The sequence below is a fragment of the Bombyx mandarina genome, chromosome 17 (assembly GCF_030267445.1).
Source record: "Bombyx mandarina strain Sakado chromosome 17, ASM3026744v2".
Taxonomy (NCBI): Eukaryota; Metazoa; Arthropoda; class Insecta; order Lepidoptera; family Bombycidae; genus Bombyx; species Bombyx mandarina.
The window spans coordinates 15081695-15153783 of record NC_143223.1 but is presented as its reverse complement, the minus strand read 5'-3'; the positions used below and the strand labels follow the sequence as shown (position 1 = coordinate 15153783).

The following is a 72089-nucleotide window of genomic DNA, read 5'->3' as shown; positions in this document are numbered from 1 at the left end:
GCCGCGTTCCTAACTCTTAAGAGATTCCTAAGTTCGGAGGATAGTCTGATGCGGTGGAAGCTGTCCTCCACATCGACTTCTTTTGAAGATCTAATGATCGCGGAAGAGATGTGATCGGTAATGATGTTTATGGATTCGACGGTGTCCTCGGGGGATAGATTCGAATCCGGGCCGTAAGGGAGGATTGGCGGAGCGGCTTCGGCTAGGCACGTGCCCAGCTTATTCCAATCCACCATGGTCCTCGTAACAGTGACTGGGTTGTGAGGGCGACCGAGCTGCATAAGGACAGGTCGGTGGTCTGAGTCGAGCTCTGACAGTGCTTCGATGGAACGCAAGCGCAGAGTTACGTTCCTAAGCAATGCCAGGTCTATAGTGCTCGGACGGAGCGCGATGTTATACGGATAACATGTTGGAGTTGGGGGACCGACTACTTCAAAAGTGAGGTCGTCTATAAACGCGTCGAGACGCCTACCGTTAACGTTCGTACGATGGCAGTTCCACCTAGTGTGGTGGCAATTTAAATCGCCTGCCAGGATGACGGAGTCTCCCATGCCGAACAGTGACTCGATGTCACTGCTCAGGAGGGGCTTGTCCGGGGGGAGATAAACGGATGCGATGACGATCGGCTGGTGTCCCGTCAGCGAGATACGGCACACTGACGCCTCGATATGTAAGAGCGAGGGAGTATCGAGAGGGACAACGTGCAGGGCCCGCCTATAGTAAATGGCAGTCCCGCCTTTGGAGGCGGTGAGTCTGTCATTCCTAACCAAGACGTAATTCGCGACTTTCGGGTCACGACGCGAGGGCTTCAGACAGGTCTCCTGCACTAACAAAATATCTACAAGATTGTCGCGGAGGAATTCGAAAATTTGATCGCGTTGCCGCGCGAGTCCGTTAGCATTGTAGAATGCTAACGTAAGGGAATACGGTTTTTCTCTACCTTTTTGCGCCATTGATTACCGGTAAAGAATTTTTATAACGTGCGAGACACGGACTCGTAGACGTCCATGTGATCGAAAGCGGCCGCGAGCCACTGTTCGGGGGTTACCGACCTACGGATAGCATCTGCGAACGATCGCAGACGGTCAAAGTTTACCGCGGTGACGAAGTCGCGCACGAGCGCGAAGTCGTTGACGACTGAGGGTTGCGGGAGGCGGTACGCGGGCGCGGGGCGAGGTGCGAGCAGGGGCTGAGGCGCGTGACGTGTCGCAGGCGGGAGCTGGGGTACGTTTTGTGTTCCCTCCTTCGTATACGGCAGCGGTTTTTTCCACGCCGAGACGGTGGGAACCGCAGCCGGTACGAAGGCTGGTTTCGGCATTGAAGGCGCCGAAGTCTTTGGGTCGACGGTTCGGGGGGCTGGGTGGTTCGGGCGTTTACGCGGAGCCCTAGGACATCCGCGGTAGTTTGCCGGGTGCCCTTGCTTAAGGCATAGGACACAGCTTGGGGGTTCCGTCGCGGTTTCCCTAACACGCGAACATTCTGTGGTTGCGTGATCGCCGAGGCATTTCACGCAGCGGGGGCGCGCGTGGCAATTACGCGCTGAGTGGCCATAGAGCTGGCACCTGTGGCACTGCCCGGGAGTACCACGTTTATGGGGGGCTTCGATGGTGACCCCGGAGAGGCCGCATATCGTTTTGAGACATGAGATTCTTTTCTTTGCCTCCGGGGTTGATTCTAGCGCGACGAGAATCATATTGTACGGCTGTCTGCCGCGTCCGCTGTGCATCCGGTGCACACTAATTATTGGGAGGGACTGACCGATCAGATCCTCCTTTACGTAGTCTATGTCGAGTTCCTTGGGGACTCCACGTATCACTACGCGGAGTTCGCGGTCCTCCTGAAGAGCATAGGTGTGATAACCTATGTTCTCCTTTCGGAGGTAAGCAGAGAGGGCCCTATGGTCGCCCGGCGTTGCGACCTTAATCTGAATCCCATGCGCGACGTTACGCGCATGGGTATAATTAATTTTGTTGGCCTGAAGGGCCTGGGATACGCGATTCCATGCTGACTTCTCCTGGAGTATCAGCGGGGGCGGGACAACTGTTTTAGGCGCGGGCGCGGTTTTTGGGCGCGGCGGTGGGATTACGCGACGGGCGGAGTCCGACTCCGGCGTTACGACTACCTGCGGTCGGGAGGCGGTCGCGGACTTGGTTTGCTTCGTCATGGAGCTCCGGGACTCCACGACGCGAGTACGCTTTTTACCGCGCGTTACAGTTTGGAACCCATCCGAGGTTCCGGGTTGAGGGCTAGTCGCGGACTCGAAGTCCATCTCCGATTCGGTATCGGAGCCTGAACTAGACGCCATTGAGGTCGCGACGGACGAAACTGACGTGATTGACGCGGGCGCGGGGGTAGCGGGGGCGGGGGCGTTAGACGCTACGGCGGCGGCGTGCGTACGTGCGCTTGAACACGGACCGGCGGCGGGGCACGCGAGGCATGCCTGCGAGGCATGTTTGGCGACGGCGGCGAGAGATGCGGAGGGAGAATATTTACCAAATGAGGCCCTATAGGCTTCGAATTCGGGCGCGATTGACGGGTATTTTTCCCGAATGAAGTCGATGAAAAGTTTTTCCTCCATCTTTACGTGATTTTCGCCCGGGGGGGGCGGCCCCGGGACTTAAACACGCGCTCGCCTTGCGGCGAGGCCCCTGCGTCGGTAACACTAAATTGGCCGAAGCGATTCTAGGAATTTTAGAAATTTTAGTGAATAGAATAAATAGAATAGAATTAGAGTGAATAGAACCACTGCACAGTTCCCGGGCGGCAATGCCTTGCAATTAGGCGCAGGTACAAATTCCGAGAAACACTTGGGCCACAGATGTGCCACGAACAATGATCTATTATCACCGGTAGTCACTTCCGACAAAACAATGAGCACGTCCACGCGCGTCGGTTGCTCAAATCGGAATGGGCCAAGCCGACCGCCACGAACGTTGCAAGTGTACCGGTGACCGGAGCCGTCAAAGGGTGCCGGTGTGCTCTGTGATTCAAGCCGCCTGCCGTTGATCGTTGCAAATATGCCGGTGACCCGAGCCATCAAAGGGTGCCGACGCCCTCTGTGATCCAAGCCGCCTGCCGTCGACCGTTGCAAGTGTGCCGGCGGCGCTCGCTGACAAAGGGTGCGGATGCGCTTTGTAATCTAAGCCGCGCGCCGACATATCTACATATATACAAAATCACATATACATACATACATATATACTTACATACATATATACACACATACATACATATAATAGTTTATACAGTATTAAAAGGAATATATTAATAAATTTCCTTAACAAATAACTTCATCTTAATAAGTTCATGACGATTCCGCTAACTTTTCCAACAGCATTCGCCGAACCCTTAACTTGAACGTGCAGCGGTTAGTAAAAGTCCTGATCTCAAGAGGAAGCGCATTCCATAGCAGAACAGATTGCACGACGAAAGAGTTACGAACATAACTAGAACTATGTGTGGGACAACGAATTAATAGGCTATTGAGAGAACGTAGGGCCCGCTCATGGCTGGAGTGAAGATATTGAAAATAGGAAGTTAGATAGGAATTACACTTCATTGTAGCTGAAAAAGGTACAACATTCGTTATGTTAGCGTTTACAGTGCTTTTAAACTTTTATATAAAAAGAGAACACGCTAACAATCGGTCAAACGCCATTTTCAATTTATACTTATCACGAAAATTCGTAAAATCGGTATCGTTGTAATGCCGTCGCAGATGGTATCGCCTTCCAAGTAATTTGTAATACGATTCTATGGTGCATTCTGACCCTGAAACTGCGATACCTTAAGACAAATATTTTTTGAAGTGAAACTTCTTTAGAATCGTTGTGATGTGATTTCAAACTCGATGAAACGAAAAAATGAAACGTGAAGTTAAAATATCAATTCACAGAGGGCGCTACCTCATACTATAAAAGATGATTTACAATTATTTCTATTTAGTTTGTTATCAACAGATGTGGCTGCACGTAAATTCAACAATTCCTGAATCGCGATGACGAGATGTTACATAGCTGATAGACGTTCTCATATTTCTCATGCTAAGTCATTCTCACCTGGCGTAGAGATACCGTGATCTTGCAGGCGGTTCCCCCAGGGCGAAGCTGCTCCATCGCACTGCGCAATGGTTGGTGGTTGACCCTTGCGATTATTCTTATTTTTTATATGTTTCACTTCTACCGTGTGTGACTTGCACACACACACATTTTTTTTGTATGTCAACTAGCGACATCTTGTAGCGGATGCCCCTAAACTTATATGTTGTTAAAGTTATGGCATTTCATTATTGTATAACTCTACACAGAAAATTAAAAAAATCATACAAGTCTTTATTTGTTATAGAAAAATTGACTAAATTTTATCAATTTGTGGTTTCTGAAAATTTACAAAATCAGTCATTAAAAATAAAATATAGGATAGTTAATATGTTACTGCCATCTACAGGAGCAATGAGAAACTAATCGAAGCGAAGCCATCTAGTGGCCGACGCCCGTAAACATTTTTGTTGAATACTTGAGTCGCTTATATTGTGTATTATCTGTGCATTCTGATTGGTAATACTCTGCAGGATAGCTATATTACGACTGTTGAGGCACATCACGTAGTGGTAGGAGGCATCATCGCTTTTATGCCTATGGTCTCTCCTCTGTTATCGATCACTCTTGGAAGCCAAGGCGGCAGTTAATGTTGCCGTCTATGGAACTAAAATAAAAATTCAGTCGAGTGCTCTCTAAGTTGAGGCTATGACAACCTCAATGCGCATCAAATGCAACTTGACCTCCATCGAAACAGCACTTTACGTTAAGCCCACAAACGAATTTCAGTCTTGTTTGTTTAGGACGCGGTACATTTTTCTATATCCACATAATTTCAAGATAGGGGCCGCTTGTTTTAGTGTTCAATATTGTATTCTGTTTGTAGGACGCGAATTATAGATCGTACGATCTGTTGTAAGAACGGTTTTGTCTTGTGTACGTAGTATTTTACATGTCCTATGAGAAAACTAGGGTATATCTTTTTACATATTATTATATCTATATTTATCTCTAATCAATTGTTTTTTATTCATTGCACGGACGAGCTCACTGCCCGTCTAGTGTTAAGTTGTTAGCGAAGTTACATCTACAACGTAAATACCGCCATCTTCCTTGAGATATGAGTTCTAAGGTCTCAGTTTTTACAGTACAACCGCTGGGCTACCTTTCAAACCGAAATGCATTACTGCTTCACGGCAGAAATAGGTAAGGTGGTGGTGAAATAGGTAACTTACACGTGCTGACTCACAAGACATCCTATCAACAGTAATTTACGCAAATTATATTTTTGCGAGTTTAATTTTTACTATTCTATTTGCATTGTTGATACACTTTTGAAGTAACTTTTTATTTGAATTCGATTCTGTTTTGATGCAGTTGCAATATCAATGTAGCTTGGAACGAGGTCGTAGCGTAAGGGTTCGTTCACACAGACCGGCTCGGAGAGAATCGGCCCGCTTTTTTCTTTTCACAGAGACCGGATCGTATACGTCTGGAACTGGCCGGAGCGGAATCGCCAACTATTTCACCTAGACTGCCTGGAAGAGATCTGAACGCAATCGGAGCTTATCGGTTACGCGAATGAGAAAGAGCGCACAATCGGAGTCGGTCGGCTACGCAAGCGAGAAAGAGCGCGCAATCGGAGCCGATCGGCTATACAAGCGAGCAACAGCGCGCAATCGTAGCCGATCGGCTACACCAGCGAGAAAGACCGTGCAATCGTAGCCGGTCGGCTACGCAAGCGAGAAACAGCGCGCGGACGTAGCCGATCGGCTACACAAGCGAGAAAGAGCGCGCAATCTGAGCCGGTCGGCTCCTCTTATTATTTCATACGCAGCGCGTTCAAGCATTCTTAATGACAAAAAAAAGTGCACATGCAAAAATAAACTTTACCATAATTACGCAAAACTCTGTTTCCAACGTGATGAAAATCTGCTCTCCTCTCCGAGTCGATCTGTGTGAACTAAACTTAAATTGTATTTTGGCTAATTTAAAACACACCTAGTGTATGTACACGTAGCGCGTGTGAAATATACTTTAAAAACACATTTGAATATTCAACGTCAGTAAAATTGTATAAACATTACGAAAGACTGCGATGGATTAGCATAAATGAATTTTGAGATTTTGATTTTGTTTATTCTCAAACATTATTTTACTCCGATAAGAAACTTCAATTGGTAATTCAATTAAAAAGGTATGTTTTAATAATTACACTTTTAATTCGTACTTGACTTTTATTCCTCCGAACTTTCTGTCTCACGAGCTGATCCGTACAATATTGTTGGCAACATTTGAAACATCGCTCGGCTAATCCCAAAAGATCTCAATTTTTTCCAAACACTCAGTCGCATGAGAATCGCTGAGGATATGCTGTAATGGGTCAATTCCGACCTAACATTCATGAAACCCATTGTTACTAGTGACGAAACGTGGCTTTACGAGTCTGACATACAAACTATGGAGTTTTTTTTATTTTTATTGCTTAGATAAATAGACGAGCTCACAGCCCACCTGGTGTTAAGTGGTTACTGGAGCCCATAGACATCTACAACGTAAATGCGCCATCCACCTCGAGATATAAGTTCTAAGGTCTCAGTATAGTTACAACGGCTACCCCACCCTTCGAACCGAAACGCATTACTGCTTCACGGCGGAAATAGGCGGGGCACCTACGAAACAGAAACAAGAAAAACACGTCAAAGTCGATCGAAAGTCATTTTGTTAAAGGATTTTCTGACCTGATAACTAAGACCTTTCATGTCTTATTTTAATTTATTTTTATGAAAAATGAAAATATGGAGTGAAATGAAGATGATTACGTTGAGACATTAATCTACTGGGATGAAATTGAATGAAATGAGATTATATGGGATGAAATATAATCTCAGTAAAATGGTAGTCATTTACTGAGATTTTTTCAGTGGACTTTTTGGAGGATCCCGAGAAGTTACGTCCAGTGGCTTTGTTTCATTTTCCCACATTTGTGCATTTTCACAGATACTAAACAGTTATAAACCACCGTTATTACACATTTAAGCGTGAAGAAACACTAAATAAACAAATCACACAACTTCACTTCTCGCGTTCCCGCCAAAAAGTCCGATCAAAAGTCAAAGTCATGTTGACTGTTTTCTTTGACTATCGCGGTGTTGTGTACTTGGGATTCTTGCCGGAAGGTCAAGCGGTAAATGGATAATAATATTATTTGAGCATTAAGCAGCGCTTAAGAGAGCAAAAACGACGAAAAGGGCCAGATTAGTGGAAAGACAACTCTTGGATTTTGCACCAGGATAATGCGCATTTGCACAAGGCCATCATTGTGAACGAATTTTTGATCGACATCACAAAAAATATGATCGAGTAACCGCCTTATTCACCAGATATGGCTCCAGCCAACATCTTTCTTTGTCAGGCACCCGTTTTCATTCGTTAGAAGACATAATGGAGAATTCGCAACGAAAGCTGAACTGAATTCCGGAAAAGGCGATTAAAAATGTTTTGATGATTGGAGTATTCGTTGGCGTAAGCGTGTCATCTCTAAAGGAGCACCCTTTGAAGATGATATAATAAATTTGGATTAATAACTGACGTTTGACTGACGTTTTGTGTATTATTGATAATTTCCCGATACTTTCTTGAGAAAGTAGTATGCTAAATTATATTATATACACATGTATATATATACACACAAAACACATTATATATTATAGCACATAGGAGAAAATTTGAATTATCAACGAATAATAATAAACGGCGCTCGAATATTTTTTTAGGTATTCATATTATCAGGTGGGCTGTAAGCTCGTCCACCCATCTAAGCAATAAAAAAAAAGCCATACAACCCGCTAAAGTCATAGTAGAGAGTGATTACGTTTCACACGTACGAGTATAATCTAATAAATAAAAGAAAATAAGCGAATAATTTAACTCACGCAGCTAACTCGTTCTAAATGTAAACAAAAAATCATAAATCAATGACCAGCCGAGTGCCCATATCCGGGCTCGGCGAATTGCAGATCAAACCGTTCAATCGTGCGGTTGGAGCCCGAAATCATTCGGCTATTGGACCGAAGGAAGCAATAATGGCTAATTTACGTTTCGATCTCACACGAAACCGGATTATCGATTGATTGAAATCTCGAAACCGGTTATGAAACGGGGGGGGGGGGTCAAAATTGCTCTTTTGTTTTTCGCCGATTCGAAGATTCGGTAATCGACTCAAAATATAAATATAATATAATATTTTACTAACAATCACGCCACGTTAACTGGTCCCGTGATAAGTTCGTAAAGAACTTGTATTACAGGTACCAGATATCGGAAATAAATGTAAGATTTTTATTATAAACATATATAAACATATTTAAACATATATTATAAACATATTTAATATACATCCATTTATATTTATCATACAAATATCTTCCCTTGGCGGGATTCGAACCCGCGACCCCCTAGTGTAGTGACCATGTCACTTACCACTACACCAGACGGACGTCTGATCTTTTGTTTAGATGATCTTTTGTTTGGTGTACTGTTTTATCCATAAAAGTATATTGTAATTTCGTTTACCCGATAATACTGTGGTCAGCCTCCCCAACTTCTGGACTAAGATTCGGTTCCCGCTTCCGCATGAGGACGGGTTTATTTCGCTCTGCATTTCAATATCTGATATATTTGTATGCAAATATATTAGTTTATACATTTATATCAAGCTTTGTTTCGACCTCAGCACAGAAAAACCTAGTTTGGCGCCTAATATGCATGATTTGTTCCGATTATTTCTTTTCTCTTTTTTTCTCCTTTAACCTGTACTACTACTAGAGAAAGACTACTCGATACTCGTAGCCGTGCACAACATGACGTGACGTCACAAACCATTGTCGTTCATCATTTTTGTGTTGTTTAATAACATGCAACGGTGTTCGAATCCCGCAGGCAGATACCAATTTTTCTAATGAAATACGTACTTAACAAATGTTCACGATTGAATTCCACGGTGAAAGAATAGCATCGTGTAATAAAAATCAAATCTGCAAAATTATAATTTGCGTAATTACTGGTGGTGCGTAATAACCTCTTGTGAGTCCGCACGGGTAGACACCACCACCCTGCCTATTTCTACCGCGAAGCAGCAATGCGTTTCGGTTTGAAGGGTGGGGTAGCCGTAGTAACTATACTGAGACCTTAGAACTTATATTTCAATGTGGGTGGCGCATTTACGTCGTAGATGTCTATGGGCTCCAGTAACCACTTAACACCAGGTGGCCTGTGAGCTCGTCCACACATCTAAGCAATAAAAAAAAATCGTTGTGCTTATGATGTTTCGGAAAACGTTTTGAAAAAAAAAATGTCTTGCGTTTAGCCATAGTATAACAGTCAGAGAAATACGACAAACAGTCCAAAGCACATGCATATGTCGCTACATTCCTGGGAAGTGCTTTGAAATGGATAAGCAGACAAAGCTCATGACCACCTGGTTTTGAGTGACGTAACTATAGCTATCCACTTTGAGATGATCTCGCAGTCGCAGTTTTTTTTTCCTACCTATGCTGATGATAGCCTTGAGAGGCTATTTCAGCGTAACCTTAACAAGTAGGTGAGCTCACAAGGCTCAAACTGGAGTGATGCTAACACTGACCCTAGCAAGAGCAGTGCTTCGGAAAATCTGCCACCGGGTCGGAAACGCGTCCCACTGAGAAGATCCGGCGAGAAACTCAGTCGGCTGTATCTATGGGTTAATTCGCTCGTTGAGCCTTTCGTCGCAAGCGGCGGGTTTGACGAGGACGGTGACCGGGGGCAGTGATGGTGAGTGCTTCCCGACCCTTTCAAATCGGAAGCTGCTTGACAGTTACGCCTACCTGTGAAGGTTGATTGTTAACTCCTAACATACAGCATTCGAGCCATACACTGACGTCAAACACCAAATTACTCTGTTTTATTTTTATTTTTTATCTATGTAAAAAAGCTCTTACTTACTCTATGATACAAAATGTCGTCCGGCATACACGCCATTAATTATACCTTAATGTAAAAACAATTAAGCTTGGAACGAAGTCATCTTTAATCTCCATCTGCGAGCATCGATTGCGGTACCATATTCTCCACTGATAGTACAGCATATCACTAAACCAACGCTTAACGAATTTGATATTCTCTGTTTCTACCGCGTAGATATAATGTTATGTTGTATTATTGCAATATTATTATTTTTTTATTGCTTGGATAGGTGGACGACCTTACGGCCCACCTAATCTTAAGTGGTTACAGGAGCCCAAAGACATCTACAATGTAAATGTGGCCACCCACATTGAGACACGAGTTGTAATTAAAATCGGACAACGGGACTTATGCTGTGATATCTATGTGCCCAGATTACTCGTCTCTATACTAATACGTGAAGCAAAAATTTTGTATCCCTTTTTACGAAAATTATGCGGACGGAGGAATATGAAATTTCCCACACTTATAGAAAATATAGCGAAGAAGTGCAGAATGCTAATATTTTTATAAAATAATGCATAAATATACATTAAATCAATTAAAAAAAACATTACACACACTACCATGTATTTGACACACACAAACATAGTCTTAGTTTATTGTCAAACTTTTGTTATTGCTTAAAGTCTGTAGTCAAATTGAGAATAAGTTAATATTGTTTATCTTTCTTGGCGAAATCTGTCACTGTAGAAATATAATAGTCTTTGACAATAGAACCATACTAATGTTCAAACTTATGATTTCAATTAATTATAGTCGAATTTCGATTACTGCGGGATCACTAGTTTATAGCAGATATCTGATCTTCTTCTATTCGCTCCATTAGAAAAGGTTCTAAAACTCTTTGCATCGGTATGACGTGACCATCCCAACAATTCCAAAGAAGCACCACGTTTCCAAACTGGAAATTTTCAATTTTAAATTCCGCGCGAGATCCGAAGTCGGTCGGTTAATTAAAAACGTCTAAACTCAAGAGTTCGAAAGCCGGTCACGTAAACCCGAAACTTCTGAAGCTTCAACTTTTTAAACTGTCACAATGGAATTAAGTTTTGGAATTATTGAAACTAAGTTTTTTTTTTAGGTTTCGTTTTGTGATTTTCCTTACGATGTGCGAAATCAAATCGGACGTGCTCGATGATTTTTTTTTCGCACCGGACCCATAGACACCAACCACGTTAATGCCGCTGCCCATCTTAAGACATAAATTCTAAATCTCAATTCTTACAGTACAACGCCTGCCTCACTCATCAAACCGAAACGTATTACTGCTTCACGACAAAAATAGGTGCCTACGCATGAGGACTCTTACATGCTCCATCACCGTTTAATAACCATCAACCACATTCCAATAAAAACTAACTGAAACGATTTAAATAGCAAAATGCTATTCAAACAGCGACTTGTCTTTTGATATTTATGTAGAACTTAAATCTGTTCAAAAATACTGTTACGCCGGTAAGAGCAACGCCATCTTTCGTCGAATGGCGGATGCGAATATCAAAGGAACTAGTAAAATCGAGAACGCTCGAGAAGTATAACGCCATCTATTGTCAGATAGCGGAAACACATGTCGAAGCTACTCGACCTGCCAAGAATGTTCTCGATAATTGTGGAGATGTCGTTTACAAAAGCGTTGCAGAGATGACACGAAGGCAGTTAGTAAGCGGTTCTACTCGAAGCGAAAGAGCTAACGGATTACCGGAAGCGAAGAATTTTACCCTAGCGCGTAACAATACGAAACTTAAAAATGTGGATTGGAACCCGTCGGCAACATAAATCCCATATTGAGATATTAAATTAGCGTACGATAGTCATCCCCCCACCTCAATTGGTAGTATGACCTAAGAACTGCAAACGGTCAGTGACCCTTAAACTGTGAGTAACGGTCACGTGTTACTATTGTTGATCGAAAGTGGGTATTAATCGATTCAACACGGGGACTCCCCGGAGGAATTGTTTGAAAGAACCCTTTCGTCGTACATGTGAATAGTCGGCAATGTATATCGAAAAATACGGGTGACTGTGAAATTTTTATTGCCTCGTTCTGCTCGTCTACCCGTGTATGCTGATAAAAACACTCAATGTACCTAGCAAAAAATCGAGTGTACACCCTTAATAAAAGTTCGCAGCGCGAAAGCCACCACTAAATAACGCAAACACTAAACAAACACACAAATTGACAAGCGAGATTCGTTCGCTTCCGACAAAACTATGTGTTTAAGGTTTCGTTTTGAAGTGCGCTTTGAAACGACAGTCTCGATTAATTTGACTCCAAATATCGATACGTCAACTGTTCTGTTACTAGTAAAAGGATCGTTTTGCAATAGGACGTAGAAATTATTTAAGATATAAGCTAAACAGTACTAAAGAACTTGGAAACAGTCGAAACATATCGGTATATTTCTATTAACGGTAATAGCCATGATATCATTGGCCACGGTGTGCATCTTTATGTTATTCTTATTTGACAATCAACCCAATTAAAGAATTAGGTATACGATTTTCTAAGTTGGCAATTATAATGACAGTTCAAATTTTTGAAAAAATATGTTTTGATGTTTAAGAATGAAAGGAATGGCATTCGGTTTCAAATAAGTTATTATTATGTCAATGGATAAAATGATCTGCTATTTTATTTACATTAGAAAATAGGATGAGCGAATGAGGACTCGTAGTTTTTGCAGTTGCATGTTTAATAACAGCTAGTTAATTATCATCCAGTTAACTACAGTGCATAATATGTAGTTTTTGATCACTTCAAGTGATATAAGTGAAGCGCTTCGAGAAATTGTTTCGAAGTCATCAAATTTTACCATCACACTAGCGCCCATCCGAATAAAGCTTATTCTAACCACCGCTGAATTAATCTACAAACAGCACACATTGAGCTATTTTATATTCGTGATTAATTACCTGAGTCTCAGCGATCGAAACGTTATCTTAAAACAAACATGTCGGACTCGCTTCGCGGATGACAGGTCACCGCGAATGTCATAAGCGGGTGACATCTGTCGGCCGAGTAAACAAACAGCCGCCCTCTATTCCGTATACAAATGGAAATGTATGTCATCAACCTAGTTTTTTTTTAAGGTTACATACACATTAAAACTGTACTGTTTTTCATTTTCTTTCCTTAAATGAGTGAACATTGTTACGTTGTGTTACTGGAGCCAATAGACCTCACAATAAGGGAATCAGAATCCACATTAAGACTTAAATCTCAATGATATAGTATAATAGCTGGTAGGGTGGGACACCCTTTGAAACCGGAACATTATTGTTTCGCGGCAGCAATAGGCTTGGTGGTGGACCTATCCATCTACTAGGGTAACCAGTATTGTGCAAATTACAATTCTTGTGTGTTTGATTGTCTCAGACGATATTATTATTCCTTCATTCAAGTACTTGCATTTTTCTACGTAATTCAAAAGGTCGGAAATAATTCATAATGACAATAGAAACATGAGATTACCATACCATGTACATAGTTTTATTTACAATAATATGTAATATAACAGGTTTTCCGTATTCGAATAAAATCTCTGCGATGGTATGGTCTAGTGGTCGCCAACCTTGTCTCCCAAAATATAAATATTTTTTCTATTCTATCAGTCCACAGACGTCCACTTCTAGACGTAGGCCTCCCTCAAGCCTCGCCACAAAGATCGGTCCTACGCTGCCTACGTCCAGCGGACCTCCGCGAACCTTAATTGATCGTCTGTATATCTTGTTCGCGGCCTACCCACGTTACGGCTTCCGGTACGCGGTCGTCACTCAAGAACTTTCCACCTCCAACGGCCAACCTTTCTACGAACAATGCCCTGCCCACTACCACTTCAACGTCGCCATCCTTTGAGCTATGTCGGTTACCATGGTTTTCCTGTGAATATAGATAATGCATATTAAATTATTCAAAGAGCCAATTCTTTAAGCACCTCTGTTACAGACAATATAGATGGGTGGACGAGCTCACAGCCCCCTGGTGTTAAGTGGCTACTGGAGCCCATAGACATCTACGACTTAATGCGCCACCTACCTTGAGATATCAGTTCTAAGGTCTCAGTGCAGTTACAACGGTCGCCCCGCCCTTCAAACCGAAACGCATTACTGGTTCACGGCAGAAAAAGGCACGGTGGTGGTAACTACCCGTGCGGAACCACAAGAGGTCCTGCCACCAGTAAAGATAAGATTCTGAGTGAACTTCAAGTTTTTTATCTGTGTATTCCTATAACATAATAGAAATCTCTTGCTCGGCCGTAGGAGTTTTTACTACTTCTTGGTTAGTGCTCAGAAATGTAGGCTCTGATCATTCTAATTTACACTAATATTTCTATACTAATATCTTTATGTTGTGTGTAGTGTTTATGCTATTGGAAATATGTAGGTGCTGAATATTTTAACTATTCTTAAATTAATTTTTCGATATAATACAATAGCTTATTTACTAATCTGTACTTGTAATGTTACTGTGTACTTTGAGCGGTAATAACAAAGGGAACATCTTTCACCGAGCGGATGAAGTTCCTCGGTAGACTGACGGTCCCAGAGTTATTGTTCTGAGCTTGTATATATGCAAGCTTATCTTGAAAATGTCGTTAGCGAAATTCGGGCACCTGTCAAATAACCTATGTTTGCTCGCTGCTGTACTTTACTCAGTAATATTATTAAAGTGACCCGCAACATTATGATTTGCGTATTTACTGGTAGTTGGACGTCTTGTGAGTCCGCGCGGGTAGGTACCACCACCCTGCTTATCTCTGCCGTCAAGTATTGCGTTTCGGTTTGAAGGGTGGAGCAGCCGTTTTTCTGTAAAAACTGAGACTCATATCTCAAGATGGGTGGCGGCGTTTACGTTGCTGATGTCTATGGGCTCTGGTAACCATTTTAACACCAAGGGGGTCGTGAGCTCGACTACCCATTTAAGCAGTAAAAAAAGTGAAATTTTGTATTCACACTTGTTTAATTCACAGAAGAATGGCTCAACGGATTTGGATGAATTTTTATTACAACAATAATTTTTATGTCTATTAATACATATATGTTGATATGATACGGTCCGGGCAAGGCCAGATATATATGCTAGTATATGCAAGTGCATATTTGGTGGCTGATTCGCTTTTACGGTCCGAATTTACAAATCTCTGGGCAGTGTATGGACGGGAGAATTAAACAAGCGACTCTTTATCACGGGAAAATATAATGTGCTACATTAATTTAGAGTTACAAATTTCAGGCTTCGATGAAAACGCCAGTCATATGTATTAAAAAATAAATAATAGTTTAAAAAAAACTAACAAAATACGTTTTTTATAGAAAATCCAACTAAAAAATATAAAATAAATTTTAATAAATTGGAATTAAAAATAGTGTAAGAAAAAATTATTTTATTGTAAAAAAGCGTGGGATGATTTTCAGGATATTATCAAAATAACACATCTACTGATATCTGTTCATAAAATATTTATAACTACTGATTCCGTGCACTCCAAGCTTTTTTTTACAATAAAATCATTTTTTCTGACACTATTTTTAATTCAAATTTATAAAAAATAATTTTCTATAAAAGCGTATTTTGTTAGTTTTTTAACTATTATTTATTATTCATTTTTTAGTTGAATTTAATTTTTTTTTTTCAATTTTTTTTTTTATATATTGAATTGTCATCGGTCCTTAATAAGTATACAAAATTTCGAGTGAATCCGACGTTTTGAAGGGGGTCAAAATCATGTTCAAAGATTCAAAGCGTATTAATAAACATAAACATAAAATATTACAATTCATTCCACCAGTGCATAGCCACGGCCGAGCAGCTTAGTGTCCTAAACTTGTTCGAGGATGCAGCGAACTATGAATATTCAAATGTTGCACACTAAAATGCTTTAGTTTAGGATACTGCTCGTGAATTTTGAACTCCCGACGGTTGAGATGAAAATCGTTAAATTTTCATTTCCAGTTTCCAATTTCAGGATCAGTAGCCATCTGACGAGTACCGCTGTAATGTCGTTCCCGATCTGAAAGGAATAGGGTCAATCAGATATTTAAAATACGAGTAGATTAGATAGGTTTGGTAGGCAGCGGCTTGGCTCTGCCCCTGACATTGCTGAAGTCCATGGGTGACGGTAACCACTCACCATCAGGTGGGCCGTGTGCTCGTCTACAAGGGCAATAAAAAAAATATATACTTCATTTTTTTGAAGTCGTCGTGGCTTAAAGGATAATTCCAGAGCCGGGTGCCAATTTTTCTAATAAAATACGTACTCAACAAATGTTCACGATTGACTTCCACAGTGAAGGAATAACATCGTGTAATAAAAATCAAACCCGCAAAACTATAATTCACGTAAAGCAATAAAAAAAAAACTTTCTTGCTGTACAATAAGCATACGTTCCATTTAAAATGGTATACACAGACACTGTATAATATATTTAAGACTTCCACATAATATTTAAAGGCAAGCAGCGGCATCCCTGTCCAGATATTCATGGGTTGTTCGTTCCAATCCGTCCGTTTATTCTTCGACTTGTGAATATTCTACAAAATATAATTAAATTTTACAAAAATTGTCCAAAATTTTTCATAAAACCCAATTCAAATGAACCACCAAACCTCAATAGACTATTAGCTTTGTCTGTGTGCAATAAGCTGCCAATAGATAGTTTTTATTGTGCGTATGGAAGGGTAGAAGTAAGGAGTACCATCTTGTATAGGGGACAAAATGAAAAAGTGTTCGCCTGTAAACAGTAAGTTATTGTTGGAAGATGCATCTAAATAGGAAGTGGAAATGATATGAATAGACAAGCAGTTTTTAACAGAGTGTAACCTTCGTAATAAAGTGACACTCCACAAAACTTGCATACGCCCAGGCTCACCTATGCAAGTGTAGTGTTTGCTTACGCGGCCCACGCTAAATTGAAGCCCCTTCAAGTCATTCAATCCCGTTTTTGAATTCCGATTTCCACGAATATCTGAATCCATCAGTAAGTATTTTCAGATGGCATCAGTGCACCACTTTGAGAAGACGGCAAGACAGGAAAACCCTCTTGTCGTGGCCGCCAGTAACTACATACCCGACTCTGCGGACCGAATGGTAAATAGTCAACGTCGCCCTAAAGACGTAATTTTGGATCCTCCCGATCCACTAAGAGTGCTTTTAGGTACCTCAAGCACCGTTGTCGCTGAACCCAAGGGTTCGGTGAGTAAAATAACCCATACACACAGCCTACTGAGTTTCTCGCCGGATCTTCTCATTGGGTGGCGTTTCCGATACGGTGGTAGATTCTGCAAAGCACTGCTCTTGCTAGGGCTAGTATTAGCAACGCCCCCAGGTAAGAGCTCCGAGAGCTCACCTACTCATTCGGTTACGCTAAAATAGCACCTCAAGGCTAGCAGCATAGGAAGGATAAAAAAAAAGAATTAAGTGTGCTGGATTGACGTGAAGTGTGGTATTTTTTCGCGCTGTTTTTAAAATCCTTCCACTTGCTATCATGGCGCCACCTTAATTGGCTCTGTTTCAGCGGATACTTTTTAATACACTGGTGGTAGGACCTCTTGTGAGTCCGCGCGTGTAGGTACCACCGCCCTGCTTATTTCTGCCGTGAAGCAGTAATGCGTTTCGGTTTGAAGGGCGGGGCAGCCGTTGTAACTACACCGAGACCTTAGAACTGATATCTCAAGGTAGGTGGCGCATTTACGTTGTAGATGTCTTTGGGCTCCAGTAACCACTTAACACCAGTTGGGCTGTGAGCTCGTCCACCCACCTTAAGCAACAAAAAAAATAAAAAAATACGCGAGATTAAACCGGATAAGTAATGTTTAACCATGTCCACGGCTCGCGCGAACCGGATACAAAATACCGTTAACAATTTACACAATCACCTTCACGTCCACTTAAGTCCAAAAGCCGTATGAAGCTCATCGAAAAGATTCCCCCGGTCCCTTTTACGTCCAAGGGCCGCTTGAAATTTCAAATAAGATTTAATCCCATTGAAGATATTAAGATGATCCTCGGCAGCCGTTCATGAATATCGAGGAGGTTTCGAAATGCATTAACTGGAGATGTCGATTCTGACTGAAGAAGGCACTCGATTGATTTATGCTGAACCTTTAAAGCTATCGAACCGTAGTAATGAAACTTGCACTCTATATACATATTATATAGCGTCTGCAATTAATCTTGCTCTAAGTTTTCGAAGATTAGTTTATGTCATCAGTGAGTTTTTTTGTTCTTTTATGATTGAAAAGTACTTTCTTGGTTTTGTTATTATGGAAATTTTGCTTTACTTTATAGTTTTCATGGTGAACGATCTCAAGAGTCACCTGGACGATGTTATAAATGAAGCCCTTTGAACGCGCTACGTAGTCCAGTACTTTAATGAAGTTTTCCTACATACCGCACCACTCTCCTGACAATTGGAGCAATCCAAACATGGAGCATTTGGCGATTCCTAATCAAAAGTTAAGTTAATTGGCTGTTATATTGTGGAATACTGAATTCTCGGTATAATTTTATTAAGACGATGAAGACAATATTATTAAAGTTTACCTCACGTTAGAACTATCTAGATAGCACTATCTCAACATCGGCAATATTTGGCAAAAAAAACTATGGTACAAATGTTAGGCATGACTTAATTCAAAAATGAATTTCGCAATACCGACATGATACAATGATCCGAGTAATAAGCAATTCCCTTTAAGGAAAGTGGGGTATGGCTTTAATAACTCCTCAGACGGAGTCGGGAGTGAGGGGGTCAGTCACGTTCCACATCTAGAGGGATAAGACGGGGATATCAGTAAATACTTCTGACCGGATAAAGGGGTGGCCACATTGCTTGTATTTGAATCAGTTGAATTCACAGTACAAGGGACATAATCGAGTGAATAGTTGTTTCTGAAAGTAAAGAACAATAAAAAACGGAGTATAGATTAATTAATGTCAAATAAGACCTCATTTTAGTTGCCGATGAATTAGTAGTAATATTAATACGTGAAGCAAAAACTTTGTATCCCTTTTTACGAAAATTGCGCGGACGAAGGAGTATGAAATTTTCCACACTTATAGAGAATATAGAGAAGAAGTGCACAATGCTAATATTTTTTTTAAATAATGCATAAAAGATACATTAAATCAATAAAGAAAACATTACACACACTACATACCATGTATTTGACGCAACACGCATGCAAGCTATTTATTCTCAAACTTTTGTTCTTGACGTCTGTTGTCAAATTGAGATTAAATATTGTTTCTCTTTGTTAATATTTTTATAGTGTAGTCTTGGTAAAATTTGTGATTATAGAAGTATAAAATACAATCATAATAGTGTTAAAACTTACAATTCCAATTAGTTATAGTCGAATTTCGACTACTGCGGGACCTCTAGTTAGTAGTAAAAACAGATGCTTCGAAAATATTCTTATGAAATATAAAACAAATATCAGATAAGTATTTCAATAAGTCTGGCGACTGGATAGAATATCTCTGGTAAGACAAGCGCCAACTATTTTTGTTAGTTTCACTTTGGGTATTATTTACTTCCAACGGCCAAAATATAAACATAAAATTGTCGTTTTTGTCTCCAACGTATGATTGATCCACAACCAATAATAATAATAAACAAACAAGTTCAGAGCCTTTACATTAGGTTCATTATATACAACTAGGCTACAAGAACATTTAAATAAACACATCCAACTTGAGATTGACTTGCAGGCACACATACGATGTGTTTGTCATTACATGCATGGCGTGTTCGCTGTTTTGAACTCAGTCGATTACACATAGAGGGATGAAAGGCTTTAAGGTTTTGATTTAAGCAACATTTTTGCAACTTTACAGGAGAGCTATTTTTAAAATTTAAAATTTGGAAGAAATATCATAATTAAAAACTTCCGTGGCTATTTGAATGCGGTAAAGAAAGTTAATTGAAGTTAATTGAATACCAAATCTTTACTGGTGGCAGGACCTCTTGTGTGTCCACGCGGGTAGGTACCACCACCCTGCCTATTTCTGCCGTGAAGCAGTAATGCGTTTCGGTTTGAAGGGCGGGGCAGCCGTTGTAACTATTCTTGAGACCTTAGAACTTATATCTCAAGGTGGGTGGCGCATTTGAGTTGTAAATGTCTATGGGCTCCAGTAATCACTTAATACCAGGTTGGCTGTGAGCTCCTCCACCCATCTAAACGATAAAAAAAAACCGAACCTTAATTACAAAGATAAATGTTGCGTATTAAGCGAAATGTCACATAAACTAAATATCCTTTGACTCCTGGGTGTGAAAGTACTCTCGCTATTAATCTGAAGGTGTGATTTGCGTTACCTCTGCTTGTAACCACTACTGCTACTACTTTTGAACCTGTATTATTATTAATTTTAATATCCTCGCTATTTCTATTAATATTTTGATTGGCCCATCCAAAATATGGCAGTCATAAGGACCGCTGAAGGCGGTGTTTGTCTAAATAGAGCTTGCTTCTTAAGTGTTTTTAAATGGTCATAGCTAGCACGAATTTAGAATACTGTTTTATCCCTTCGAAAAATTACCAACCAATTCTGGGCTTGATAACTAAAAAAAGATTACTGTGATACATTGAAATCAAAATTATGAAATCAAAAACACCCGCAAAATTATAATTTGCGTAATTACTGGTGGTAGGACCTCTTGTGAGTCCGCGCGGGTGGGTACCACCACCGTGCCTATTTCTGCCGTGAAGCAGTAATGCGTTTCGGTTTGAAGGGTAGGGCAGCCGTCGTTACTATACTTGAGACCTTAGAACTTGTATCTCAAGATGGGTGGCGCATTTACGTTGTGGATGTCTATGGGCTCCAGTAACCACTTAACACCAGGTGGGCTGTGAGCTCGTCCACCCATCTAAGCAAATAAAAAAAAAAAAAAAACGTACAGCATGCGGGTACTAGAGTTTCTTGGGAAAACCTTGTCGTTTTTTTCTTTTTATACCAGTACGCGGCTCTGAACCTTCCGACCTTGTCAGAATCCTTATTGTGCCAACTTTTCTATCCCTGATACCAGTAATCGTTTATGATCAGGTCGCTAGCTCGTTTCGATAACAGCAACAAAAAGGAAAGAAAGTGTACTCTCTGCCTTATTTGAATGTATCCCTTTAAAACGTCTGGCGTCGTTCTGTTTGGATTCACTTTAAACTTTAATATTCTGTTGTTAACTGGGAATATCTATCTGGTTTTTATTGTCTTTAATAAAAAAGTGTTTGCGAACGGCTCTTAAGCAGTTTTCTATTTACTTGAGATCAGAGATGGTAAGCCAGGCACGTAACAACTATGGTTGATTGGATTTATTTATTTATACTAGCTGACCCGGAAGACTTCGTAGTGCCTCAATCGATAAATTAAAGACCTAAACTTTTGTATAAAATAAACTTAAAACAAAGAAAAGGAATCCGTCCGGAAAATTGTTATTTTTATTTAATTCTGAGCATTTTCATATTTATCTACCTTTTAAACCTTCTCTGGAATTCCACAAATAATTCAAGACTAAAATTAGCCAAATCGGTCTAGCCGTTCTCGAGTTTTAGCGAGACTAACAAACAGCAATTCATTTTTATATATAGATATTAAAACATCTTTGGCTCAAACCCTGAATACCACCCATTTTTGATGCGCTTTGATTATATTAGCATATACTACATTAGATATATCGCTCCTTAATAATTGAAGTGGCTGAATCCAAAATTCTCGTTTTTTTGATAAACAGAAAAAAGAATGAAAGATTTGTAATTTTTCAGTATCGATTTCAATACATTAAGCCTTAAAGCGCACACCTTAAAGCTTAAAGTATGCGCTTGATTTAAAAACGGCGGAAAGTGTACTTTGTCTTTTCCTAGACTAAAATTTGAATTAAATTTTGTAAACTGAAAGTATACTATGTTTTATAAATAAATAAATATTTACTAACAATCACGCCACGTTAACTAGTCCCGTGATAAGTTCGTAAAGAACTTGTGTTACAAATACCAGATAACGGAAATAAATATATGATTTTTATTATACACATACATATATTTAATATACATCCATAACCCTGGAAAATACATTTATATTTATCATACAAATATCTTTCTCTTGGCGGGATTAGAACCCGCGACCCCCGCATTTAGTGACCACGTCACTTACCACTACACCAGACGGCCGTAGTTTGAAATGGTTCAAATTATAAAACTAATTTTCTTAAAATTTTGGGTTAAGCCATATCAATTCTAACGCTGCGATATGTATTTGTATGTAATGGAAACTACGAATGCCATTATCGATTTGAAGACGTCCGATTAATTAATTAACTAGAAATTTTCTAGCGTAATTACTGGTGGTAGGACCTCTAGTAAGTCCGCACGGGTAGGTACCACCGCCCTGCCTATTTCTACCGTGAAGCAGTAATGCGTTTCGGTATGAAGGGTGGGGCAGCCGTTGTAACTATACTGAGACCTTAAGACTTATATTTCAAGGTGGGTGGCGCATTTACGTTGTAGATGTCTATGGGCTCCAGTAACCGCTTAACACCATGTGGGCTGTGAAGTCGTCCGCCCATCTAAGCAATAAAAAAAAATTGTACACGCATCAGGATCCGATAACAATTTAATAATTTTACAACTTCGATACAATATCCTAACCAGTGTAAACAGTGTGCAACTTGCAAGGGACAAGTTTTTTAACATTCTCGATAGCGTAAAAGTTAACTCAAATTTATATGGAGTTGGAACGCTTGCCTATGTTTACCGCTAGGGGCGCTGTTCCAACTGCATACAAAGTTGAGTTAACTCTTAACCTATAGAGAACGTTAAAAAACTTGCACTAAGCACATAGTTTAAAAAAATATGTAATTAATTGTTAGTTCGGTTTGGTATTTAAGTGTATTTTATTTTAGTTTTTAAACTACATATTGTTACGCCGGTAAGAGTTACGCTATCTATAGCTGAATAGTCGAACGAATATCGAAGGATCTAGTAGCACCTAGAATGCTCGAGAAGTGCAACGCCATCTATTGTAAGATAGCGGAAACACAATACTCGAAATGTGTGGAATATTCTCGATAATTATAGGGATGTGGTATCGGCTATAAACGCGTTGCAGACATGGCACGCAGTCCGTAAGTAATCGGAACTACTCGAAGCGAAACAACGAACGGATCACCTGAAGCGAACCGGAAGAAGCGAATTGAGAATTTTAAAGTGTTTGTGAAGTGTGTTAAGTGTTCTAAGGTTTGGATATAGTTTTAGTTGTACTCTGGTGAAACATTTATTTATCCCGAACCGCCAGCGGGTAACAATATCATCTAATACTAATCGTAAATACGTAAGTGCCTGAAACCCCTAAAAATTTAATTGCCAAAAAATTCTCTGGAAAAGTTTTTATAAAGGCGCGAAGGATTATTGTTTGAGTCACTCAATTTATTTTTGGAAAAAAAAATTTGTGCGAGCGTGTTTTTCAAAATATTTAAATCAGGTAATAACTATACACACACACACACACAGATAAATGAATTCATTATTTTCTAACCACAGGCTCTCAGCATATGTGGGTGTCGGTGGCACGCCTCCAGCGAATGGTATCTGAAAACGCTTTTAACTGAGTGAAATTTTCTAAAGGGAAATTTTGAAAGTAATTATTTCGAGAGAAATGCGCCCGGCGTCCGTATTACCTTGGTAGAGTTCGGAAAACCGTTTCAAGTTTTTAAAAAACCTGGATATTTGGAGGGCTTTAACCTAAGCGGCTGCGATTTGACTATGCGAAATGGCTCTTATGGGTTGTTAAGTCTGTGGCTTTGCCAGAAAATCCTCTGACTACATACATCTACCTACCTAATATTGAGAAAATGAATGATAGTGAAACAAATAAAAGCAGTAAAACCTAAAGAGTGGCAGGCAGCGGCTTGACTGTACCCCTGGCATAACTGACATCTATGAGCGACGGTTGCCACTCACCATCAGGCGGGCCGTATACTCGTTCACTTACAATGGCAGCAAAAATAGTAATCTCAAGGTTAACGTTGACCTAACATACATATATAGAATCAAATATGTCCATTTTGATGTTTTAATAAGATACGTAAAACAAACATTCATTTTTTAAGTCGTGGTTATTCTTTCATGTACTATGTATTGTACTAAATAGTATAAACGAGACATCGACCTCATGCTGAGACATGTTGAACGCAGCGTTCACATAATGATGTCCATGGGCTAAACACATTCATAGGCATTAGTAGCCAACCCAGGATATCGTGCACACATCAATCCATTATATGCATTAAAAATAAATCCAAATAAAAAACATTTAAGCAAACATTCATAAAAGCCCTTCTCTGCAGTGCTTTCTCGGTTTTCATTAAAAGCTCCACAAGAAGTACAGCTTTCATTTCCGCTCGCTCGACCATTACGGCACGTGTGCGATAATGGCGAAGCTTATATCAATTTTCTTGTGTTTAGAATGCTAGTAATTATAGGGAGATTTCCTGTTTTAAATTCACAATTCTAATTTAACTGTTTGATAATTCATATTAAGATTGACTCAGTGGTGTGGTAATTAGCACCCCTGACTGTAGCGCCAAGGGTCGTGGGTTCGATTCCCACATCGGACAAACATTCGTGTGATGAACAAGTTTGTTTGCTCTTTGTCTGGGTTTTCATTACCTATTCATATATTGTATATATTTAAACTTATATAAGTATCTATTAGTCCGTCTCTGGTACCCATATAACACAGTAAATCCTAATTTGGGTCCGGATGACCGTGCGTGATTTATTCTCGTTTATTATTATTTTTCCAGAACGTATCCAGAATTTTATCTTTCGCAATGCATTACAAAAAAGTTAATTTTTTTTTTTTTTTTTTCTATATTAAATTCATCAATAAATTGTTTTCCTTCGGTAGGTACTCCTGAGTTGTAGAAACAATTAAAACTATTTTAAGGTTAAATCTTCGTTTCTTTATAATATTTTACGTTTTATGACTTTTTACAAACATTGGAAAATTAATTATTTTAATAATTAGAACGGCTTAACGTGCTATCGTTCATATTACGTTATTATTGTCGTCTACCCTCATTATTAACTATGTACCTAAATAGAGCTTTCCGAAACGATCGCTTTAATCCTAGTTACAAGACCAGCAGGATAATACCCTCTATACGACCTGGGTCTAATTGATTTACTAGTCCCCGGGATAAAGGCACGGAAATAGATTTGACCTTTGTCGCATCGATTAACAATTTATCCAGCATCCAAAGCTTACGTCAGAGGATTGTAGTCAAGCTGTCTGTTTATCAGAGGATATGCATCAACGCTATCGAGATGCGATGGTTCGTTTTACTACTGCACGAACGGACAACGTTAAGTGTTTACCAAAGGGCGTACATATCATAGCTTGAAAGCGTCACAAATATTGCGGCGGGTCGCGAAAATTCTAATTGTGTCGTATGAATAATGCCCCACACTTCTTACCAGAACGCATGACTGTTTGAAGAAATAGGCACGCTAGTAATACCTTTTTTTTATTGCTCTTGTAGGCAGACGAGCATACGGCCCACCTGATGGTGAGTAGTTACCGTCGCCCATGGACTTCAGCAATGCCAGGGGAGAGCCAAGCCGCAGCCTACCATTTAATACTCTCCACAAGCCTCGTTTGAAGAAGGACATGTCATAGCGTTCGGGAAACACCGTGGAGGGGAACTCATTCCAAAGCCGGATGGTACGTGGCAAAAATGACCTCTAGAAACGCACTGTGGATGAATGCAGTGGCTCCAAGTAGTATGGATGAACTCTACTCCGATGGCTGGCGGTGCGATGGTAAAAACGAGATGATGTTATCATCTCGAACAACCTTGACTTCGATCTAGTACGACGGTAGGTCGGCGACGGTAGCCACTTAACACCAGATAGGTCATGACTGGACTAGACTATCTATAATAATGATAAATTAGAGCTTACGTATCCATTAGCTTCAATAAGCAGATTTACGCCAGTAAAAACATGCAACGTTCTCTATCGTACTGTTTCGCATTTGTTTTTACAAAACGATGTCTTGTTAGCACCGCCGTGGGAACAATAGCACTGACCAGCGCGATTGGAAACATTCTCGGATTTTCAAACGACGTTTCTCGCTATTCTGTACTCAATACTCATTCAAAATCGATTTTTTTTATTGCTTACATGGTTGGACGAGCTCACAGCCCACCTGGTGCTAAGCGGTTACTGGAGCACATAGACGTCTACAACGTAAATGCGCCACCCACCTCGAGATATAAGCACTAACGTCTCAGTATAGTTACAACGGCTACCCCACCCTTCGAACCGAAACGCATTACTGCTTCACGGCGGAAATAGGCGGGGTGGTGGTACCTACCCGTGCAGACTCCCAAGAGGTCCTACCACCAGTGATAATTCAATTTATTTCAACTTGAATTATCATCATTGTTGATGTGGTTTTTTTTCCATCATAACGTGACTTTCACTAGAGTCTCTTCTTGAGAGGCGAGACCTAAGTCAGCATTGCTGGCTGCCCCACCCTAGAAACTAGAAAGCCTTGCTGCTCCGCGGCAGAAAAAGGAAAGGCTGTACTTACATCCGAAGGCTAACAAGATATCCAACAAACCAATTGTATCTGTATGTATAACTGAAAATTCCACCTCACGTCTCGAGATAGTGGTATTTAGGCTAACATATTTACCCTTAATCTAACGCGCTCTACATTCATAAGTAAGGTTCAAAAAAACAAACACAAAAAAAACACGCTTTCTATTCATTACCACGTAAATAAACTAATATATGGAGCTCCTAAATGAATATGGAACGTGTTTTGTTTTTTCCTATTCAAATTCGAGGTAGGCACTGGAATCGTTTCAATTTGCGTAACACGGTGTAGTCGGGGATGCTTACTGACTAAACACCTCAACGAAAGCATTCCTGTTTAAGCGAAGTCAAATCTCAGCGAATACGGTATGAGGCGTTTTACAAAAAACATTACATTTCTTTTGAAATTCCACAAACAGGTCCCGCAGTAGTCGAAATTCGACTATAATCAATTGGTATTGTAAGTTTATACACTACTATGATTGTATTTTATACTTCTATAATCACAAATTTCGCCAAGACTACACTATAAAAAATATTAACAAAGACAAACAATATTTAATCTCAATTTGACAACAGACGTCAAGAACAAAAGTTTGACAATAAATAGTATGCATGCGTGTGTGCGTCAAATACATGGTATGTAGTGTGTGTAATGTTTTCTTTATTGATTTAATGTATCTTTTATGCATTATTTTAAAAAAATATTAGCATTATGTACTTCTTCTCTATATTCTCTATAAGTGTGGAAAATTTCATACTCCTCCGTCCGCGCAATTTTCGTAAAAAGGGATACAAAGTTTTTGCTTCACGTATTAATATATAGATACCTGCTCTGGTATATCAGAGTAATTATATGAAAGGAAGTGTGAAAGTAGCCTCGCTAATTAACAAATTAAAGAGCGGACGGTTAGCGTAGTATGAAAATATGACGCGTAGAGAGAAAATGCATGTGACTAGGAGATGTATGGAAATGGTAGTGCAAGGTAGAGAGGGAAGAGGTCGACCGAAGAAGACATGGATGGAGTATATGAATGAGGATATGAGAGAGAGAGAGGAGTGAGTGTTGAAATGACGGCTGATAGAAGAGAATGGAATAAAAAATTTGCTGTGCCGACCGTACCTAGTGGGATACGGTGGAAATTCGCTTTAAGTTTAATTTCAATTAATTTTTACAGAGAAATCGAAAAATCCGTTAAGCCGGACAGAAGCATATGTGAGGCACAAACTTGACAGAATACGCGTTATTGATGTCTATGGGATAAGATGAAAAGTATTCGTCATTAAAGAAAAACAATTAAGCTTCCGAATCAAAATTACTATGTCAAAAATGTTTTTATTGCTTAGATGCGTGGACCAGCTCACAGCCCACCTGGTGTTAAGTGTTTACTGGAGCCCATAGACATCTACAACGTAAATGTGCCAACCACCTTGAGATATAAGCTCTAAGATCTCAGTATAGTTACAACGGCGGCCCCACCCCTCAGACCGAAACGCATTACTGCTTCACGGCAGAAATAGGCAGGGCGGTGGTACCTACCCGCGCTGACTCACAAGAGGTCCTGCCACCACTAATTACGCAAATTAAAATTTTTGCGGGTTTGATTTTATCACACGACGTTGTTCCTTCACCGTGGAAGTCAATCGTGAACATTTGTTGAGTACCTACGTATTATCTTTAAAATCTCTCACTACAATACAAAGGTAAGCTCCGTCGATAAATCCTTCATGATACCGAGGCAGGTTTTCGTTAGAGAGATCCGGAATCAGGATATCCTGAGGTAAGTGCTGCCCGGCTTGAGTGAGAGTGCCCGGTTACGTGACTATTTATTCTCGGACGTCTTGGTAAACAGTAACCGTCACGGGAAAACAGCATCCATCGCCGTTAAAAGCTGATGAAATCCAGAGTAGAATGGTGTGGTGTTTTAAAAAGCAAGTATAGAAAAATAAAAATAAAATTACGACTGAGCAGTAAGAAAACGTAACCGAACCTTCAAACTGAAACGCCTTACTGCTTCACGGCAGAAATAGGCGGGGTGATGGTACCTACCCGTGCGGACTCACAAGAGGCCGGCTTGAAGGGTGGGGCAGCCGTTGTAACTATACTGAGACCTAAGAACTTATATCTCAAGGTGAGTGGCGCATTTACGTTGTAGATGTCTATGGGCTCCAGTAACCACTTAACACCAGGTGGACTGTGAGCTCGTCCACCTATATAACCAATAAAAAAAACTGTACATACACACTTCAAAAGCAACGTGGCTACATCTCCAATGTCAACCCTACCGACTAATAAATAAAACTTATAATGAAGAGGTGATCATTAAATTAATTGCGAGCAAACCGCAGTCTTTAATTAAAGCGTGCAATATCCGGCAGGCTTCCACTTAACTTGTATATTAAACGTGTTATATATATATGTTTTGATATTTTATTTCGCTTAATATAGTCAACGGTGGATCCAGGTGGGGGGTCATGGGGGTCATGACCCCTCCCCCCCCCTGAGCTAGTTCCAGGACTTGAACTAACTTGGACTAATTGAAGAACATCATGATTTATTTATGATCTATTGTTATCAAAATTAAATTATAAGTTCTTAACTTGCCCACGACTATGTGACCCCCTCCTGGCGCCAAAGCTGGATCCGCCCTTGAATATAGTTTTACTTGATTATGTTTGTTTTAGTTTCGTTAGAACTCAGTTCTCGTTAACCATAGAGCTAACGTCAAACATAAACTTAGAAATAGAACATTCACTTACCCAAAAAAATCGGTTGCCTGTAAAGTCGGTTTACTGACGGTAGTTGAACGTGACAACGTCATAAGAAAATACTGATGGAATGGTTTCATTTTTCAATTATCGCAATTATCGTTGCTGTAAACAATGTGCACCACATTCACTTTTCACTGAACTTCATACTTGACGAAAACATGTAAATGTATTATTGTATAGCAGCTATCCACGCGGATGCATCGCTCACTCAAGTAGGAGAGAGACAGATGTCGAACGCTGCCGAACGCGGAGGCCGATTGTGCCTCTTTGTCAATAAACAGCCGAAAATACGCAAAATGTATGCTAAATATATTAAAACATAACCGGGTTTCTAATGGATTACCTAAATTCACAATTTGAGATGACGATGTCAATGAAACTTTTCCTTGGCACATTTTTATTTTTATTTTGACTCAAATACTTGAGGTTCCATTAAAGTAATTCTATCTCTATTGTAAGCACGTCTGAACAACCTTAACCAAAGGCCATAATACACTAAAGGTTCTTCGACCTGCAATAAGAGAGATGAAGTATATTTCACATCCCAAACTCCCTCAAGTGAAGTCGCCTAACTACGGAACGATCTCATGAAAATACAAATTTTAATTAAACGATACGACCTGTTCGAAGGCGTTTAAAGGTAGCGCTGTAAGGTGCGCTTTAGTGTAACACAGATGCATATGTAGTCTTGCAGAAGAAACGTACACACGGAGCTTAAGTTAGACAAGTCGCGTTAGCGAAAGTATTCACACCGTATCATCTAAAAAGTTTAAAGTGACCGCTAAGGCTCAATACTATGTAGATTGAACTTGCTCATTGCTTACTGATCTACGCTAATATAATAAAACATAAAATAGAAAAAAGCAGTCCTATTCTAATACCAAGTAAATACAGAGTATCGGTTTTCTAGTTAACCGATGAAATCTCGGCGAAAACCGGATTGTTTTCGCATCAAACCTTTGCTAGCAGGCTGCCTAATCTAAACAACGGTATGTCTACGTGTAAAGACCTCAGTAAGTTACTGTCTCCTCAAACTTGCTCCGTGCTTGTCGTCTACGCCGCCAATAATTCACACCACTTATAAACTAGACGGTTGGCGAGGGAATCGTATTAAGGGCTTGTCAAATTTTAAATTAATTCAATTTTAAGATTCATCTGATTGTAGCCTTTACACTTATTTGTCGTGTCTGCTGCAGTGGTCTAAAATGTTTGATATATATTTTTTTTCTATTTACACTCAAAGCTACGCTATCAGATTAGAATATTATAAGTTTTCGTGGCCTCAAGGCATTATGAGGTATTCGGATTCAGGGATCAGACTATTTCAGTATTCAAATCCGGCCGACATTTTTTTTCTAAAGAAATACTTCCATGATGAAATAATAACATAGTGTGGAAAAGAATATGAAATTTTAATACATAAATAGGCAAGGGGTCAGGGGTAGGGGGAGGATATTGGGAATCTACCTACCTTTATCTCGTGAAGCAATTATGCAGTCCAATTTGAAGAATGCGAAAAATTTTAATCCGGTAATCATTTTACTGGTGGCAGAACCTCTACTGGTGGTAGAACCTCTTGTGATTCCGCACGGGTAGGTACCATCACCCTGCCTATTTCTGTCGTGTAGCAGTAATGCGTTTCGGTTTGAAGGGTGGGGCAGCCGTTGTAACTATACTGAGACCTTAGAAGTTATATCTCAAGGTGGGTGGCGCATTTACGTTGTAGGTGTCTATGGGCTCCAGTAACCATTTAACACCAGGTGGGCTGTGAGCTCGTCCACAAACCTAACCAATAAAAATAAAAGTGCTCTCTTTATTTTAAATATTAAGTGCCGTTTTATTATATCCTACAGACAACGCATTAGAGGGTATTAGTTCAACCATAAGACAAATTAACATAAGTATACAAAAAACAGACAGTATTGCCACGCTTTTAATAGAATAACTAATAAATATTTCATGTTGCCATAATTATTCCAACAACAGCTTAAAGATATGAACCTCAACATAAAGGTCTTGAGACATATAGATAGAGATAGAGGCTATCCTAATCTATTAGTGCGGGCTCTAAATTTACCGTTTTATCGTATGTAAAAAAAAAACAATTTAAGAGACTCATTCGTTGTAGCAATATCGCGCAACGCGTTAAAGTCTGCTAGTAATACTCCAATACAACAAAAACAAAGTTAGTCAAGATGACTGATCGCGCTACAGAAGGCAAAGGTCTTGAAATGGGGCGCTAAACGTCACAGGAAATATAGGCTGGACGAGAGTACTGTGCGAGTGACGTCATTTCCCTATCAATTAAAAAGGGTACCTGCGACATAAATAAGCGATGAGGTACATTCCTCGATGCATTTTTAAACAATCAAACAAAAAAGTGATTTTCCTGTTTGTACGAAAACAAATAAGCATCAACGAGGGTTACCAGTGAAATGGAGAACTATTTCTCTTTTTAAGAAGTTACTTTACCTTTTTTTTTCGGGTAGAGGGCCGAACCTCCTACGAGGTCCCCGCGCAAAAGGGGCGCACGGGGTATGTGAGACTCAACGATCTGCATGGTGTTGTGAGCAGACCGCGGGCCCAAGGATTTTAGGGCTCACCCACTAAACGACTCCCCTGCACTCTTACACCTGACGTCCGATCCCCTCCGAGGTCAGAACCCGGATGAGGTAGGGGGGTTACCGCGGTCAACACTACAACCAGACGGCGCGGCTTACCCCAAGGACGCCCAGCTGACGGAGCCTTCGAGGCGAATCGAAGGCTCTGAAACGTCGGCCGTCTCGGTACGTCCTTTCTGAACCATTTTTTTAGCGCTGGGGTATTCGTTTACTGGTACCCGGTCAAGGGCGGTAACAGCCCGAATTATGTTGGACTCCGGTGGCTATAAAGAAGAACACAGAGACAACAGGAAATCCGAGATCCAGCTCGTCTTCCAATTCCTCCTAAGGGTCTACGCCTTGAGAAGGCACGCGAGGCAGCTTGCAGACCACACAAGACCCACCTTATAGAACCGACTACCAACTAAGCCCCATCGAGCCCAACCGCACCGGCTTAACAGAACGGGCTTGGCGGATTTTGTCCCCGGTTAAATTCTAAAGAACCTCGTTTCAGGAGACACACCGTGAGCGTCGATCAGAAGCCATCTTGCATCGCCACACCCCAAATAGATCTTTAAAGTTTTATAAAAAAAAAGGGCAAATCCCTGGAATTTTTTTAACTTGTCAACCTTCAGACCACATGCACAATACAAAATGTTATAAATTGATTTTCACATTTCCAATTTACGAATCAGTTAGAACGATGTTGCACTTATTGAGGTACTTCTGTATTCTTGTTCAATTTAATTTCACATTCTTACGTCTTTTTTTTAGAACTTTCAAAGCAGTCGTTTGAAATGTTTTTTAGAGCTTGGGATTTAAGTTATTATTTAATTTCCCTGAGTTAATTGCTTAAAAATAACTTACAGTTTACTTAAATTACATAGAAAGAAAACATTTTTTTAAGTACGTTCTTTCTCGTTTACAGGTTATTAATATTGGTAGTAAGCCACGAGATGGTGTTAGGCTCAGATTTGCCGCCAATAGAAGCAGAGCACTACCCATATGGAGCTTCACCAGCGAAATCTAGATATATCAACGGCACGACCTACCAGGTGCCAGAGCCATATGAGAGTCCAGACTATAGATACGAGGAACCTCCATTTGTAGCCCATTCCCACACCTTCTACAAGGAAGAAGAAAGACCCTATCGATTCTCACCACACTATAAAGCGTATTACAGATTCATAAAGAGCTATACTTGGTTTGGAAAGAAAGTTTTGGTATGTTCGCTTTTATTTTACACAGCAAAAGAGTCCCTTTAGATATTTTGACGTGTGTGGGATACGATGTTTAAATGTTCGCGATTGACTTTCACGGTGAAGGAATAACATCGTGTAATAAAAATCAAACCCGCAAAATTATAATTTGCGTAGTTACGTACCACCACCCTGTCTATTTCTGCCGTACAGCAGTAATGCGTTTCGGTTTTATGGTTCGGTGGGGCAGCCGCTGTAATCTGAAACTATATCTGAGACCTTAGAACGTATATCTCAAGGTGGATGGCGCATTTCCGTTGTAGATGTATATGGGCTCCACTAACCACTTAACACCAGGTGAATTGTGAGTTCTTTCACCCATCTAAGCAATAAAAAAACCGTATCTTTATGAGATCTTTGAAGATAGTTTCCAAAATGCTATTTATAGGAGCGTCCCTGGACCGTAGGATGCTATTGTACGACAGTCTACAAAAGACTAACGCCGCTTGCTGGCTGTGCAGTCATAACCACAAGACACATCCTCACAAGTGCCACGGCCACCGAACTGGTCCTCAAAGACCACCGACACGAAAAAAGCCTGGAGAATATACTGGGGGCCTGGTACGACGTCGACGAGAACGTTTACAATAGTTCAATGTATATGACTCCAGCTAGGATCCACTATCATCCAAGGGTGAGTGAATTTTGTACTTATTATCCTCCTCTTCATAAGGAAAACCAATGAATGATGCATCCCAGTTGTGCATTTATTTGGGTTATAAGCTTACAATCAGTTACGCCAATCTGACAGCCGCCATTCTACTCAACAACCTTTTTATTAATTGATCAGGATAAAAAGGCTGTCGACTAGGTTGAGTCAGATAGTAAAATGACAGTACGGTTTAATGACAGTAAGTGATAAATGAGGATCATTATTTTGTATCACTAAAGGCAGCTTTCAATAGCGTTGTAAGCAACCTCCTGTTTCCAGTTTCTTCCGCATACATGAAATGACAATTTTTTTCAGTACATGCGTCCAAATATGGTCAACGTTACTCATCCGTTTGCGATCGTGTACGATTTAGCCGTTTGGGCAGCCACTTACCGTTTCTACGGCAGTATGTGGACTCTAGGACATGCAGTTATATGTGACAGAGCCAGTTCTGGATGGTAAGAATTATACCTTAAAACACTCAAAAATTAATGACATACCTATAGTGCTCGACGTGTTTCATTTTAGCAAAATCAGTCTTCGGGATAGCAACTGGGAAGCTAATCGCCTGACTGACCGCTAGCTAGTCATCTTACATCCTTGGTCTTATTAAGTTGGAGCCTCAATGGCCACCGAACGCTTTTAGTACAAGCACTTACTTTTTGTGACGTTCAACTCCCATCTCTATTCCTTCAGACTTAGAAGGAGGCTCAACACTCTATATCCTGTCCAAAATCTTAAGAGAAACTAAATGCGACATTTGTGTCATTCATTTGTTGATAACTATAGTAATGAAAAGTTATAAGTATTTACGAATATTTATTAAATAGGTTCGAATATTCATCCCCGACTCCTAAGTTTCGCGAGCTCGCCTTCATTGTCGGCTTTCAATATATGAAAGCTTGGAGACGTGTGCCGATGCCTTGGTTCAAGTATGTCATCCGAACTAGACGACATTGGCCCATTTGTCCCAAAGTAAGTTTCAGTTTATAACGTTAATAAACCTACGAATCTTTTTAAAAATGGTTTGTCCATAGGTTCATATAGTATGTTTTGTTAGAGACCACAATACCACCACTACTGCTACGCTGGCGCTATGACCCGATGTGGGTTTTGGCCTTTAACTTTTGTTACGAAAGTGACAAGAAAACACAAATAGTATTTGTGTAATGGATATAGGCCTACTTGCCTAAGTCTGAAAAATGTCTATCGACGTAAATTGGCAGATGAGCTGCTAGCTTAATGCTGAGAGCATCTAAGCCAGACGCTTAATTTTTACAACGCTGAAGTCGCGGTGGCCTAACGAATAAGACGTCCGGTGCATTTGTGTTGAGTGATGCACCGGTGTTCAAATCTCAGGCGGGTACCAGATACGTACTTAACAATTGTTCACGATTGACTTCCACGGTGAAGAGATGACATCGTGTAATAAAAATGAAATCCGCAAAATTATAATTTGCGTAATTACTGGTGGTAGGATCTCTTGTGAGTCCGCGCGGGTGGGTACCACCACCCTGCCTGTTTCTGCCGTGAAGCAGTAATGCGTTTCGGTTTGAAGGGTGGGGCAGCCGTTGTAACTATACTCGAGATCTTAGAACTTATATCATTTGGCGCATTTACGTTGTGGATGTCTACGGACTCCAGTAATAACTTAACACCAGGTGGGCTGTCAGCTCGTCCATCCATCTAAGCAATAAAAGTAAATAAAAAAAACTCCAAAATCCTTATTTCAGACTGATTGGAGCTGGTATATCTGCGTCCAAGCGTACTGGGCCAAATGTGGAATAGAATCAGGTGCCGCGTGGCATCGCGAATTAGAGGGTTATGGATGGAGATATAACGGCCTTCTCGGGCTTTGCGCTATTGCCATGAAACTCAGGTACGCTATTCACATTCGAAGAAACGCAGTGGAACGAGCAGGCGAGCCCATAGAAAGTCACGCGAACACAGCATCTTTTTTTTCCTACCTATGCTGATAGCCTTGAGAGGCTATATCAGCTTCACCCTAACGTGTGTAGGTGAGTTCACGGGACTCAAACCGGATTGTTGCTAACACTGACCCTAGCAAGAGCAGTGCTTCGCAGAATCTACCACCGGATCGGAAACACGACCCACTGAGAAGATCCGGCGAGAAAATCAGTGGGCTGTGTCTATGGGTTAATTCGCTCGTTGTGCCCTTCGTCGCAAACGACGGGTTCGACGAGGACGGTGACCGGACCTCATCGAAGTTTATACTAACCCGTACAGTTTCCCAATGACCCGCAATCCAAAATAAGAATGACAAGTAAACGTAGACGGTGAAATATTTTTAGGGTACACTAATATAAACAAATTATGAGACTAGTAGAAGTGGTATAGCATCTCACAGATGGCGCTATATTAAAAATAAAATACTTTATACGTATGTTTTAAAGTATGTAGGAACTGAGCATTCTGTCTCACTTTTTCTCTCGATCTTTCTCACTTGCTTGCTCCCTACTCTCACTCCATGGCTAGTTGCTTCATGCTACGTTCGCCCTGTCTTACTATCCCTCAATCGGTCTCGATCGCTCTCTCTTTCTTTTTCGACACTTCCGTTGCATACCTGCGTGACGTTACATCTGTAAAATTTTTACCCTCATGCGCCTAAAGAAGTTTCACTTCAAAAATCAAGAGGGCTCACGGGTGTTTCCTGATAAATAACTATGTATGTGGACTATTATCGCTAAGCGAATCTCTGACCACATTTTTTTCTAAGTTTTACCTGATTCCCAAAATTTAACGTTTCTTGGGCTTTGGTATGCATTTCTAATTCTTTGGCACACTCACCTCAAGCCTTTTGAACATACCTTTGGTGGTATTTTTGATAAAGTTGGTGGTAGAACCTCTTATGAGTCTGTGCGGATAGGTACCACCACCCTGCCTATTTCTGCCGTGAAGCAGTAATGCGTTTCGGTTTGAAGGGTGGGGCAGCCGTTATAACTATACTTGAGACCTTAGAACTTATATCTCAAGGTGGGTGGTGTATTTACATTGCATAATAGATGTCTATGGGCTCCAGTACTTTACACCAGATGGGCTGTGAGCTCGTCCACCCATCTAAGCAATAAAGAAAACACATATGTGTTGTAATTAGATCCCAACCGATTGTGGATTTACCGAATGCAGTCAGGATTTTTGCTTCATGTAATAGCTTATATTTATAAATTTATCCTAATATACTTGTATTTCAGATCCAAAGATATCGTGGGTTACTTTACAGTACTCGACACCCACCCAGTACTGGATTTCTTATATGCATCTTACATGGGATGGCAGCCGTACGAGTTTTTAGACTACAGATTTTACAATTCCCAGGGCCGAGCGCCGGTCGTGAAACCCTGGTTCTACTTGCCTTGGACATATGACTTCGGTGTCGAGCTGTACAGATCATATGTTTTACCGTATTACAAATAAAGCAGTGTTTCAGTAAATATTTATTTTTTACCCGACCTTGAACCATAAAGACGGGTTTTTAATTAGGGCGCACCGCTTCATTATACCAAAAACACGTCGTTATTTATAACATGTCCGTAATTAGAAATTCTTATCATAAAATTCAATAATTTATCTTGATATTGAAGATTATTTTACGAAAATAATAATATATTTTGACGTACAGACAAAAGGTTATCATTGAAACTAAATTAAAGAATATTACAGCTCATTTGTACAAATTTCTTCGTACATCACCCAAACACTGGTGGTAGTTACAGTAACTACAGTACAGTACCGGAGCCCATAGACATCTACAACGTAAATGCCGCCACTCACCTTGAGATATGTGTTCTAAGGTCTCACTTTTAAAAGTACAACGGCTGCCCCGCCCTTCGAACCGAAACGCATTACTGCTTCACGGCAGAAATAAGCAGAGTGGTGGTACTTACCATTTTGCGGTCAGATAAATCATTGAAATATTTCAACAGCACTGTAAGCAATATCTGAATAGCTGGTGAGTGTGAGACGGCGTTTCACAAAGCCGAGCTTCAAGTAGGTAATGACATTACGAACTTCTTGACTTTTGGGTGAGGCTCAAGTGAAAAGCGATTGCTAAATTGATTATTGAGTAAGTGATAGTCGAAGTGGTAATCAATATATTGAAACTTTCGTTTTATCTTTGTAAGCATACGAGCATATGTCCAATCTGATGTTGAGTGGGTACCATCACTCGTGGACATCGACAGTACCGGGGACAGAGCCGAGCCGCTGCCTAGTTAAGCAAGAATTCAAATTCAAATCGAAAAAACCATTAATTCTGATTATCAGATTGCTCTTTGGAAAAGGCATTATCTAAAATTTTACATACTAATTTGTTAGCTTTTCTTCCCCGCAACCTCACCTTTTCCACCAACACCTTACCACCTTTTTTCTATTGAAAGGGAATCTTCTTTGTCTTGGACGAGGATACCATACACCGATATATTTTATTCATTGTTATTTCTAGCTTCTAATCCTAATTTATCAATTTGCATTGATTTTTTTTAATTCTTACGCCGGGGAACGAGCTCACAGCTACTTAGGGTGAAGTGACTTCCGAAACCAAAAGACATCAACAACGCAAACATGGGAACCCACAATGAAAGCTAAGTTCAAAGTCTCAGTTTCATTGTATGTTTTTTCCCCTACCTATCAGCATTTTTTTTATTTATTGCTTAGATGGTTGGACGAGCTCACAGCCCACCTGATGTTAAGTGGTTACTAGAGCCCATAGACATCTAGAACGTAAATGCGCCACCCACCTCGAGATATAAGTTCTAAGGTCTCTCAGTATAGTTACAACGGCTACCCCGCCCTTCGAACCGAAACGCATTACTGCTTCACGGCAGAAATAGGCGGGGTGGTGGTACCTACCCGTGCGGACTCCCAAGAGGTCCTACCACCAGTGATTACGCAAATTATAATTTTGCGGGTTTGATTTTTATTACACGATGTTATTCCTTCACCGTGGAAGTCAATCGTGAACATTTGTTGAGTACGTATTTCATTAGAAAAATTGGTACCCGCCTGCGGGATTCGAACACCGGTGCATCGCTTCATACGAATGCACCGGACGTCTTATCCTTTAGGCCACGACGAGCATAGCATTGAGAGGCTATTTCAGCTTCTCCTTCACGTGTAGGTGAGCTCACGGTGCTCTAAGCGGGAGTGCTGCTAAAACTGGGCTTATCAAGAGCAGTGCTTCGCAGAATCTACCACCTGATCGGAAACGCGATCCACTGAGAAGATCTGGCGAGAAACTCAGTGGGTTGTGTCTATGGGCTTATTCGCTAGTCGAGCTATTCGTCGCAAGCGACGGGTTCAACGCGGACGGTGACCGGTGCTTGCGGTACCTAAAAGCACCGTTAATGGATCGGTAGGATCCATAATGACGTGTTTAGGGCGACGTCGACTGATTAACATTTGATCTACAGGCTCGGGTATGTGTATGTCCTGCTGTTTAGTGTTAACATCAGCAAGTACCTAAATTACACCACACGCTAACGTGACATCACGGCCCCCACCATCGCGCCTACCGAACTCCGCAGAAAACTATTTAACTAAAAGGTACGCCGTTTCGAAACATTTCTTTAAACGAATTATAAAGTACTTTAATAATAAAGGGCCCGTGAATATTCGTTTTCTACATTACACTCAGGGATAATGGCCAATTCTCCTTGTAAGTTTAATAAAGGCGGTTTTTACGGTATTTTTCTGTTGGACTGATTTGTTCCAGTTCTTCAGTAAGACTTTTTAGATTGGGAGCGGTAAGTCTTTTGAAAGGAATTTCAAGGTTTTGTAATCTGTTTTTTTTACATTAACCATTCATCGCAGCTGGAAATCGTTCTTTAAGGGCACGTCGGTTTTACTCTTAATTTAGTTTTCAGTTTTCGTAATCGCAAACGTTATGTATTGACGTTTTGATTCTTAAAGTGGCTTCTTGAACGACTCTCCCATATTTTGTGAAGTGACTAGTCGTGTTCATAGGCATCACGACATTAATACCGTCTCCCATTTGGAGATGACGGCAAATCTGAGTATATATATTTTTATTGCTTAGATGGGTCGACGAGCTCACAGCCCACCTGGTGTTAAATTACTGGAGCCCATAGACATCTACAACGTAAATGCGCCACCCACTTTGAGATTTAAGTTCTAAGGTCTCAAGTATAGTTACAACGGCTGCCCCACCCTTCAAACCGAAACGCATTAATGCTTCACGGCAGTAATAGACAGGGCGGTGGTACCTACCCGCGCGGACTCACAAGAGTTCCTACTACCAGTAAAGAATTGCAATGTTGCCTATTCAAGCGAACTAACAAAATCTGAATTGCATCATTGTGTTTATGTTCAACTAAATCTTAAAACTCCAATTGTTATTCACTTCACCGCGCAAATCTACTTAGTACAAATTTCAAATAAGAATCACTGACTGGCTCGGTAGTGCAGTAGTTAGCAGTCCTGAGTGTTGCTCTAAGAGTCATGGGTTCGATTCCCACATCGGACAAATACTGTGTGATTTTGATTTGTTTGCTCTTTGCCTGGGTTTTTGTTATGTATATGTGTATATATTCTGCTTCAGCTTCTCATCCGAGTCAGGCTCTCAACAATCTGTTACCAGAGGATCCTCAGCTACTTCGGTCAAATTGCACGTCGACAGTCAGACAACTTGGACAAAGTGATCGTGACGGGCAAAGTAGAAGGAAAGAGACCCCGCGGCCGATTACCTAGCCGTTGGTGTGATCAAATAACCGCTCTAACTGGGCTGCCAGTCGCAACCGCCATTCAAGAATCTGAGGACCGGACGAGATGGAAACAGCTCACGAGACAGGCCACGGTAAAGTTTCAGGGACACGACCTTCAGTAATGAAGAAAGCGACGAAGAAGAAGTATATAATATATTATATAACTTTGGATGCAAGTGGCAACGAATCGGCCGCACTGGACACCAGTTGGAGAGGCCTATGTTCACCAGTGGACTGTAGACAGGCCGAGATGATAACGATGTATATATTTAAACATATATAAGTGTGTTTGTCAGTCTCTGGTACCAATAACACTGGGAATTCTATATTGGGGCTGGATGACCATGTGTGATTTGTTACCAGTTATAACACAAGAAATTATAAAAAAATATATTTTTATTCCAATGTAGGAATGTCAAATATACAATTTTTTTTTTTTTTTTTATTGCTTAGATGGATGGACGAGCTCACAGCCCACCTGGTGTTAAGTGGTTACTGGAGCCCATAGACATCTACAACGTAAATGCGCCACCCACCTCGAGATATAAGTTCTAAGATCTCAGTATAGTTACAACGGCTACCCCACCCTTCGAACCGAAACGCATTACTGCTTCACGGTGGAAATCGGCGGGGTGGTGGTAGCTACCCGTGCGGACTCCCAAGAGGTCCTACCACCAATGATTACGCAAATTATAATTTTTCGGGTTTGATTTTTATTACACGATGTTATTCCTTCACCGTGGAAGTCAATCGTGAACATTTGTTGAGTACGTATTTCATTAGAAAAATTGGTACCCGCCTGCGGGAATCGAACACCGGTGCATCGCAACATTCGAATGCACCGGAGGTCTTATCTAAAGGCCACAACGACTTTTAAAATATTATTTAAAATATTATACCACCGGCTCCACAATTCTGAAAAGAACAGGCAAATCAAAATAACCGAGATTCACATTTTAGATTGCTATTATATTCCTTCTTGCGTTAATTCCTGACCCCTGCAAGTCGCGATCAATCAGGGCATCACATTTTCCAACACGATGCTCTTCCTTCCCTTCTAGCTATGATCAGCACGTAGCGCTATCACCATATTGATGTTGAGTCTGCCCCGATTACCCGTCGTATTGAGTTCCATTATTTCCTCCTCTCGCCCTAGGTTTTTTCTATGACGATCAGTTTCTCATGGCTGTCACAGGATTGTCGAGCAATATGCCTAGAAAACCAGCAATCATGTTCTGAGAATCCTTCGCATGTTATTAAGTACGACTTCGTCCACGGAAAGCAAAGTATTTTCCGCCTGCAATACATTTCAAAACCCAGCTTTGCTGTCACCTAGACTACGCTTCCATTTCCTACAAATAAGTTCCGTGTCTAAAGGCTGTGACAATCAAAACGTGCGAAATTAAAAGGTTTCCTATTTTGTCACTTTACAAAATGTAATAAAACCCTAGGTTACATCCGACTTTTTTGAGTAACAAAGAAAGTATTTATTTCATCAAATCCGTCCCAATGAGGAAACACATGAAAAAGCTTACACCACAGTGATTTATGGTACGCATAAGGAATTGTTTCACTGACGTCTCTGATCGTATATTTTTATAATAAGGAGGCCGAAACGTTCCTAGTGTTAAGTTCCACTTCGATAAAGCGGCACGACACGAGAGCCCTCTCATCGTGGCCGCTGGAAAACTACTAAACTAAAACTACATTCCCGATCCTGCGGACAGAATGGAAAGCAGTCGACGTCGCCCCAAACACGTCATTTCCGATCCTCCCGATCCACTAACGGTGCTTTTAGGTACTTCAAGCACCGGTCATCGTTCTCGTCGAACCCGTCGCTTGCGACGAAGGGCTCGACGAGTAAATTAACCCTCAGACAGCCCACTGAGTTTCTCCCCGGATCTTCTCAGTGGGTCGCGTTTCCGATCCGGTGGTAGATTCTGCGAAGCACGGCTCTTGCTAGGGTTCGTGTTAGCAACATCGTCAGGTTTGAGCCCCGTAAGCTCACCTACTACTTAGTTAAGGTTACGCTGAAATAGCCTCTCAAGGCTCTCAGCTAGGTAAGAAAAAAAAGTATTAAATGATGACTGCAGTCCATCGCAATTTGAGCCAAAAGGCAAAACCCCAATCAATCCAGGTTTTAAAAAAGAGCGCGTAATTATTTTTTGGCCAGACTAGATAGGCTGTTATTGGCTCCAGCCTTTAAAATCTTTGGCTATATGTATGGACTCATGGAACGAACTACACTAATACTAATAGGTTTTTTTTTAATTAAACATAATAAATATCTAAAACTTTCATTAGAATTCAAACTGATATAAATTTTATCTGTTCGCAATTGTAGCTGCCGGATAAATAGCACAAAACCCAACATACCCCAACATAAACGTTTCATGTATCTCACTTATGGATGTTACTGGTAATATTATTTCATAGATTCAGTACGACTAATTTAGAAATGTCAAGATTTAATTAATTTTATTATTCAACTAGTTCGTAGTGAAATTGTTCCTTAAATATATCATAAATATGATCCTCGCAAAATGAACAATAAAAGTGTAAGATATAAGTGCAATTATATTATTAACTAGTTTTGGCTCGCGACTCCGTCCGCGTGGAATAGTTACTTTAGCATAACGCTAAATTTTACTTCCCACTTCATTTACGTAGAAAGTGAAAATATTTTTGAATTGTAGAATGTTAACGAGCTATTTAAACCCCTATTTTGAAACATTACTTATTGATGCTCCACTTGTATTGATCTTACCGTGATGTCATATAGCCTATAGTCTTCCCCGATAAATGGGCTATCTAACACTGAAATAATTTTTAAAATCGGATCAGTAGTTTCTGAGATTAGCACGTTCAAACAAACAAACTCTTCAGCTTTATAATATTGGTATAGATGACTCGCAATACCTTAACATCCGACTGTGACACGATTAAAACAACGCCGTAACTTTATTTCGATACGAACTCCGCGCTCTAATTAAAAATACAAACATAGTGAAACCGTGCACTATCCAAGAAAAAGCAACACATCAAACATTACGATCTATGTCTGCGGCAGACTCCGTTCCACCAAACAAATGAACTTTAAACAAAAGCTTAATATATAGAGCAACGGATGATGGGCAACTGTGCCGAAACCCGAGCCCTGAAGGCTTTGTTGCTATTCCTTGTATTGCGAGTGACAAGCATATTATAAACGAACGTATTCTTAGGGTTGCTACCACAAAATTGTAAAAGTTTTTTTTTTATGTTACAACAAGCTTTTACCCGCGACTTCGTCCGCGTGGAATAGTTTACAAATAATGTTGTTTTAGAACAAATTTGCTTAGCATAAAAAACGTTGTAGCGAGCCAACCTTAACATATAGACATACGCTGTCACGGATTTTTTTTGCTCTTTTAAACGGAAATAATTTTGTTATACATTATTTTAGCGAAACTTTAACTGTTTCTGCAGCGCACGCAGCGGAAGCTCTCAAAAGGTAAAAATAACCCCGATTTTAATACATTCTTTATTGGTGCTCCGCTTGTATTAGTCTTAGCGTGATGTTATATAGCCTATAGCCTTCCTCGATAAATGGGCTATCTAACACTGAAAGAATTTTTCCAATCAGGACCAGTAGTTCCTGAGATTAGCGCGTTCAAACAAACAAACTGTTCAGCTTTATAATATTAGTATAGACTTCATTGATACACGGTCAATGAATCTCACATGATAATAGTCAGTCTATAATAAAAATTATGTTTACAATTCTTATTCTACTTTTTGGGTCAGAAGAAACATGAATTACAGAAAAAAACAATTATCTAAAAATAGACGGTAGTTAGGATAATATCGTAATGACGACGAATAACGTTTCTGTCGTCTGTGATCACGAAAAATGAGGATTAATAGTAACGACAAATATAGTAACATGACAATAAAAATCGCGTCATTAAACGCTAAAATTATTTTTAATTACGTCTAACACTGCCGCTGAAGTCTTAGGTACAAAGGCCATAAAACAACCGTGAATACATTTCTCATAGAGGACCACCAAGTTAAGAGTGCACCAGAAATAACTTCGCGTGGTCTACATGGCCCAGGCTATCTAAATCACCTAAATTCCAGCGAAGAAAATTCTCGAACAAAAGTACTAATTCGCATTCGTGTAACATGGTCATTTTTGATGTCCAACGTCCAAAGATGTCCAACTGTGGATGATGTCAGTTAATTTGCTTAGCCATTACCTAGCCACAAACACGAATAACCGAAAAAAAGACAATTTAATTTTATACTCAACTAACAACCGGGAATATCTTTAAAAGGAACCGCGAATCGCGTCTCCCGCATCCATACCACAGTTCATCCTAAAGAAAAGCAGTTCATTCGAAATTTATATAAAACTGATTTTTGAAACACGAATTATTTCAGTCTGTGACCAATCAACCACCATTTAAAGATTAACATATATCATATTTTGATTTTGGTATGATTGTGCCTGATGGTTATCGTCAATGGACTGTATCACAGTTATAAATAAATAATAGTTTAAAAAAAACAACAAAATACGCTTTTATAGAAAATCCAACTAAAAAATAGAAAATGTTGCTTTTCAGGATATTATCAAAATAACCCTTCTGCTCATATCTGTTCATAAAATATTTATAGCTACTGATACCATGCACCCCATGCTTTTTTACAATCAAATAATCTTTCCTTACACTATTTTAATTCAAATTTATTTTCTATTTTTAGTTGGATTTTCTATAAAAGCGCATTTTATTAGTTTTTTTTTATACTATTATTTATATTTCATTTTTAGTTGAATTTAATTTTTTTTTTATATTGAATTGTCATCGGTCCTTAATAAGTATACCAATTTTCGAATTAATCCGACGTTTTGAAGGGAATCAAAATCATGTTCAAAGATTCCGTTACATACTAACATAAATACGTCTGAAGCTAATAAAAGCGTATTAAAAATAGACGGGAGAGCGTAGTAAAAAGCGGTCGGAGACCTAGAGGAGGACTCAAGACAAAATGGAATGATGTAGAGGGAATACAATGCTATTGAAGTGGATTTCAAAGACAGAGCGAAATGGAGGAGAAAAATAAGGAAAGCTGACCCCACCACCATGTGGGATAAATAGCTAGGAAGAGAGAGAGAGAGAGAGAGAGAGCCAGTGAGAGAGGGTGAGCATAGTTTACCATTATATTTCATAAGAATACATTATAAACGAAATTATATAAGTGATTATTAACATAAAATCTTATAACAATTTAGTATCTTCTTCGGTTATCACAAGTCGTAGACAATTACTTTTACGACTTGACTTCGCGTCTCCCTATTTTCATTTTATACGCAAAACAATAAAACAAAAATGATAAGCACGTGTTGAAGCCGTAAAAGTAGTTTTAATTACATTAGTTACGATTACACGTTCAACATTATCAGACTATTATGTATGAAGTGAAATTTATATACATATTTTCAAATTAACCGTCACTTTCTAATAGAAGAACAATAAATTCGATCCACAAAAGACGATTGTCATAAAAAATCACCAATCCAGATAGTATTACAATTACAATCTAATTAGTGGGGAAAAAAATATAAATTTTGTCATTACTGCCAAACAATTAAATGAATCACCAGGTTCAATTGTCAGAAAATTAAAAACAGAATCTTTATTTATAGCAAAAACATTGAAAACTTCGGAATAGTGTTCGAGAATTTTAAAAAATTCAACGCCTTTTTAATAACGGATTTCTCAAGGGTCATGTTACCAATGGTCAAAGGTTTATTGACGTCGCTCTATGCGATTACATGTTTTATCTCCTATCAAAAAGCACTTAACTAAATGTATTAAAGAAAGTGCCAATATTTGATTAGCCTTCGAATTTCGCGTCCACCAAACATTTGCCTACCTTTTCCGAACACACCATCATCATACAGGTGTGGCAGAGACAATTTTGATCGCGCATAGATATGGCATTCACGAGATTTATGAGTACCAAAAATAAATAGAATTACTGACCCATATGATGCCCAGAGTCACTGATCTATATTGTTACGCCGGTAAGAATAACACCATCTATCGCCGAATAGTTGAACGAATATCGAAGGATCTAGTATCATCTAGAACGCTTTACAAGTACAACGCCATCTATTGTCAGATAGTGGAAACACAATCTCGACTTGTGTGGAATATTCTCGACGATTACTTTACTTTAACGACGTTGACTTGTAATTCGGTAGAATTTTATTTATCTCGAACACCAACGTATAACAATATGTTGCCCAGAGTCACTGATCTATATGTTGCTCAGAGTTACTGATTCATATGTTGCTCAGAGTCACTAATCTAATGTTGCTCAGAGTCACTGATCTATATACCAACTGCCCAGTGTCACTGCTCCATATACTTCGTACCAGACTTGGTACATAAAATAAACCAACCTGAGGGGAAAGCTCAACTTGTCTTGCTACAAGATCCATTAACAAACTTCTAACTGCGGCCTCAGCCCGGGAAAAATGAGCCAAGTAAATTATTCAGAATATCTCGGGGCATTTACAGGTACCTGTTAATTACGAGTTAATTTACGTATTTCAAGTTACGTTATTAATTAAAAGTCCTACGATTGTTCGTGATCATGTTTTGAAAGGGATTTTCGGAGATGTACTGATTACAAGTTCGGTGTTTTGTTAATTAATTGCGAGGGAAGTTTCGTATCTGTTAGGGAGATTTTTATTTTTAATCATTAATGTTTTTGGTTTTGAAACATATTCGAATAAAGATTGTGTTCGAAACCAATCCGTTAGTTTTTTAATTTTTACCACGGCAACACGGGTCGCGATTTGACGGTGTCTTCGCGATTTGACATCTGACTTGATCTTGCTTCTCGAACGGGACGGTACCTGCATATATTGACGGTCTACGCTAAAGTATTGTATCATCGCTAATCCTTATCCATTCCTGCCCTATACCCTTCTCCCTAAGTGATACGGCGTGAGAAGACGAAGTCATCGGTTCCGGTGAGTGGTTGCATGATATTTTGTTAAAATAGTACATACGGCGCCGCGAATCGCGGCAGATGTTCGACGCGCACTTCGTGCTGGTTTCCGGAGCCCTAGGCTGCCACGAGGGCGCTGGGTTCGGATCGAACAGATTGTATTAAAAAAAATTCTAATGCGCTTTGTATGTGTGTTGCTGTGGTGATCTTTTTTTCATTCACAATTAATTATTTTAATACACGCAGTGTTTTTGAACAAATGCGCAAATAAAAATCCTCATATGTGTTCTGGACATCGTAAATATGTGTTGTGATTTTTTTTGTAAACAATTTTTGCGTGTTATAGTGGTATTGCTTATGCGGAGTCGTCGTAGCTTACAGAATAAGACAACCGGCGTTCAGTCGTCGTGGCCTAAAGGATAAGACGTCCGGTCGTGTTGAGCGATGCACCAGTGTTCGAATCCCAGTCGGGTACCATTTTTTCTAATTATAAATTACTGATGGCAGGACCTTTTGTGAGTCCGCGCGGGTAAGTACCACTACCCTGCCTATTTTTAGCGTGAATCAGTAATGCGTTTCGGTTTGAAGGGTGGGAAGGGTAACTATACTTGAGACCTTAGAACTTATATCTCAAGGTGGTTGGCGCATTTACATCGTAGATGTCTACGGGCTCCAGTAACCATTTAACACCAGGTGGGCTGTGAGCTCGTCCACCCGTCCAAAGCGATATGACAGTGCTAATGCTCAAATCTCGCAAACAGGTAACAAATTTGCTATTAAAATACGTACCACAATGCAGGAATAACATGGTGTGACAAAAAAAACGCTCAAAAATTATTATATGTCTAATTATTAAATAATTGAATCATCATTATGTAGATCTCTACTCTCGAGCCGCGTGGCGATATTCAGGTTGTTGATGTCCATGGGCTCTGGTTAGCACTAGCACCAGGTTCTTTCAGGCAGACGAGCATACGTGTTCACCTGATGGTGAGTGGTTACCGTCGCCCATGGACTTCAGCAATGCTAGGGGCAGACCCAAGCCGCTGCCTACCGTTAAGTACTCTCCACAAGCCTCGTAGGTTGGGAGTCGCTAAAAAGCATTGAAAATAAAGAATTACATTTAAACAGGTACTTCGTAGGAGGTATGGCGTATGGCCCACCGACCAGTTAGAAAAAAAAAAACAAAGTTAATACCATAGTTGTAACTGATCCAAAAAAAACCGAACAAATCACGATTGGAACATTGAATATTCCATAACATTCACAAGCTGATCGACTTCTATTTATAATCCCGAAACGAAAGCATTACAAGCTTACAAAACAAATACAAAAGCTTACTCCCGCAAATCTTGTTTGCAGGACGAAACTAAACCGTCACTCATCCGCCAAAAATAAATAAAAAAAAAAAAAACATCAATCAAAACTTCCGAATCACCTTTAATTGAAACTTCTAACTGAGCAGGAAGAAGGAAGCCTTATTTTGTGAATAATACATACGGTTTTCCTCGGAAAGACGTTCGTGACGTCACGTGCCACCACTTACGCGAAAAAGACATAAATAGAAAAACATATTTACTCGTGGAACATTCTGGAATGTTTTCACAATTATTTAGGGATATTAGATAATAATTATGTACTAGTGGTCGTTCTGTGGTCGAAATTTGACCATAATTATTAATTTCAATTAGAAGTTTGAACATTATTATGGTTTTATTGTCAAAGTCTTATTATGCTTCTATAATCACAGATTCCGCCAAGACTACACTATAGACAAATAATATTAAAGACAAACAATATTAATCTATTCTCGATTTGATCACAGACTTAAAATAATAACAAAAGTTTGACAATAAACAAAGAGTATATATATGTTGTGTCAAATGCATGGCGGTGTTTTTTTTATTTTTTATTAATTTAATGTATTATTAATGCACAATTAACATAAAATTAACATTCTGCACTCCTTCTCTATATCACTACATAGTATAAAACAAATTCGCTTTTTGAAGAGGAAGGTATTAAATAGTGAAGAAATCAATAATAAATTACAGTTTCCGAAGCGAAGCGAGGGCGGGTCGCTAGTTCTCTATAAGTGTGGGAAATTTCATACTCCTCTATCTGCGCAATTTTCGTAAAAAGGGGTACAACGTTTTTGCTTCACGTATTAACATATACATAGACATTGTATTGATGTTACTGAAAATAAATAATGTCTATATTATTTAAATCTGATTATTTTTTACTTATTTTATGACTAGCTTAATCGTAACCTGGTGTAAAGTGATTCGAAGCTTATCAGCGACGCGAATTATCCTCACTAATGAAAGTCCGACCGGCAGAGTCACACATATGCTACATATTTGATAACAATTCATCACCCGTTGGGCCGTATGCTCAGCTGCCTTCAACGTCAACAAAAACTCTTGTGTACGTGTCTATTCACGTCTACTAACAGAACTATACAGAAGTTTTAACCGTATTCTGTGTTCGCTCGAGCCTAATCCACGACCGGCTGCTTTACGGCTGGGGAACAATTACAACTGGGAAAAGTCTAATAGAGACAATTGGCCCTTATCATTGGAGGGGTGGGCGAAAGTTAAAATCGAATTACCGCCGCTAACGAGACGATGGTAGCGTTACGTTGCCGTCATGTTTGTATCGCTTGCCTAATTTAGAAGCTGAAGCGAAGCTGAAACGATCTGTGATATTGTGATTTTTACGAAGATCTCTATTCTTTGTCATCGAATGCAAACGATCTAACGACAACTTGGTACATATTGTGAACCGTAAGCCGGCATCATTTCAAATCATGTATACACATATAAATAAAATTGGAGTGTCTGTTTGTAATATTGAAATAACCGCTTTTTACTACATGCATATGAATATATTTACGGTACATACACCAAAATAACATTTTTTAAATTTTTTGTCTGCCTGTCTGTCTGTTTGTTCCGGCTAATCTCTGGAACGACTGGACCGGTTTTGACGAGACTTTCACTGATAGGTAGCTGATGATATAAGGAGTATCTTAAGCTACTTTTTTTAGACTAGCTTCGCCCTGCGGTGTCACCCGCGATACGACAATAACCGCGAGACTCACCTATCAGTAATAAAATTTAATGTTTCCGAAGCGAAGCGAGGGCGGGTCGCTAGCCATTGAATAAAGTGTTATCTTGTAATCGAATAGAAATGGGGGGGCGCTGGGGTTCGGGATAAATAAAATTCCAACGAAGTACAACTAAAAACTGTATTCAACACTTAGAACACTTAAAACACTTCACAAACACTTTAAAATTCTCAATTTGCTTCCTATGCTTCGCTTCAGGTGAACCGTTCGCTATTTCGCTTCGAGAAGTTCCGATTACTGACTGCGTGCCATCTCTGCAACGCTTTCATAGTCGAGACAAAATCCCTAGAATGGTCGAGAATATTCCACACAAGTCGAATATTGTGTTTCCGCTATCTGACAATAGATGGCGTTGTACTTTTCGAGTGTTCTAGGTGCTACTAGATCCTTCGATATTCGACGATAGATGGCATTACTCTTACCGCTGTAGCTGTAGTTATTACCTGATCATTTAAACTCGCAGTATAATACCTAACGTTCAGTAATTACACAGATGTACTCACTAACTTGGTATCGTGAAGTTGCATTTGTAAAATTTGTATTTTATTTATTCTCTGAACTTTGTGCACGACAAAAGATATGGCGATAGAAGTAATGCTTTAGCCATTCTCTAACAATCAACCTAGGTTTGAATATTGCTATGGTAAGTACATGGCTAAAACCAACTTCATACATTTATAGTGACTTCTATAGAATGTGATCCCACAATGATGTTAGCACTACCTACGAGTTCACCAGATGCAAAATAGTATGCTTCTAACGTCCATAGGTATCGCAAACTGTCTACACAAGTATGAAGTAACTTCAGATTTAAGTAATCCTGCAGTCGATGTACTTATCGCCGGCATTATCAAGTTTTCGGCTAGTGACAGTTACTAGACTGTCACAAATCTTCTGAAGAATTCGGCAGTGTTTACCAGTTTGTTGCCAGTCTATTAAGAACGTATTTCTTTGAGGACTACGCGATAAAATCAATTGCTCGTCGGCCAATCGAAGCAAACATTCCGAGACTTTACTCCCTTATCAAATCTCCATCCATAGCTATAATATCAATGGCTTGTACCAAACAATATAAACTGGGAATAGCGGCCGTCTGGATTGTTATTAGGTGGTAATTTGAGGAAACAAACGCGTAAGTGCCCGAAAGACGTTGTTTTTATAACCAGCGTTCATTGGCCATTATCTCGGTGCTGATGTGGACGAAATTATATTGTAGTTATCAAAATGCTTTTAGATAATTGATTCCTTTGGTTAGTTAAACACTGAAAATGCCTTGATAATTAATAAATAGGCTGTGAATAGGATTATGTGAAGTAACAGCTGCCCAGTCCTTGAAACCGAAATGCCTTATTGCTTCGCGGTACAAATAAGCGGGCTGGTGGTACCTACCCATGCGGGCTTCCTACCAACAATAACTACGCAAATTATACTTTTTTTGCGGCTTTACTTTTTAATGTATAATGTTTGTTATTCCTTGATCGTCCGGTCACCGTCCTCGCCCGGTCACTGTCTTCGTCGAACCCGTCGCTTGCGACGAAGGGCTCGACGAGCGAATTAACCCATAGACACAGCCCACTGAGTTTCTCGCCGGATCTTCTCAGTGGGTTGCGTTTCCGATCCGGTGGTAGATTCTGCGAAGCACTGCTCTTGCTAGGGTCAGTGTTAGCAACTCCGGTTGAGCCTCGTGAGCTCACCTACAAACGTTAGGGTGAAGCTGAAATAGCCTCCCAAGGCTATCAGCATAGGTAAAAAAAAAAAAAAAAATTTGTTCGTGGAGATAATTCGGGAACGCGTGTGCTAAATACATATTTCATTAAAAATACATATTCACAAAAATTTATGATAGTTTAATATTAACACCGTACACGCTGAATTATAAAAAAAACACAAAAAAAATTTCGAAATGAATTTTAGTTTCGTACTTTAGATATTCCAAAATGAATTTCAACACACGCTGAGATCGACTTCGCTTTGCAATCACGTAACATAATACGTGCTCCTGTTTGAACCACGAAAACCAATTAACTTGTAGCACACAAAAAGCCACAAGGAACCAAGCTAGCTAAAAATCTATGCTGCCAACTAACCGCTGACATCACAAAATCTCTTTCATCTTTTGACAACGCAAAACGATTATATGGCTTCCGGTTCAGACCGCTTCTGCTAGTTATATGGTAGTAGCAGAGGTTATTGTCAGTCCATATGGGCAGGTACCGAAAAGTGTCAGTTTCTACCACGAAGCACTCATGTGCCCTGCTTTAAAACGTAGGACAGTGACATTTCAGTGCAGGAGATTTTGATGTTGACTTTGGGCTCCACTTTCCACTTTGCATTAGCCGGCCGTGAGTTCATTCTCATCACAACGCGACTGTCCCATCCACCTCAATTACTTTATTTTTGTCCTAACTAAGCTAATGGTCTAGAGAGCATAACGTCAGCGTCCGGGCCAGTAGGTGAGCTCACGGGGGTTAAACCTGACGATGTTGCTAACACGAATCCTAGCAAGAGCCGTGCTTCACAGAATCTGCCACCGGATCGGAAACGCGACTCACTGAGAAAATCCGGCGAGAAACTCAGTGGGCTGTTTGTGGATTAATTTACTCACCAAGCCATTCGTCGCAAGCGACGGTTTCGACGAGAACGATGACTGGTCAATTACTACTGTCGTCAGTCAATAGAAGATGGAGCAAAATTTTTATGACTTAAGACTACATTGCCTTCCACCAGAACATTTAAAGCCAATATTTCCGAACGCACACAAGAAATGCCAGTTTCAAATCAGTTCTTTTTTCCGATTCTATGTACTATGAATAAATACCAGCTATTACTAAAGGGCTTAAAGCATAAAGTAAAAGTTTTAATTGAAACATGTAACGATCGAAATTACGTAGCTGCTTTGCGGAGGAAATAGACAAGACGATGGGACGTACCCATGCTAGCATATATAGGGATTGGCTGATAGAATCGTCATTATCTCTTATGATCATCAACAGTTCCAGAAGTACACCTAAGCCTACCCCTCAAAATCATCTCTGATTATTCTCTGCTATTTGCCACTAAAGAACAGAACTCTCCTTCTATACGCTTATTCACGTTCAATCTTATTCAATGTAACCAACCACACTGAAGCTAACTGAAGTATTTAAAATATATCGAAGGGTGAAAGGGTATTTAGTTTAAGCGACATTTCAGCAACGTTACATACAGAAGAGCCATTGAAAAATAAAAAATTTGGAAAAAATATCATAAGAAAAAATAAAGTGTGTGTGTGTGTGCAAGTCACACACGGTAGAAGTGAAACTTATAAAATATAAAAATAATCGCAAGGGTCAACCACTCCGCAGTGCAATGGAACAGCGTCACCCTGGGGGAACCGCCTGCATGATCACGGTATCCCTACGTCAGGTAAGTATGATATAGCAAGAGAAATACGAGAACGTCTGTCAACTGTGTAACATCTCGTCACTGCTATTCAGGAATTGTTGAATTTGCATGTAGCGACATCTATTGATAACAAACTAAATAGATGTAGAAGTATCTCAGGGTGCTCCGAGAGCCACGACAGCGTGCACGGACGTCAAAAAGACACTGAACCATAGATTATACACCTAATATATTAGAGACACTGAACTAGTCGGGGACGCGAGACCGTGTGGAGCGCTTCGTGATTTGTCGGCGCCGCTCGGAGCCGCTTCGGCAAGCCAATCGCGGCTCACTTATTTTTTCGTTTCATTTCATTTCGTTTCATCGAGTTTGAAATCACAACGATTCTAAAGAAGTTTCACTTCAAAAATTCTTCGACTATTTGAATGAAGTAAACTTAATTGAAGTTCGCGGTGGGTGGCGCATTTACGTTGTAGATGTCTATGGGCTCCAGTAACCACTTAACACCAGGTGGGCTGTGAGCTCGTCCATACATCTAAGCAATAAAAAATAAAAATAAAAAAAAAGTTCAATTAAAAACATCGAACTATTGATGCTAATACCAAATAAAACGGACCTTTAATTACAAAGTTAAATGTCGCGTTTAATACGTGATATTTTGCTTTCACCCCTCGATAAATAAAAACCAATACGCATCAGACGACAAAATGTTGAGTCTCAGAGGAATAGCTTCTTTAACTTTAACATAGGCTGATAACGGGCTTAGATCTATATTTCGACATGTCCAACATTGTTCCGGATGGAGACTTGTGAGAGGAACACAAGTTATATTATTATCCGAAAACGAAATTTGGCCGAAAGTCGAACTAATAAACATGTTTACTTCCCTAATATAATTCTTTTTAATACACTACACTACATAGTATAAAACAAAGTCGCTTTCTCTGTCTCTATATACCTATGTATGCTTAAATCTTTAAAACTACGCAACGGATTTTGATGCGGTTTTCTTTAATAGAGTGATTGAAGAGGAAGGTTTATAATAATATGTATAATAACATCCATTAAATAGTGAAGAAATCAATAATAACTTACAGTTATAAAATAAACATGATAATTGTATATGTATTGTGTACACACTGTTATTAAGATTAACAAATAAATGTTGTCGTGATTAAGAATTTATTTTTACGCCGGTGAGGGTAACGCCATGTATCGCCGAATATCTGAAACAAATATCAAAAATTGGAAAATCGAGTACGGTCGAAAAGTGCAACGCCATCTATTGTCAAATAGCAGAAACACATATCGAAACGTCTGGTCTTACGGGGAATGTTCTCGATAGGTCTAGAGATGTCGTATCGACGATAAAAGCCTTGCAGAGATGACACGAAGGCAATTAGTAGTCGGATCTACTCGAAGCGAAACAGCGAACGGATCACCTGAAGCGAAGCGGAAGAAGTAAATTACGAATTGTAAAGTGCTCTGTAAGGTTTCTAAGTGTTAAATGGAGTTTTAATTTCAATTTTTTTTCTTATATGGGTGGACGGCCTCACAGCCCACCTGGTGTTAAGTGGTTACTGGAGCCCATAGACATTTACCACGAAAATGCGCCACCCACCTTGAGATATACGTTCTAAGGTCTCAGTATAGTTACAACGGCTGCCCCACCCTTCAAGCCGAAACGCGTTACTGCTTCTCAGCCGAAATAGGCGCGGTGGCGGTACCTACCCGCGCGGACTCACAAGATGTCCTACCACTAGTGGAAGTTTTATTTATCCCGAATCCCAGCGCGTAACATTATTTTAAAACAACCACAGACGTCCGTGCCTATTGCTTGTATCCTTAATACACATTTTACTATAAAATAGAACCGAAAACAGAACCGTCTCCCAGCACTACGACAAACAGCTGGCATTATTCAACCCTTTCGGCGTCGAGGAATTGTCGTCTCTATAACTTAAGGCATAAAGCAGATGTTACCGTACAGAGCGAGACGAATATGCGAGCCCGCAGTTACATGTTTTTACAAGGCAGTTAGAGGACCCTCGGTTGAGGACAATTTTCTTTGAGCACTGTTATCGTTTATCTTGACAACTTAGAAATTGTGGCGCCTGCCTTAGTGGGCCATTCTCGGGAACATCGGGTAACTTGTTTTCGGGCTTCGGTGATACGAAAATAGCGACGATAGGTTCACTGCTTGAAATATGATCGGTTTGATTTAGTTTTTGGTATGTACTTGAACTGGATAGGTTTTTTTTTTGAACGTTAAAATGTAAGAAATTTAGTTGTCACCGGTAGCGTTGTTGCTGGTGGTTAGCTCGCGTGGAAAGGTAATCTAGAACCGGCCTTTTTCTGGCGTTACGGATACCAGTTCTTTGTAGGACAGTTGTTAGTACAACACCGTTGAGATTGAGATGAACTTAGATAGCAACGAAGAATCATATACCGTAAAATGGGGGGAAACGGGAATCGGTTAAGTTCGACATTGACTTAAATCGTTTTTTTTTTTTTGTATTTATAGTAATGAAACGGAGATCATAATGGTCCGGGTAGTTTAAATTTTCATTTAAACGCAAATAATAATGCATTAAGATATAGTTTGTTAAAGAATAATCATAAAATGTCAAAAACTCACTTATCCCTATTCACCGAGGTGATGGGTGAATCGGGCCGCATAAGGGGATAACAGGGATTTTCGATAGGGCTGGCACTATTTAGTTGTTAGCTATGTACCTAATGTCAGATAATTAAATTTTTAATATCTTTAATGAGTTACAAAACTTTGATGACTAAACTAAACTATTTAATATTCTTAAACATTCAGTCATTTTCAGTTCAATAAAGTTAAATCTAAAAACTCAACAAAATTATTGTGACATCCCAGATTTGTCCCGATTCCCCCCGATATACTGTAGTGATTTCATATTATATTAACGAATTTCTGTTAATTAAACGGCTGTCTGGAAGAAATCGCTTTTAACGATAAGACCGCCTGTTGTACAAACGTATCTGCTAGTTGACTGTTTTCTAATGTTAATTGTGTTTTGGTGCGTAATAAAGTATGTTATCTCTCTCTCTCTCTCTAGTGGGTCAGAAGCTTATCAGTGGAACACAGCGATAAAGTACCGATATTGTGACCCTCTGGTGTAGTGGTAAGTGACATGGTTACTACATAAGGGGGTCGCGGGTTGGAATCCCGCCAAGGGAAGATATTTGTATGATAAATATAAAATGCATTTTCCAGGGTTATGGATGTATATTAAATATATCTTCGAAGTTTTTGACGAGTATATTTGTTTACCTGGGACACACTCTCCAGCTAGGTAAGTCCAACTTCGAACCAGAGGTCAACCCGTCGAATCCAGCTCGGATGGGCAGCGTTCGGAAAGCTACGTAAAATCTTCTCTTCACAAATACCACAGGGTCTCAAGACGAAAGTTTTTGACCAGTGTGTGCTGCCAGTGATGGCCTATGGCACCGAGACGTGGTCGCTCACAATGGGCCTTATGAGAAGGCTCAAGGTCAACCAAAGAGCAATGGAAAGGGCTATGCTCGGAGTTTCCCTGCGAGATCAAATCAGAAATGAGGAGATTCGCAGGAAAACCATGGTAACCGACACAGTCCAAAGGATTACGACGTTGAAGTGGCAGTGGGCAGGACACAATATTGCTCGTAGAACAGATGGCCGTTGGAGCCGGTAAGTTCTTGAGTGGCGACCGCGTACCGCAAGACGTAGCGTGGATAGGTCGCCCACAAGATGGACCGACGATCTATTGAAGATCGCAGTGTCCGCTGGATGCAGGCAGCGCAGGACCGGTCTTTGTGGTGAGGCATGGGGGAGGCCTATGTCCAGCAGTGGACGTTCTCGTGGAATCTTACATTTATTTCCGTTATCTGGTATCTGTAACACAAGCTCTTTACGAACATAGCACGTGCTAACATGGCGTAATTGTTAGTAAATACATATTTATTTATTTATTTATAGCGACCCGCCCACGCTTCGCTTCGGAAACATTAAAACACACATGAAACCAAAAAAAAAAAATAAAAAAAAAAAAAAGTTGCCTATGTTCATCAGGGACAATGTCGGCTTCTAATGGAAAAAGAATTTTTCAAATCGGTCCAGTAGTTTCGGAGCCTATTCGAAACAAACAAACAAACAAATCTTTCCTCTTTATAATATTAGTATAGATAATTATTATTATTGATTGTCAATAAGGAGACCAGGGGATGAATCATAATTATAAACTTACAATGAATCAAACGTTCAGTTTATATACTAAAATCCACTTCCATATATTCCTCACTATTACTGCAATGCAGTACAAATATGTTACAAGCAAGTTGTTTGTTCATCATGAGGCCTACTTCGAATACTAAATCCAGTTTTATTTCTTTTCTTTTTTTTATGTTTTGCAAAAGTAGGTACGTAAAAAGTTTTCGTTATGTGTAAAATCGTAAGTTGTGCCGTTATAACGCTTTGGGAACTATCGTAAAAAGCGTTGACATCTTCAATAGATTTTTTTATCGTAAGCTCAGACAAAATGATTTGAGTCCAAAAGTAACTTTTATTTATTTAATTTCTTAAAGTTCTTGTTTGGTTTTCGTTGCCAAGAATTATGACGTATGGCATATGGTACAATATGCATCACGATTTGGAAATACGTTTGACATTCTATCTTCTATTGGTATATTACATATTCATATGGAGACGTCTTCTCAAAATTCCGTGGACCGCGCACCGTATCAACGTTACGATTCTGAAAGAGCTCAACATCAAGGAGAGACTATCGTCAACAGTCTAAATACGAATCCTCAAGGTCTTCGGGCACATCCCTCGTAATGAAGACTCCATTGAGCAGTCGGTGGTGCAAGGGAAAGTCGAGGGCAAAAGATCTCGCGGACGATCTGCAACACGATGGACCGACCTCATAATATATGTGACTCACTCCGACATAAATGATTGCTCTCACTCTGCGAACCATCGTGCCGCATGGTGTCGCATCGCGAGAGCATCGGTATCGCAGGATCCGACTGATGCATGACCACAACCACTCTGTCAAGAGTGTACGACTTGAAAGAAGAAGAATACACATTCCTCAATTCAGCAACTATACAACCTACACCTTCTAAGACTTGCTTATGCAATTTGAAACACATGGGCAATACGAAATAACGGCCAGTATGCATAGTCCCATATTTCAAGCAAAACTATATTATCAAGACGTGACACTCATTTATCAACATCCTCACCCTGATAGCAATCTCGAGGTACGACTGCCCCTACCCGACTTCCAAAGGTTATTATCGTTAGTGAGTTCAATGACTGTGGATATGATTATGTATATTCCCTATCCATTCTATATTGTAATCTGTTTTTCCTCTCCGTATGTTTTTTTTATTGCTTAATTGGGTGGACGAGCTCACAGCCCGCCTGGTGTTAAGTGGTTACTGGAGCCCATAGACAACGTAAATGCGCCACCCACCTTGAGATATAAGTTCTAAGGTCTCAAGTATAGTTACAACGGCTGCCCCACCCTTCAAACCGAAACGCATTACTGCTTCACGGCAGAAATAGGCAGGGTGGTGGTACCTACCCGCGCGGACTCTCAAGAGGTCCTACCACCAGTAGAGGTTCTGCCACCAGTAAAATGATTTCACCAGTAATTACGCAAATTATAATTTTGCGGGTTTGATTTTTATTACACGATGTTATTCCTTCACCGTGGAAGTCGATCGTGAACATTTGTTGAGTACGTATTTCATTAGAAAAATTGGTACCCGCCTGAGATTCGAACTTCTTATGCTTTAGGCCACGACGAGTTCAAATGACTCCGTATGAAACTAGATGACAGTATCCATCCGATTTTCCGTAGGGCCTTATATCTTAGAAACATCACGTTCTGCGAAACTGTCGTTTTATCGAACTAAAATAAAAAGTGAACGCCAATTTGAGACAAAAATCTCGACCACTTCTTCCCTCGAAAGGTCGGTGAGGACATTATATTTATCCAACTGTCAAGGTGTCGATGCTAGAGCCCTCCGACCCTTGTCGCGTTGACGGCTCAATTTGTATCACGTTAGGACATGTCCAGAAACAAGATCAATGAAAATATATTAAGTTACGAATTCGTAAAAACCCCTACAAAAAAAAACCACTTTATTATTTATACAGTTGAAGAGACAGTCAATAAAAAAGGAGCAATCGAAGAGTAATTCACGCAATTGGTGATTGAAATGTACATGAATTTGAGAAGCTCATAATTTCGCTCATAAGATTGCAGGACAAACGCGACGTGGTCAGAACACCGGCCAGATGGTCCCATCTGAGCAGTGAGGGAACGATAACGAAAAATAACTATATTTGAAAATTGAGGTTGCTTCATACATTACAAGTCGTCGTGGCCTAAAGGATAAGACGTCCGGTGCATTCGTATCGAGTGATGCAACGGTGTTCGAATCCCGCAGGCGGCTACCAAATTTTCTAATGAAGTACGTACTTAACAAATTTTCACGATTGACTTCCACGGTGAACGAATAACATCGTGTAATAAATTTTAATATCAAACCGGCAAACATTTACCCGATAACATTTGTTAAGTACGTATTTCATGAGAAAAATTGGTACACGCCGCGCCAGCGGGATTCGCACGCCGGTGCATCGCCAGATACAAATGCACCGGACGTCTTATCCTTTAGGCCACGACAACTTCAGTGTTGCCATCTTTTTAGCAGGATAGCTAATAAACGTTGTTATTCTAACAGATCTGCTAATTATCTTTAAGTTCCGATTCACCCCAAACAATAAATATAACATAATATGTATATGTCTCAGGGTGTTTTAACGTACTTTAAGCGCTCTTCGAGCTTATGCGTACAAAAATATGAAATATAATTTTTTTTTTTTTTTTATTGCCCTTGTAGACAGAGGAGCATACGGCCCACCTGATGGTGAGTGGTTACCGTCGCCCATGGACTTCAGCAATGCCAGGGGCAGAGCCAAGCCGCTGCCTACCGCTTAATACTCTCCACAAGCCTCGTTTGAAGAAGGACATGTCATAGCGCTCGGGAAACACCGTGGAGAGGAGCTCATTCCATAGCCGGATGGTACGTGGCAAAAAAGACCTCTGGAAACGCACTGTGGATGACCGCAGTGGCTCCAGGTAGTATGGATGAACTCTACTCCGGTGGCGGGAATCGTTTACTCGAAACTAAATTGATAGCAAGAAACGTCTCGAATGTAGCTCGAACTCATTAAAAACACAACTAGTTCGTGAACGTCAGAAACATAACATAATTAATTTACTTGAAGAACTTATAAAAGAAGACAAGAAAATATCTTGAATACTCAACGAAAAAAAAAAAAAAAAAAGAATCACGTTTATTACAAGCTACTTCAGACGTATTTCAATTTTTCTTAAGTGTTTCTCGTTCGCTTGAGGACGAGACCCTGGAAGGTGCCTAATTCATAGACTTTTTTTTATTTTTTATTGCTTAGATGAGTGGACGAGCTCACAGCCCACCTGATGTTAAGTGGTTACTGGAGCCCATAGACATCTACAACGTAAATGCGCCACCCACCTTGAGATATAAGTTGTAAGGTCTCAAGTATAGTTACAACGGCTGCCCCACCCTTCAAACCGAAACGCATTACTGCTTCACGGCAGAAATAGGCAGGGTGGTGGAACCTACCCGTGCGGACTCACAAGAGGTCCTACCACCAGTAAGACTACACTAACTATTCTTTTTTTTTTATTGTAGGCAGACGAGCTTACGGCCCACCTGATGGTAAGTGGTCACCGTTGCTCATGGACGTCAGCAATGCCAGGGCAGAGCCAAGCCACTGCCTACCATTAAGTACTCTCCGCAAGCCTCGTTTGAAGAAGGACATGTCATAGCGCTCGGAAAACACCGTGGAGAGGAGTTCTTTCCAAAGCCGGCTAGTAATTTACTAAATTACCCGCCCGCTTCGTTGGGCATTTAAAATTTACATTATTATTTATTGTCATTATTATGAGGAAGTACAAAACTCATATAAATATTAGCCTATCCGTTAAGTATCTGTATTTTCTACATGGATACCAAGTTTCAAGTCAATCGGATGCATGGTTCAGTAGTTATAAAGGAACATCCGTAAAAACCACTGTTGATTTATATATTAGTATAGATTAAATAAATAATTGTAAACAAAAAACCTAATTGCATTAGATATACTCACTAAAAAGCTAAATATAATATCCAGTATTTCACAATGTAATTATAACTTGAATGCTAGTGAAGGTATGCTATTGAAGTATTTTATATATTTTCTATACTTATTTATTAGTTAATAACTATTATTACTTACTGATTTATTACTGGTGGTAGGACCACTTGTGAGTCCGCGCGGGTAGGTACCACCGCCCTGCCTATTTCTGCCGTGAAGCAGTAATGCGTTTCGGTTTGAAGGGTGGGACAGCCGTTTTGTAACTATACTGCGACCTTAGAACTTGTATCTCAAGGTGGGTGGCGCGTCTACGTTGTAGATGTCTATGGGCTCCCGTAACCACTTAACACCAGGTGGGCTGTGAGCTCGACCACCCATCTAAGCAAAATAATAATAATAATAATAATATTAATAATGTCCTAATGTTGAAAAAATAGACTTAGAAAAATATATAATTCACGACGGGAATAAATCTAATGACATCTCATATTATGTTGAAATTAGCAAAAAATCTGTTGTAAAACTTGCCAAGATTATTGACTTAGAAACCTAGGTATGTAATTATTAATGGAACTTTTCTTCCGCAATGGGGAGGATACAGGTAGGATATTGTAGACATACTTCCAAATTTTCTGTGAAACCAATAGACTCTTCGTTACAATTCAACAAACAGAACTTGTTGTGATTCAAAATCTTTATTTTTATTTTCACATTTCGATGAAATCAATTAAAAACAATCAAAATTCGCACCGTGGCCCTAGGTGTTACTTATGATTAATATAGTTTAAAATTAAAATTTTCACATTTTGAGCGTGTCCTTCAAATGTAATTAAAATTAGAGATTTTAAGGTTTATTTTTATTGCTTAGATGGTTGGACGAGCTCACAGCCCAACTGGTGTTAAGTGGTTACTGGAGCCCATAAACATCTACAACGTAAATGCGCCACCCACCTTGAGATATAAGTTCTATGGTCTCAGGTATAGTTACAACGGCTGCTCCACCCTTCAAACTGAAACGCATTACTGCTTCACGGCAGAAATAGGCAGGGTGGTGGTACCTATCCGTGCGGACTCACAAGAGGTCGTACCACCAGTAATTACGCGACTTACAATTTTGCGGGTTTGATTTTTATTACACGATGTTGTTCCTTCACCGTGGAAGTCAATCATGAACATTTGTTAAGTACGTATTTCATTAGAAAAATTGATACTTGCCTGCGGGATTCGAACACCGTTGCATCACTAAATACCAATGCATCGGACGTCTTAACCTTTATTCCACGACGACTCAAAAGATCCGAAAATTAAAGACTTATATAGCACATTTCCGTCAAAAATGCTCAAACCTTTAAAGTCTCACTCATAGATTCCGCACAAAGATTATTACAAAGAAGTATGGTAGCTATTCGCGAATTGTAGGAAAATATTTGTTTAAATTGTACTCGACCTACTAAAGGAAGAAAGGACGCATGACGCTGAAAAGTATTATTGTAAGTAAAATGTTGCTTCAGCAAATTTTTCAATGGAATACCAAAATGGCTTTTCCTCTTTCGTTTTGAGTTTGTAAGCCGATGATCAAAACGTTTTGCGGTTAAGTTTCTAATTTATATCACTATACTCTATTCCAATTACTAAGTCCCTTTGGACACTTCTTAGAACGTAAGTCGTCACGTTTCGCATTATCTATATATATATAAAAATGAATTGCTGTTCGTTAGTCTCGCTAAAACTCGAGAGCGGTTGGACCGATTTGGCTAATTTTGGTCTTGAATTATTTGTGGAAGCTCAGAGAAGGTTTAAAAGGTAGATAAATATGAAATTGTCGGAATTAATCTATATATTATATAAAAATTAATTGCTGTTCGTTAGTTTCGCTAAAACTCGAGAGCGGCTCGACCGATTTGGCTAATTTTGGTCTTGAATTATTTGTGGAAGTCCAGAGAAGGTTTAAAAGATAGATAAATATGAAAATGCTCGCAATTAAATAAAAATAGCAATTTTGTTTTTCCTTTGATGTCTCCCCCGTCGGACGGATTCCTTTTGCTTGTTTTAAGTTTATTTTATACAAAAATTTAGGTCTTTTATTTATCGATTGAGGCACTACGAAGTCTGCCGGGTCAGCTAGTACTAATATATTTTATAAATCTACAGTGGTTTTTACGGATGTTCCGTTATAACTACTGAACCATGCATCCGATTGACTTGAAACTTGGTATCCATGTAGAAAATACATGTACTTAATGGATAGGCTAATATTTATATGAGTGTTAGACCCCTACATCAGTTGCGAGGGCGTTAATGTTGAGAATCTTTGTGGGGGCGAGAAATAATAATGTTAATTTTAAATGCCCAGCGAAGCGGACGGGTACAGCTACTTTGTAATAATAATCATTTTTGTTCATGGTGGTAAATTATTAATTAAAAAATAAACAGTCAATCTAAATCATTATTTAATTAATTCACACACACAATAACATAATAATAACATCTGTCTAATGGGAATCCGTAATTGGAATAGAGTATATTTAAATATTTTCGATATTACAGTACCGCTCATAGGAAAGGAAAGGTCAGGGAGGAATTTTTGTATCATCCTCATTATCATCATCATCATCATCATCAGCCCACAGTGGTTCACTGCTGGACATAAGCCTCTCCCAATCCACATCACTGAGCCCGGTCCTCGACTCTCCTCATCCACCTGTTCCCAGCCATCCTTCGGAGGTCATCGCACCACCTAGCCAAGGGGCGTCCCATGTTACGTTTTCCGTTGCGCGGTCTCCATTTTTTGTATGGCATGTGAGAAAATGACCCTACGGTCCACTTGCGGAATAAATGAGATCGTAGTACTTAAAGCACTAAATTATTTTCTTAGAATTTGGAGAGTTTCATCAGGGTGCTTTACGTTGTGTTGTGTTGTCGATAGATCGATCGCTCTTTGCACGGTAAGTGATTCGACATCCCTGGACTTTCTACTCCTAAGTCGGGTTAGTTTGTTCAGGAGTATGCAGTAAGAATGGCTGTGATCCTGCCACGTGACAGACGTCGTTAGGCTTTTTGGCAAGAATGCGAGGATTAAGGTTGTGTGAATTGGTTTTTTTTTATATATTAAGTGTAAATAATAAATACAGGTTTTGTCATTTTGTATCTGTGAAAGTGTACGAGGTGTAATTCCATGGTTCGACTTACCGTCCAAAGTGCGATCGATACGTCTTCAAAACAACACAGCCTAAAGCAATCCGATAAAAATCCCCATTGTAAAATTTCTCTCAGAAAATAGCCTAAGATTCCCAAAAACACATTATTAATGGGCCGACTCTCTGAGTGCTAGTATGTCAGATTAAGTTTGACATCACTTCTCCCACAGCTTTGTCGCGACTGCATATTAAAAATGCCTGACTAAAAACAAAATAACAAAAGAAATAGGTTTTATTTTATTGCCCATGTAGGCAGACGAGTATACGGCTCACCTGATGGTGAATGGTTACCGTCGTCCATGGACTTCAGCAATGCCAGGGGCAGAGCCAAGCCACTGCCTACTGTTAAGTAGTCTCCATAAGTCTCGTTTGCAGAAGCATATGTCATAGTCCCTGGGGAAACACCGTGGTGGGGAGCTCATTCCAAAGCCAAATGGTACGTCGCAAAAAAGATCTCTGAAAGCGCACTGTGGATGAACGCAGTGGCTCCAGGTAGTATGGATAGTAATCTAAAATTAATTTCGCGGTTTCGCGTCTGTTGTGCTCGCTTGATACTAAAAGAATTTATGGCACACCTATTTTTAAGTAGCTAAAGGATCACATGAATGTCAATGCGCATTATTTTGTGTAATGGATGGACTACGCTCCAGGCTAGTACGCATCACTGCTCCGCAACAGAAATAAGCAGAGACCTATTTCTGCCGTGAAGCAGTAATGCGATTCGGTTTGAAGGGTGGGGCAGCCGTCGTTACTATACTTGAGACCTTAGAACTTGTATCTCAAGGTGGGTGGCGCATTTACGTTGTGGATCTCTATGGGCTCCAGTAACCACTTAACACCAGGTAGGCTGTGAGCTCGTCCACACATCTAAGCAATAAAAAAAAAAGACCAACTCTTAAACAACGACGTATCATTTGAGGTCGGAATCATTTTTAGAACTGAAGGGTAATTTGCACAAAATATAATTAAAATTACTTCTGTGGTCTTTAACCTCGCCTTTGTTATTATATTGTATACGACATATCGAATACCATGCAGTTCTCATGGTCACGGACAACTAAGGTACTATTCACGATATTCAAATGTAGACAAAAATAAAACGCAACGTTAACCTATAACCGTAGTTTAAATTATGTCTATGACGCACGAAAATCCGAAGGAAACGGCAATAAATATATAACATAAAATCTTCAATCATGCACATAATTTAGCAACTTCAATCTAGCAACACCAAAACCCAATGTTGCCCTACGGACAATATACAATACGCAATGTAGACGACATGGTAAATCGTGACAATTAATTAAACCGAATTCACGATTCCCACCTTAGATTACACTTGCTGTAATTAATGTCGGTATCCAATTAGCATTTCTGCGATCACAAGACTGTTATCTTAAGGAATTAATTTAACTGTAACATAACAATGGGTCACATAAACCCACGAGCTATCTTTATTGAGAGAATCGAACTAATTTATACCCTCAGTATTTCACTATCAGTAAAAAAACAACAATACAGTTCTCACAACAGTAAAGGATGGTTTATTAACAGATTTAATAAACACCACAAACCAAGTCTGTGCGTTAACCGGTAAATATCAATCTACTCGTGTCCATTTTCCAGATTAAAGATTATACTTACATAGCACTTCATAAAAAAATTCTTCTTCCAGTTTGAATAATAACTAATAACTGTAACTGGGAACCAATCACGCACGGTCATCCGCCCTCAATTTAGGATACCCTATGTTATGGATATACTAATAAACATTCATATATATGTTTAAACATATACATAATAAAAACCCAGACAAAAAACAAGCAAGCCAGTCCATACAATGTTTGCCCGATGTGGGAATCGAACTCGCGATCCTTGGTGCAATGCTTAGCGCCGATAACTACTGCACCAGAGAATCAGTCATTCATCTGTAATTTGTATCTAATTAAGACTTTGGAGATTTGTGTTCATTAAAACTACTTTTATGGCTTAATCTCGCATTTCTATTGTCATTGTAATACGCTTCGAATACTTTCCAGCTTTTGTCTTAACGGCCGGTTGAGTCAATTATGTTGTGATTTACTTATTACGCTCAGGTGGCCATTTCGAGTCAGGTAGTCCATGGGCTCGACTGACCATAGAAAGCAATAGGTACACTAACTTCTACAGCTTAATTGAAAATGTAGCTTTCGAGATCCTTGTTGAAAACCTGATAAGCATGGGAAAAGAAAGACAAACCACGATCCAACTGGCATCCACATAAATAACCGCTGAAATACAGAGCCGGCGGTTGGCGTTTAAAGAACAATGTAGTAAAATTTATACTCAATGCGCTGGCAGCACCGAGCTCAGTTAGTCTTGGACTTCAGCCAGAATTTCACATTATAAACCTCTTAATAGCATTCAGAATAGGTTTTAAACATCATATAGTGGTGGTATTATTCATTTTTAATGTGCTGACAACATCGGTGACTTCGCCAATCGTAATTGGAAGCGAAATAATGGAGCAAGATCGAGTTGCTGAATTGAATTGATATTGTGCTGCGTTTGGATATAAGCGATGTATGTAACGTGCGGGATTTGTGTCGGGGTATTTTAAAATTGCGCGCATGTGATACCAGCATTTATATTTAGTATGGAAAACATTATGGAATGTTACGAATTGATAAGGCTCCAAGAATATTGGTTTTAATGAATGGGATTGCGTGTTCATCCTAAACAGTTCCGATCATCGCTCTCGTCGAGCCTGACGCTTGCGATGAAGGGCTCGACGAGTACATTAACCGACAGACACAGCCCAGTGAGTTTCTCGCCGAATCTTCTCAGTGGGTCGCGTTTCCGATCCGGTGGTAAATCCTATGAAGCACTGCTCTTGCTAGGGTTAGTGTTAGCAACGTCGTCATGTTTGAGCCCCCTGAGCTCACCTACTCGCTCGGTTACGTTGACATAGCCTCTCCAGCTGAGGCAAGAAAAACAAAACGCGGGGCTAAACAGTACCCATATAAAGTCAAATAAGATAGTGGTTTTGGAAATAGGAAATGTTGTGTTTAGAATTTTATTAAATAGAATCATTGCGCGAAACTAATATAAATTATGAAATAATATGATGATACAAAAATTCATGAAATTCGTTGTCATTGTATATTTCAAATCAAACCGTTTTTCTATGAATATTTTTCCTCTAAAAGTTCCTCAAAAACTCGCTAATAAAAAACTTTCACTACCTACTTAAAAGCATAATATCTACGTACGTTCATATAGAACGTGTACTAATGGAACGAGAATAACAACCGTTTAAGTTGTCAAAACACGACTCTTGCGAGTCACGGTCCTGAGAATGTATTAGCGCCGAACTAGAGTGATCGCAATTTAGTGATAATCCCCAATGGGACGATTCAGGGTTGCCAATTTTAGAACAAATGTGTTTGAATGGTAGTTTCTTCATTGCAGATTTATTCGCTTGGTTTTTTTTTGTCTCCTAGCTTTTTTTATTCTTGTTATGTTTTTCTATTCTATTATTTCCTAACAGTGATAATATTGCTAAAAAAGCATAAAACTTCAAAGTTAACAAATGTGACGTTCTAAATTTCTATCTAATAACCCACTGACATCCAATGTTGGACATTGGCCTCCTTGAAGGCTCACACCAGCGACCAGGCCTGAGCTGCCTGCATCTGGCACATTCCCCTATAGACAAAGCCCGCTGATCCACCTTGTAGGAGGTCTTTTTATGTTTGAGAGATTACTGGTGGCCCGGAGGCCTTTCCAGTTTTACCAGGGCAGGTGGGCGAGCAAGAGCTCAGCCAGGAAGGATGGGATTTGCTAACAGCTACCCGAGCGCCTAACAACTCAAGAATAGCGGCTTCGCGAATGAATCTACTACCGGATCGGAATCGCGACCCGTTGAGAAGATCCGGCGAGAAACTCAGGGGGCTATTCTATTCATTCTAATGGGAATACATGCTTTAATTTAAGCCATACTTATTTCCTCTTGTTAGTATATTATTATATTAAGCCTCAATATTAATTGCCTGTTATTGTTATTAATATTAGATAAATTATAGAAGAACTGTATGTAGGTATTGTGTCTCATTAAAAAAAATATAATAAGAAATTTTATAATGAAAATTTTCCGGTACCTATTTAAACGAATCGATTAAAAAAATCGCTTTTAAATTTTCTAAAGCAGCAACCCTATTTCGAGCCGGACTCGACACGGGATTTCGGTCGGATTAATTAGTTCCACTCTAGTCGCTGATTCGCCGGTGTGATTGTCAATTTGATTGCTTCACTGTTTTTTTTAAATTGCATCCAAAATCGTCATTCGTTTTCGACTTTGTCTCGGCAACAATTTAAGTGGAAGCTGATTTTTTATTGCCTCAGTAGACAGACGAACATGCCGCTCACTGAATGCAAAGTGGTCACTGTTGCCCGTGGACACCGGCAATACTAAAGGCTTTGCGATGCCGCTCCGTATTTTAAAAACTCTAAGCCAAGTTGGAAAGAAAACATATTTTTAATGCTTCGTGCGCTGGTTCCCTCGTAATGCTTCGAAAAATTGAGAATTGAAAGAACTGAAACTGAGAGAGAAAATGAGAATGATGGTGAGTGGTTACCGTCGCCCATGGACTTCGGCAATGCCAGGGGCAGAGCCAAGCCGCTTCCTACCGCTTAATACTCTCCACAAGCCTCGTTTGTAGAAGGACATGTCATAGCGCTCGGGAAACACCGTGGAGGGGAGCTCATTCCATAGCCGGATGGTACGTGGCAAAAAAGATCTCTGGAAACGCACTGTGGACGATCGCAGTGGCTCCAGGTAGTATGGATGAACTCTACTCCGGTGGCGGGCGGTGCGATGGTAAAAACGAGACGTTGGTATCATCTCGAACAATTCCTCAGAGCATTCCCCATGGTACATGCGGTACAAAATACAGAGGGAACCGAAGTCCCTCCGCATACGCAGGTTTTAATTGTTGGTCACAAACATGCATAATCAGGGTCATAACCAAGCCGCTAGTTACCACTGAAGATTCTTATCAAACCCAATTTTCAAAAAGACATACCATAGTCCCAAGTATTGTATTACCTTAAAGAGCCATCTCAATCCTGAGAAGCGAAAGCGTTAATATAAAATATTGAAAATGTAAAATAATAAAATAGTTATCTTTTGTAGACGATGATAAATGGAATTTCTTTTTAGTGAAAATAATTTAAAAGCTACGTAACAATGCGACGCCGTGCCAGGGCTGCCATAACCAAATTCACACTATATTTGACATCATCCGGGGAATATAGCATATCACAGAACTGCTCATAACATCTCCGCAAGGCTCGACCTGGAGTAGTTGATGATACTGAAGGACCAACAACAAATTGGAAATTCTAAATATCTAAGAAAGAAGCCCCTAAGAAATGGTAGTAACACAAGTACGAAGTCGTCGTGACCTAAAGGATAAGACGCCCGGTGCATTCGTATCGAGCGATACGACTGTGTCGGTCGGTGTTCGAATCCCACAGGCGGTAACAATTTTTGGAATAAAAATTTTACTTAACGTATGATCTCGAATGACTTACATGATAAAGGAATAATATCGTGTAATAAAAATCAAACCCGCAAAAATTACAATTTGCGTAATTATTGGTAATTAGCACCACGCTGCCTATTTCAGCCGTAATACAGTAAAGCGTTTCAGATTAAAGGGCGGGGCAGCCGTTGTGCTGTAAAAACTAAAACTTACTACTCATGTCTCAAGGTGGGTGGCGGCATTTATACTAATTGGGCTCTGACAAGCACCAGGGATGACATGTCCTTCTTCAAACGAGGCTTGTGGAGAGCATTAAACGTTAGGCAGCGGCTTGGCTCTGTCCCTGGCATTGCTGATGTCCACGAGCGACTTTAACCACTCACCATTAAGTAGGCCGTCTGCCTACACGGACAATAAAAAAAAACTAAACCGAAAGTTTGTTCTCCCATCTAAGCAATAAAAAAGCAATATGATACAAATATAGTCAAAAACATTAATTACAGAGATACCACGTACCATAGTAGTCCACTTCACAAAAAAACAGTAAAGAATCGCTTTGGTACAACCTTAATCACGTCACCAGCATGACACCTCGGCTTTATTATAATAAAGTCTGACACAGACATTCAAGTCACGTTTCATACTGAATCTAAACCGAGGTGTACAGTTGCTAAGCGTTTCGATAGCTAAGGGACTTGAGGGGCTATAAAGCTTCCCATACACATTCAGTATAATTTGACTGAAATACGTCCTCATGAGCTTGAAGTCTAATTTTTTCTTCCTTCCTGTAACCTGACAATGGTATTAATAATAGCAAAACTTTTATTGTAATCTGTCGGTGATTGTTGCTAGACTAAAAATCCTCACGCAAAGATTCACTAGAGGCCAGCCGTGCCCTACGCCAGCCGGGTACAGAAGCCGTGCAAGCACCAATTTGTCCTTTCAGATGTCTCTCAAGAATAATAGA

At 39.9% G+C, this 72089-nt stretch overlaps 1 protein-coding gene across 1 annotated transcript; it reads left to right on the top strand.

Annotated features, from left to right (window-relative positions):
• Window positions 1-32282: 32282 nt before the first annotated feature.
• On the top strand, window positions 32283-37361 carry LOC114245742 (uncharacterized). The gene is made up of 7 exons (XM_089734467.1): window positions 32283-32383; window positions 32944-33238; window positions 33663-33908; window positions 34242-34384; window positions 34757-34901; window positions 35660-35805; window positions 37139-37361. Exons 1-7 carry the CDS (start codon window positions 32283-32285, stop codon window positions 37359-37361), a joined length of 1299 nt encoding a protein of 432 aa, XP_089590593.1.
• Window positions 37362-72089: the final 34728 nt, after the last annotated feature.

Bases quoted from the DNA above. Each gene is read 5' to 3' on its own strand.
- LOC114245742 (XM_089734467.1), top strand. From the start codon at position 32,283: ATGTTGGACTCCGGTGGCTATAAAGAAGAACACAGAGACAACAGGAAA. The intron at 33,239-33,662 runs GTATGTTCGCTT...TGCTATTTATAG, and splicing joins GGTTTGGAAAGAAAGTTTTG to GAGCGTCCCTGGACCGTAGG. The intron at 35,806-37,138 runs GTACGCTATTCA...CTTGTATTTCAG, and splicing joins GCTATTGCCATGAAACTCAG to ATCCAAAGATATCGTGGGTT.